General features: G+C 51.8%; 3 protein-coding genes across 3 annotated transcripts; 2 read left to right on the forward strand and 1 right to left on the reverse strand.

The window, feature by feature from the left end:
• Positions 1-6963: 6963 nt before the first annotated feature.
• Positions 6964-10368, forward strand: LOC111143711 (proline-rich protein 2-like). Its single transcript, XM_022497536.1, has 2 exons — positions 6964-7006; positions 9329-10368. The coding sequence occupies exons 1-2, from the start codon at positions 6964-6966 to the stop codon at positions 10366-10368; spliced, it is 1083 nt and encodes a 360-aa protein (XP_022353244.1).
• LOC111142989 (zinc finger protein 362) lies at positions 9874-48190 on the forward strand. The gene is given in 10 exon segments (XM_022496366.1): positions 9874-10111; positions 22374-22499; positions 28014-28077; positions 28255-28501; positions 31606-31751; positions 31753-31928; positions 32687-32911; positions 42426-42504; positions 42651-42809; positions 46380-48190. Coding segments are annotated over 9 exon segments (1251 nt in total). The 5' UTR covers positions 9874-10111; positions 22374-22461; the 3' UTR covers positions 46497-48190.
• A 3985-nt stretch (positions 48191-52175) lies between these two features.
• Positions 52176-67665, reverse strand: LOC111143712 (alpha 1,3-galactosyltransferase 2). Its single transcript, XM_022497537.1, has 6 exons — positions 67620-67665; positions 55713-55827; positions 54272-54358; positions 53981-54070; positions 53567-53704; positions 52176-52863 (listed from the first exon to the last, which is right to left on the reverse strand). The coding sequence occupies exons 1-6, from the start codon at positions 67663-67665 to the stop codon at positions 52176-52178; spliced, it is 1164 nt and encodes a 387-aa protein (XP_022353245.1).
• Between the last annotated feature and the right edge of the window lie 1761 nt (positions 67666-69426).

The raw sequence follows: 69426 nt of genomic DNA on the forward strand, positions 1-69426 counted from the left end.
TATAATATGAGAGATATTAAAAACAATTATGTATAAGTTTGTGCATTACCAAATGATCACATTTGGTTAAAGAAAAAATGCCTTGGTGAAAATACCTGATTTAAAAAAAAAAGATTGGAAGGGATTACATCAAAATATTAGTTATCTCTGGGTGATGGGCCCAGAGGAGAGCTTTGCCCCCTCTTCCTTCAACCTGTAGGTATTTTCAACTGGTTCTATCATGAGCAGTCACTGGAAAAAATAAAGGTAATTTTTTAAAAAGGAAAAGGAAAGTGAAAAAGAGTCCATGGGTTTGGAGATTAGTGCAAGAACTGTCAGCAGAGGGATGGGATGGAGGAGGCAGGATTGCAGCTCCCTTGATAATCGCTAACATTTATAGAGCACTTTCTTGTTTTGCAAAGTGCTTTTACAAACATTGTCTCCTCTTGCAGACTTGGCCAGCTGGACCAGACCCAGGGTCATGAACTCCAACCCTGCAGCACCTGGGAGACCTCTGCACTCCATTGGGCTCCAAGCCTCAGCAAGGCCTGCCTCCGGGCACCCCCCACCCCTACCCCCAGTCCCCAGCGGCCCCAGCCCCTCCCAGCCTGCTCCACTCCCTGTCTGGGCAGTGGTGGCCCGGAGGCGGTGTCAGGTATGTCTGTCTGCCTAGACAAACCTGGAGGTATTTCCTCCTCCTGCGTGTGCAGAGCACCAGGTACGTGGCCGCACCTGTGCCTCAGTTCTCAGATCCCAAGACCCACCTGGGGCTCCCATCTCTGGCGCCCTTGAACATTCCAAGCTTTGTTCTTGCCTCCTCTGTGATGCTCCTTTGGCCTTGCCTATTCCTCGGGGCGATGGGTGGGAAGGGGTGTCCTCTCCACGTCTCAGGGATTATCACGTCTTCTCCTAAGTCTTTGGTCTTATGTCTGGGTGTAGGGTTTTGACAGGAGAAAGTGCGGGATGTGAGCCCTTTGTTATCTGGGCAGTCCGTCGTCCCCTCCCAGGGATGCTAATTGCAGGAACGCTCTCACTACCTGAATTAGTCTCTCCAACGCGTATTTATGGAGTGTCATCTATGTGCCGGGGCACTGTTGTAGCCACAAGGGGTACAACTGTGCCTCAGACAGTCTAATGGAGGAACAATGGCAGGTACAGGGCATTTTGTGTGTGGGGGGAACTCCTCAGATAAGTGTTATCTCACTGGGCTTCTAAATACCCTGATGTCACTGCCCACAGGGAGGAGACACTCAGGGGTAGTTAGCTTTTGCTTTAGTGAGTAATGATTATTTTGCCTCCCCTGCGTTTTCTGGGCACTTCTCTCATTCCTCCATCCCTAACAGTCCCATGCGGGTATGTATGATGGACCCTGTGCTCGTAGCTGTTAGTGTAGCTGTTGGTGCACTCCGTAACAAGGCAGGGAAAGAATGAAGTTGATATCTGAGGGAGGGAGGGAGGAAGGAGGCCTGACATGTCTGTGTCCCTGGCTCAGTTGTTCCCCAGACCTCTGCTGCTTAGCACAGCTTGAGTTCCGTGAACCACGACTAGCCCTGTTTTTTCTGCTGATTTGCTACTCTGAGATGGATTTCTGCCTCTTGCAACCCGAAGACTGCAAAAAGAACAACTCGGTATTTTTTTTGAAAGATGTATTTATTTTAGAGAATGAGAGAGTGAGAAGGGGGGTAGGGGCAGTGAGAGAGGGAGAGAGAATGTCAAGCAGACTCCATGCTAAGCTGAGTTCAGTTGCCCCAGAGCTCGATCCCATGACCCTGAGATCACATCCTGAGCTGAAACCAAGAGTCTGGGGCTTAACTGACTGTGCCCCCCAGGTGCCTCAAGAATTCTTCAGTATTATATATGAATGGAGTAAAGCCCAGAACAATAGGCTTAGGTCAGGTCAAGTGTTGGTTCCATCTCATTTTACATGTGGGAAAACAGAAGCCCGGCACCTGGAAGGGAACCACCCACAGCCATGCAGCTTGTGAGCAATGGGGCTAGGACCCCAAAACACAGGCCCCCAGTTGTCTGCCTCTCCGAGTCACTGCTTTAAGGACCTTTCATCACCCTGACACCCTGACTGGCATATGACAGAGGGTGGCTGGCCTTTTATCTCTCTTTGCCTCAATTTCCCCATCCTGTCCCTGTGGGCACACAATTCCTGGCAGAAGGGAAGGGAACCAGATGTTATCCATGTGGGCTGCTTTGAGTTCTCAGGGCCTACAAAAGGCTATTATTATTTAATTACTGCAAATGGTAATTATAAGGGAAGGTAATTGTCTGCCCTTTCATTATGGCACTTTTGCCCTTTTCCTCTGGCAGCCCCGGGCCAGTCGTAAAAGACAACTGGGTCCAGATCTGCTGTGAAGCCCCCTCACTGGAGGATTGTTGAGAGCCGTGGGGGTTGGGGGGAGCTGTAAATAGTTGCTGCCGTCATTTTCTAAAGGTGATTTGTGGATAATACAGCCTTTCCATACCCACAGACTCCTTAGATCCTATAGGAAATGGGGAATTAACACTCCCTGAGAAGTGGCCAGGTCCTGGGCACTGTGCCTTCCCTAAGTGAGATCATGCCCATAAAAAGCCCAGCAAGATGCCTCACTTCGAGCAAATGCTTGGTAAATGGTGGTGTATACAGTCTCTAATCCCGACACACTGCCCTGTGAAATAAGGATTATTATTCTCCTTTTTTAAATGAGAAGACTTGAGATGCCCTCAGGTCCTCTAGCTAGTGAGAGTGAGTATTTGAAATGTGTGTGCCCGATCTGAAAGCACTCACGCTTTTCACCTACAACTTGCCACAGATACTACTGGCCCATTTCACAGCTGAAGAAATGGAGGCCCAGCCTTGTAAGGTGGCTTGCTTCAGCTCATTGAGGGATTTGACAGAGTCAGGACCTGGATCCACATGTCCTGCCCTGCCAAGCTGGGGCTCAGACTTGCTGCCGGCTCTGCTGTACCCCCTACACTTCCCCTGTCACCTGGCCACATCCCACAAGCCCCAGCTCACAACTAATGGTAGAGACACAAATGATGAGTAAGATATAGTCTTCACCCACTTGCTGAGCAAATGCTAAGCCAAATGGTAGATCTGGGGGCTCCAGCATGAGGCTGGTCTAGGTGACCGGCTGTCACTGCCCATGATGGACATTGCTAATCAGTCACAACATTCTCCGTGTTGAGAGCCCAGATTTTGAGTCTTTTGAGATTTAAATAAAAATTTGTTAGAATTGTCTCCCTTACATTTTGTGGAAATCTGATGATGTCCCCAAGATTTCTTCAAGTTCCAGTGACTTATGAAGTTCTGGTCACTTACTGCTCCTTCTACTTCCAGGGCACCTTCAGTGTCTCCTCTGCCTGTCTGTCCTCTCTGCTCAGGGCCAATCTGGGCATCCCAGTCCCAGGGAAACATCCATCATGCAGCTCATTTTACTGAAGGTTTGAGGAAACCAAGTTGGGGGAGGGTGGTGTCATGGCAACGCAAAGGGCAGAGAGTTGAGTAATAATATCTGTTTGACAAGTTCTGCAGCCGCCTGTCCACTGGCTCCCCTCTCCTTCAGCTAACCCGTGTCACTGATCACCTCCACATTTCAGGACAATGCTCACATATTTCAGCTTGTTCGCTTTTGGAGCCCCCTCACCTTCAAAAATTCAACCCTTATCATTTTTTTTTTATTCGGGTGAATGAATCAACAAAGAAGTATTGAGCTTACAGTCTGATGTCAAATCACAAGATTAGAAATCTGAATGCAGGGAGCGCCTGGGTGGCTCAGAGGGTTAAGCCTCTGCCTTCAGCTCAGGTCATGATCTCAGGGTCCTGGGATCGAGTCCCGCATTGGGCTCTCTGCTCAGCAGGGAGCCTGTTCCGCCCCCCCCACCCCGCCCTGCTTGCCTCTCTGCCTACTTTTGATCTCTCTCTCCGAGTCAAATAAATAAAATCTTAAAAAAAAAAAAAGAAATCTGAATGCAGAATTACAGCTGGGATAAGTGTACCAAAAAGGGAGACGTCCATGGGGTTATGAGGGCATCCTGGAGATAACAGAAGGCCACCCTCAGCATGTGGCTATGAGCCATGGTGTGCTGGGTGAGTAGGCGTCCATTAGGTGAGGGGGGACACGGTGGGTGTGGTTAGGTGGGGAGCACCTGCTAAGAGAAGGGTACTGCAAAGGCCGTGTGACAACAGGAATGAGAATCCCTTCCATGAGCTCACAAGACGCCTGCATGGCCTCTTGTGCACAGTGGCCAAGGGCGAAAGTAGTCCTGATTGAGCATGGAGGCTTTTGGAGGGGTCAGACTATGAACAGACACACTTGGGGACCACAGTCACTGTCATTTCATCATGTAGAGCAATTTAGGTCTCCATCTCTCTCTCAGCTCCTGGACAATGTTGGTGTATCTGAACCTTCATTAATAGCTCTGCTCATTAATAACCTCCAAATACTCTGAATCTCTCTGGAGGGAGCAGAAGCTTTTCCTTACCCATTCCACATCCTCCCACCCCAAATGGAATGGACGGCACAGAGAAATGTGGCTTCACAACAGTGTGAGTTATATAATACGACCTTAACAAGGCGGAGGGGCCAGTTTGGGATTTAAACAACCCTTTTCCTCATACCTTGGACAGTACAGACTGAAGGTCTTGAGAAGTGTGGGCTCGTGTTCTCAGGGAAGATTTCCCAGGGGAGGTGGGGTCAGGGTGGGTCCCCAATGTACAGGTAGCCACAATGCCATGGTCTCACCCGTGATCTCCTGTGTACTTGGCCCGTGAAGTAGGTGTCATCACGCTGTTTGCACAGGAGAAAAGGGAGGCTCAGAGAGAGGAAGAAACTTGCCTGAAATTAGCAGCTGGTAAGTGACAAGCCGAGGTTCAACCCTGCTCTGACTGGACTCCAGAACCTAACCTATAGTCTCAAACTCCATGGCCTCCTGAGGGGAGCAAAATGAACAAAGCTGAAGAGGGTGAATAGGCAGAGAGCTCACATACTTACTCATTCAGTCTCTCAGCTAACAGCCCATAGCGCTCACCATGCACCAGGGGCTCTGGACCCTGGGTTGGAAGATCTCAGCCTAGGCCAGGCCCTAAGACCTAGCCAACGATTTTCCTTCCCGTGCCTCGGTTTTTTCCCCCTGTCAAATGGCGGATAACATCCCTGTTGGTCTCCCAGGGCTCCTATTAGAAAGTGCTTGTGTTGATGTTTGAGGTTGGTTTAGTTTTGACGGGAGGTATACCCCGGGGGGAGGGTGAAGAGGTGACTAGCTTGAGTAGAGGGCAAAGAGAGAAAGATGGAAATCTCTTGGCATTAAGGTCCCACTGTGAGCAAGCTGGGAATGTAATGTAGGAAACCTGCCTTGTGCTTCGCGTGACAGGAGTTACGGGGCCCGGGAGTTGCCTGGACATTCCCTGCTTTGTAACTCCCTACATCAGCCACCAAGTCCTTAACACGTCCCACACTTGTCCACTTCTTTCGACTTCTGCGAAGGCCACCACCACTGTTTACCTGGGAGACCCTGAAAGTCTCCCTGCTGGCCTCCCTGGTATTCTGCTTTGCCCATTCCAGCCCATTCTTTCCCCAGCAGCCACATGAACGCTTTGAAATGAAATGTGATCACATCACCTGTCTGCCTAATGCCTGTCTCCTCATGACCTCCTCTTGTTCTCAAGCTAAATCCTTGCCAAGGAGCCCCTGGGACGTCCAGCCCAGAGGGTCACTTCACAAGTCCCCCCATTTCAATTCCGTTCCATGGTCCTTTATGGCCCTTCAATACGGCCTCAGAATCTCCACACACAGTTCTCTCCACCAGAAATGCTCTTGTCCCATCTCTTCCCTGGTCTGGGCTTCCACGTCCTTTCCTCTGAGAAGCTCCCCGCCGATCTTCTCTTACCCACTCCCCAGACATCTCAAAGCTCTTTTTTTGCAGTTCTTGTGAGACAAATTATTATCTGAGTGCCTATTTGTTAAATTCTGCCTCCTGAAATTAACACCCACTTCTCTTCTCCTTTCAGAGAATGCTGCCCTTCCCCGCCTCCCTTGTGGTTGGGCAGGACCACGTGACTCGTCTTGGCCAATAGTGAGGAGAGGCGGTGCGCGTTCCCCCTCCCCGCTGAAGCGGCCTAATACCGTGCCAGGATTTTGCAGTCTCCGTTCTGCGTTGGGAACTTAAAAGGGCATGCATTTCCTTCGGTGGGTGCAGCTTCAAGATGGTAGGAACTCCTCAGCCAAGCTCTCTGAGCCACTAGAGTAGAGGGCCCAGGATGGGCATGTGGCACAAGAGAGAAAGAAACGGTAAGACTCTCGTGTTACGTCTCTGAGGTTCCAGAGTTCTTTGTTTCTGCAGCAGAATCTGGTTTATGTTGACTAATTCACAGTCCTAACACGCTCCATCAGAGTGGGGCCTGGATCTAATTCACTGCCTCTCCGGTGTCTGTGACGCAGAAGATGTGCTTTGTAAATACTTGTTGAATGAGTGAATGAGTGAAAACACAGAACATGGAAGACATGGTTTCTTCCTCAAAGAATTTATTCTCATCCGAGGGACAGATACTTATAATACAACAGTTAGAGTATAACCAGGGGCTAAACTGTAGAAGTTAAAGAAGATGGAGGGAGCTTATTGGTTGGAGCAGTCATGGAGGGCTTCCTGGAAAAGAATGAGGACTTGAAGAACTGGAGAGGATGAGTGCAGACTTGTAGTCTACACCATCATTTGTCCATCCATTCAGCAAACATTTACTCTAATGCATCATGATATGTGCTTTGCCAGCAGTATGGCCAGAGGACCATGGTGTTTTGGGAACCTGTGGAAAGTGCCTCTTTCCGTGTAGAGGATCTAAAGCTGCTTCAGGGAGGAAGTGATGTTTGAGCCAAGCCTTGACAAGTGGGTGTTCTACAGAGACTTAAGAGATGGGGAGAAAAGGACCGAAGGTCCCAGGCAGACGTGAATAGCAGCATGTGCAAAGTCCTTAGAAGGGAGATGGCCAGGTCCATGATGGCACCCCACCTTGACTGGCTGGAGCATAGCTTTCCAGGTGGTAAGACAAAAGGTTAGAGAGGCAGAGATGGACCACACTGTGGTACCTTCTGCCCATAATCCCTTATAAAGACCCCAGCTCAGCAATCAAAGCCTTCAGGATTCTGTCTCCCATCACCCTCTCCACTCTAAACTCCAGTGCTTTTACATGTGTTATTCCAAGCACCTATAATTACAGTGATGGTGATAGTAGTAACATAATAACATTTGTTGGGCCCTTAGAATGTGCTAGATGCTGGGTCAAGCATCATTTCATTGTACAACAACATCAACAATGATGTGGGTTAGTACACTTTTTTAGGATTTTTTTTCTTAGTAGTAGACTTTATTGGAACAGTTTTAGATTGACAGAAAAATGGAGCAGATACTACAGAGAATCCCCAAATATCCCTCCCCCAGTTTTCCCTATTGGTAACATCTTAAGTTAGTGCATTTGTTATATTTTGTTATAATTACTGATGAATATTTTATTGATGCATTATTATTAACTAACATCTGTAGTTTATTAAGATTTCCTTAGTTGTTTTTTTTTAAGTTTATTTATTTATTTGACACACAGAGAGATCACAAGTGGGCAGAGAGGCAGACAGAGAGAGAGAGGGGGAAGCAGGCTCCCCGCCAAGCAGAGAGCCCGATGCGGGACTTGATCCCAGGACCCTGAGACCAGGACCCGAGCCGAAGGCAGAGGCTTAACCCACTGAGCCACCCAGGCGCCCCAAGATTTCCTTAGTTTTTACCTAATGTCTTTTTTTCCAAGATCCTACCTAGGCTACCACAGTATATTTAGCTGTTCTGTCTCTGTAGGCTCCTCTGGGCTTTCACAGGGTCTCAGACTTACTTTGTGATGACCTCGACAGTTTTGATGAGTATTGGTTGAGCATTCTTTAAGTTGCTCCACCATATGAGTTGGTCTGATGTTTTTCTCGTGCCAAGACTGGTGTTGTAGGTTATTGGGAGAAAGACCGTAAAGGTAAAGTGCCACTTTTATCATATAATATCAGTTCACATAATATCAATATCACATAATATCAGGTACCTACCGAAAACGTAGTTTGTGACTATTGGTGTTAGCCTTGATCCCCCAGCTGAGGTAGTAGCTGTCAGGTTTCCCCCCTGTGAAGTTACTCTTTTTGCCCTCCCTTTCCGTACTGTACACTTTGGAAGAAAGTCATTAGGCGCAGCCCATGCCTAAAGAGCCTAGAGTTTGCTCCCCCTCCTTGAATATCTCCATAAATTATTTTGAATTCTTTTGCAAGAAAGATTTGTCTCCTTTCCCATTTATTTTTATCTCACTAAGCTCCTCAACAGGGGGTTAATACTTTTACCATCCCCTAGAAACTGGAGGGGAAACTTCCTTACCTGGCTCACCCCAGATCCAATTTCCGAAGCCCTTCTCCACCCCAGAGAAGAGTGGCCTCCTCTGTGTCCTCCCCACCGCTCCCCTCCCTGCCCCTTCTTGTACTTTGTAATCCCAACTAATTCCGGCCACACTACGATTTGTGCCCTGCTCTGTGCTGGCTGTGCTTGGGGCTTGAAAGCAAATGGCCTAAGTAGGCCCATTCTTCTAGTTGCTTGCAGTCTGGACGTCCTGTGGGAGACTGGACTCCCCTTGGGGGCAGGAACTTCGTGCAACTTGTTCATAGCTGGGTTTTCAGCCAATCAGCACAGTGTGGGATCGTAGGTCCTCAATCACTATTTACCCAATTGGGGAATGCTTCCGGGAGGACCAGCAAACACTGGCAGGTGATTATGTGTGTGCCTGCGTGTCTGTGTGTGTGTGTGTGTGTATGTGTCCTTCCCTGGGGACTGGGAACTCCCTGAGGGTAAGGCCAGCCTGGATTCTTCTGGCCTAGAGGCTGGGTGGCAGTGAGTGTCACAGAAGTCTGAATCGGTGAAAGCACCCAGGGCCGGGCCGTCTCCTCAGGTAGAAGTGAAGTTTGGAAGCGGACACAGCCCGGGAGGCCGAAACCGAAGGACTTGGTGACTGATTGGCTGGGGAGGGTGAGGCGGGAGGAGGAGTCACACGCAGATGGCTCTGAGGTCTGGAGCTTGGGGACAGCCGGTGCCACCTCTGATAGACTCTGCGAGAGGAGCCGCTGACAGCTTTAGGCGGCTCCACCCTTTAGGGGCTCGGGCCTAGGGCCAGGGACGCCCAGAGCCTACAGAGGGAGGGGTGGCCTTGCCAGTACAAACTTCTGCCCCCATTCCATGTCCTCGCCTTAACAACAACAAAAAAATCTCAGCCTGGATTTTGAGCACGGTCGTTGGTTACCAGGTGTGGGAACCCATTCCGGGGGTCCCCTCCTGCCTGCCGTCTGCGCAGGAGACCCCCCCCACCCCAAGGGCAGCCTGGTCCCGCCGGACCGGGGTCCCCAACCCGCCATCGCCGCGGGGAGGGGGCGGCGAGGCGGCGGCCCGGCCTGGGCGGGACAATGGCCGCGGCCGCCGGGGCCCCGGGAGCCCCCGCGCTGGGGAAGGGGCTGGCCTAGGGCCCGGCGCCGGTGCCCTCCCCGCGCGGCTCGGGCGGGCGGAGGGGGCCGAGGAGTTCCTTTGTGGCTCTGCCTCGGGCGCGGCGCGGGCGGGGGGCGCGGCGCAACTTTGCCAGGCGGCGGCGGCGGCGAGCGCGAGACGAGGCCCCGGGGCCCAAGCGGGGCCCCCAGCGCGCGGCCCGCCCCCGCCCCCCGCCCCGCGCCCGGCCCCCTCCCAGCGCCCGGCCCCCTCCCCTCGCCGCCGTCGCCGGCGCCCGGCGCTGCCCACTCGCGGGAGCCCCCGGGGCCGAACGGGCTGCGCAGCCGGAGAGGCGGGGGCCCGACGCGGCCCCCCCTCCCCCCCGGAGCCCGGCGCCTGGCGCGGGGGCTTGCCGAGCGCACGGGGGGCCGCGCGGCGCTGCAGACCCAGCCTCCCGCCGCCGCCGCCGCCGCCGCCTCGGCGCTTGCAGAACCCAGAAGTGAACAGCAGGCGACCCGGAAGGTTTGCGCGCGGCTCCGCACCGAGCCGGAGCCCGAGCCGGAGCCGGAGCCCGGAGCCGGAGCCCCAGCCCGGCCCTGCAAGGGCCGCCGGGCGCGGGGCTGCGGCCGCGTCCCGGAGCCGCCGCCAGCACAGCCAGGTCCGTGCGGGCCCGGGGCGCGCGGGGAGCGGGCCCGGCGGCGGCGGCGGGCGCCCGCCCGAGCGCCCGCCCGCGGGAAAGTTGCGCCGAGTTTCGGGCGGGGGCGCGGGCCGGGCGCGGGCGCTGTCAGCGCGGGCCGGGGCGCTCCGAGGGCCCGGGGCCGCCTGCGCCTCGGGCCCGGCCGGGAGCAGCAGCGGCGGCGGCGGCGGCGGCGGCGGCGGCGCGCGGGTAGGAAGTGTCTCCGGCGGCGTGTCTAGGTCTGCTCTCCGAGTGTGTGCGTGTGCGTGTGTGTGTGTGTCTGTGTGCGTGTGTGTGTCTCTGTGTGTGTTTTCTTAAGCCGGGCTATTCAAACCTGCTGCAATTCTCCGGTAAACAATGATTCATGGGGCTTAATGCAAATAAACGGATTGCAAACGGCGCGGTTCGCGCACTTTGCAGCCGGCCCGGTGGAGCGGCCAGTGCCGGATTTCTCCCCTTTTTTGCAGATCTGCAGAATATGGCGTCCCTGTCCTGTTTTAAAAATAAGCCAGGCTGCCATTTTTGTTTTTCTTTTGTCTGAAAATTTTAATAAAACTGTCTGAGAATGTGGGAGAGGCGGCTGGAAGCAGAGGGGGCACCCGAAGGGTTGGCTTTTTTTCCTTTTCTTTGGCGAGAGCCGCGAGCCTTTCGGGGAGGTGAGACACAATGCAATTGCACTTTAAAGAAAAAAAAAAAAAAGGAAGCCGCTGGGTGATTTGGGGGGGAGGGTTGGGAATTTAAAGTTAACTCCAAAAGTTTTCTTTTCTTTTTTTTTTTTAAAGCTCTTCTTTTTTTCTTTTTCCTTTTTCTTTTTTTCTTTTCTTTTTTTTTTTGGAAGGCGGTGAAATGCCGCGAAAGGATCTCGGGGCCCATTTCTCCCCCCAGACAGCCGCCTTTGCAGGATTTTTGGGAAAAAGTTAACTGCCGGTTTCCTCAGAGCTGCGGGGGGCACGTGGAGGGCTGGCGATGGGGACTTGGGGGGACCAGGAAATGTCTTTTGGAAAAGGCTCTATAAAAATGGCATTGTAAGGAACTAGATCCTCAGATTTGGGAGAGAGGGCTGGCAGTAGGGGCTCTGAGCGGCCCCATGGTTTTCAGCTCAGACCCCGGGCATGAGGAAATAATTCTGCTCTCCCCTGCCCTGCCCTGGAGCAGTGTGTGTGTGGGGAGGGGGGGGGGTGCTGTTTCCTTCATGGGTGGCCGGGGTGGGGGGGGTGGCCCCTGTAGGCGGGAATCATGCCCTGGGCCTTGGGGTGGCTTCTGGAGCCCTCCGGCAAATGTGTGTGTGTGTTTGGCGGTTGGCAGTTGGAGAGCCCCTTCTTTGATCTGGTGGGCCTCCTGGCCTCTGGAGGGGCATCTGGTGGCAGATGCCCCTGGGTGGTGGGCTTTTGTCAGGGTGCAGGCTGGGGGCCCCAGTGGGTCTTGTCTGAGGGGAGGGGGAAGAGAAGGTTGGGGGGAGGGCTCGGGTTTGCTAGTCTGAGCCTCTCCCTAGTGGTGCCCTTCTACCCTTTTCTACTACTCCTGCCCGCACCCTGAAGGCTCCTCTGTTGGAGGCAGTTTGTACTTGGGTGAAGTTATTGAAGTATCTTGTGGACGGGTCAGAGCCTGCTGGCTTTGAAGGCTGCAGGAGGGTCTTAAGACCAGGCCCAAAGGTCTGGAGTGGCAGGCGCTGTCCAAGGCACCAGGCAGGTTGGGCCTGGTCTTTACCTCTTTGGGAAGGTTTGTCCTGGGAGGACCCTGAGCCCTTCTAGCCTCTGTCCCAGCATCTCCTGGAACGGAGACCCTCTTGTCTCACTCCTGGTTTATATCCTGGCTCCAAAGGACAATGTGAGCTTCCTGAGAGCAGAGTCAGGGATTGAAGGGTGGGCTTTAGGGGTTCAGGGCTGCAGAACTTGGCATGCCTGGGTCAGAGGGTACCAAGCTAGGTATTTCAGATGCAGAAACAGGTCCAGAGAGGGGAAGTGATTTGCCTAAAGTCACACTGCTCATTAGAAGGAGAGCTAAGCTAGGGACTCTGATGTTCAGACTCCCACTTCTCTGGGCTCTCTCCACTGTTCTCTGTGGAGGCCCTGACTCCTAGAAGAGTCTTTCTGGACAGAAGTGGACGGGAATGGGATAGCATGTCCCCCTTCACTGCTCCCACCCTGGCCAGCATAATCCTTCCTTGTGAATGGAATACAGTTTGCCTATTGGAGTGCGTGCTTATTACCCCATCAGCCTCCCCCAGAAACTTGCTTGTGGTGAAATTGTTGAGGTGGGGATATTTAACCCCATTTCAAAATTTAGGAAACTGAGATTTGGAGAGGTTGAGCAGTGGCAGAGGAAGACTTAAACACAAGCCCCACAACTCCTTGTCCAGGCCTTTCTCTAGGTGGACTTTGATGCTTGTAAATAGGGCTTTTCCCCACCTTCTGGTGTTTGGTCTCTCTAATTCTTTTGCTGACCCAGGCACTGGTTAAAAATCTAGAGGCCCCAACCCTGTAGAATGTCTGAACTGAAAAGGCCCTGAGAGGTCATCTGGGCTCAGAGAGGGGAAGCCACTGGCTTGAAGTCACCCAGAAGTTTGGGTCCCAGCTAGGACCAGAGCCCTGGTCTCCTGTGTTCCTTTCTCTACCAGAAACTCAGAAGTCTGAGAGTGAACCACTCTGCCCTCTGCTAGGCTCCACTGGACCCTGGGGAGCAGTGATTGCTGCTGCTGCTGGTGATTGGTGATGGGTTAGTGGGTGCTACAGTGGCCAACACCTCACAGAGACATGAGTTTGTCTGAGATGCTGAGAAATAGGCTATCTGCGGGCTTGGGATATGGAGGCAAGATGGCCCTAGGTGGAGAGGAGCTGGTGTGTGGGTGAGGTCTGAAGCCGGCCTGGCCCATCCTTCTCTGGGCAGACACTTCCTTGCGCTGCCTCTCTGTAAAGCAGAGTCCTTCCCCCACCCCCTTCTTTCCTTCCTTCCATCCTTCCTTCCTTCCTCCCTTTCTTCTTCTAACTAGCCATCAGTTATTCATTCATTGGCTTTCTAGATCATTCCCTTATTCTTTTCATTATGCATTTGTTAGTTTAGTGGTTAGCCATTTCAGTCATCCATCCCTCTGTCCTTCCATCCATCCAGTGTCCAGCTCACCCAGCATGGGCTGGACAGCCACGGGAGATCCAAGGACAGTCCTCCTGGGCTCTGAAGCCAGCAGGGAAAAAGACTGCAGGTAGGAGGAGCACAGCCAGGGCAGTATTTGTGGGTGCGTGCATGTGTCACAGGGGAGGTCTCTTGGTTTGAAAATACTAGAGAGTTAGTTCCACAGACGGTTATGGTGGTAGATCTGGGTCCCGGGACCAAGTTGCATTTGTGGATCGGACTTCACAGTTTGCACCAGGTGGTACATGGCTTATATCACTTTGGGCACGTTCTTCCCTTTTTTGAACCTCAGTTTCTTGATCTTTAAAATGGGTACACTGCAAATCTCTTGTGGGCTTGGGGGGTTGATAACAAGAGTACGTGGGATAACAAGAGCCCTGGCCAGGCTTGTGGTAGGAGCTCAGGATATACCAACTGAACGATAAGGAATGTTGGTCACCGCCCCAGCCCCCACTTTGAGTTTTGAAAACCATCATGATATTTTCAGGGTGAGCCAAGTGATCCGGGGACCCTGGAAGCCCTGCCCTTGCTTGATATTCCCCTGCTAAAATTCTTCAGATGTTTCCAGGGCATTTCGAGGAACAAAAACCCAAAGTCCTTTGCGGAGCCTACAGGGGCCCCTCATGGTCCAGCTGGGCCTACCCACCCCTCCACTCCCCTGCCTGTGCCCCCAGGCTCACCCCCTCCAGCTCCAGCAACTGCTTTCTGCACCTTAAATGTACGGATTATTGGGGGGCCCTTGCATATCCCCCACCTGGAGCTCTCTCCCCCTAGATGTGTGCATGGCTAGCACGTTCTTGTTTCACCGGTTTCCACTCAGGTCACCTCCACCGGGGTGGGAGGGGCTTCCCTGACCACTTGCCCTGGGATAGCTTCCCGCTCTTGTGACCCGGTCACGTCATTGCCCTTTCTACTTTGCCTTGCGGCTCTTATCGGTATCCGGAGCTTTCTCATCGATTTGTTTATTTGCGTTTTATGCCTATCTACACTGCTGAACCTGCTTCCACCTCATGTGGGCGAGTGGGCAGGTGGTTCCAGCTCCACCTGGCGAGGGCTTTCGTGGAGCTGGGTTGGCACTGACCCTGGCTGCAGGGCAGTGCCTGGGAGATGAAGGGACTGTGAGCTCTGTCCTCTCCTCCCCCGGGAGGCTCTCGTTAGGAAATAACGAGATGATTAAATCATGGCCTCTAAGAATCACAGTCTCTTCCAATCTCAGACCCTTAGCATCTGAAGAGCTTTCTACCTCAGGACCTTTGACGCTTAGAGTCTTCGTGTGGTCTGATCTGGGATTTAGAAGCTTGCAGAAGGGACCAGCACTGAGTACTTTGTGTCAGGCCATGTTCCAAAAGACTTTATAAACGTTAACATATTGAATTCTTATTGTTTTCATCCCCCCTCCATTTTACAGATGAGGAAATTGAGGCACAGAGGGATTAGGTAACTTGCCTCAGTTCACAGAGCTCATCAGGGGCATTGCAGGACTCGAACCTGGCACTCTGGGACTCCTTCTTAGAATCCCACAGCCGCAGGGGGGAAGCCCAACCTCAACCGATTCCTGCAGAGAGAAGGAATCCCCTTCCCACATCTTTGACAAAAGGGCCTCTGATCTCAGCCAGGGTGGTGGGGAGTTCCCTCCTCCCCAGGCTCCGCGCCTGTCTTCTTGTCAGACAGTTGTCACTGTCGGAAAGATTTTCTTCACAAAGTGTAAAGTGCCGCACTTGCCCTGTGAATAACATTTAGGGAATGATGTTCGTAGATTCCCGGTGCTTTTGACCTTGTGGTTTCATGGCTTCCATAGCCCTTTTCTCCCCACTGGGTCCTGAGCCGCTCGAAGGGCAGGCGGCCTTGATGCGTGGCGGCAAACGTGTGAGTCAGACAGTGAATGTATGTGTCCAGAACACGCGCCGCACGCTCCTCCACCCCTGGAGCCCTGTGCTGGGTGCTCGCTCGGTGCTGGAGCACTTGGGGACAGAGGACCGTTCTCCCTCCGTGGAGCCCCGGGAAAGCCTGTCTCTGTTGGTAGGGCTCAGAGACTATCTAGGCAAACCTCACTCTGTCCACTGGGGGAATGAAGCAGGAGGGGAGAGGAGCAGGGCTTGTCCAAGGCCACACACACCTTACAGTGCTAATGTCCACGCCCACTCACGGTGCATGCCTGCTTTCTCGTCTGCACGCAGGCACACGTGTGCACATGCGTGTCTTACACGGGAGTTACAACTTACATACACACGTTCATTTCCACCCACAAGGACGTAGCCTCCCATCCTGGGCCTCGCGCATGATCCCTCACGTCTGCCCTTACACTCGCGTGCGTGTCCACACCCGGCCGGAGCTCTGCTTCTCGCCTGCTTTCGATGGTATTTCCGGAGCATTTACTCTGTATCAGGCCGCAGGCTCGGGGCTGCAGACAGAGGTGAGAAAGTTGATGTAGCCCTTACCCTCGTCCCGGAGACAGACATTCCAAAGAGGAGCCCATGAATGATGACTGATTGCAGGTTTTGGTCAGTGCGAGGAAGGAGAAACTTTTCTGTGATGAGGGCTTTCGTATAGCTTCTTGGTGTTGGGTTTACCCTAACGAGTAAGGATCAAGGTGCATGTAGGGCTAGGGTGCTTCTGGGAAGAACTGATCATCCGAACTGTGACGTTTTCCAGGTGAATGGCCATCAGGGCAGAGGGTACGGCCCGGGCAAAGACAGTGAGGCAGGAAATCAAGGAACATGGAGAAAGTGATAACCCCGAGACCTGGGGGAGGGCGAGGTGGGTCTGGTCTGCCCAGGCCAGGCCACTGGTAGATCTGTGACCTGTTTTTACTCCTCCCCACATGTCCACCCCAGACCCTCCCCTCTCCTCTCTCTGACCAGCCCAACCTTCCCGTTGCTGACTTGCCTGCTCAGGGCCCACTCTGTCTGCTGGCCTCCACCCCGGTCCTCAGCTCTGTCTGACCTGCCCTGTAGGCTGCCTGCCTGCTCCCCCCACTCACCCCCGCCAGGGTTCTGAGGTACATACAGCGTGAGAACCGGCTATGACCACCTGCCAGGGGTTCCCAGCCCCGGACCTCTAGGACCTGTCTAGAAAGCTTCTGGGGGCCAGGCCAGAGCCGGGGTTCGGCAGTTGGCTCTCCCTTTTGGACTTTATCCCAGACTTGGCTCTCTAGCAGTCAGGGAGCAGCCCCTGTGGGTCCTGAAAGCCTCCCGGAGCTGCTTCGTCCCCCTGCCCCCAGCCCAGTTAACCTCCCTGGTTGGCCAGATTTCCCTGTGGGTCTTTGGAATGTTGGGAAGGGCTCCCTCATGCCTGAGAGAACCTTCTAACAGAACAGCAACTAAGGCTTCCAGAGTCCTTCCTGCACCAGGCACTGCTCTCCGGACTTGACTTATTTACTCCAAAAGGCAGGGCTGTGGGGACAGCATTGCTGTCCTCTGTTGGGGAACAGTCCCAAGGGCCTGAACTGGGGCTTTGACCTGGATTCTCTTTTACAGAAACTGTACTTTTAACCCCTAATTTGCCACCTTGTCCCTCAGAGGGTCCAGGAGCCCAGGCTGTGATTGAGCTGCAACTGTTTTTTGTTTCTTCTTTCTTTCTTTCTTTCTTTTTTTTTTTTTTTTTTTAAGATTTTATTTATTTATTTGACAGAGAGTGTGCGTGAGCACAGCAGGGGGAGTAGCAGAAGGAGAGGGAGAAGGGGAGAAGCAGACTCCTGGCTCAGGATCCCATCGTGGGGCTCAGTCCCCATGACCTGAGCCAGAGGCAGATGCTCAACCCACTGAGCCACCCAGGTGCCCTAGTTGCAGCTGGTTTAGGGGAAGAAGCAGGGCGCCTGGGTGGCTCAGTCAGTTAAACATCTGGCTCTTGGTCTCCGCTCGGGTCTTGATCTCAAGGTCATGAGTTCAAGCCCCGCCTTGGGCTCTGCGCTAGGTGTGGAGCCTGCCTTTAAAAAAAAAAGAAAGAAAGAAAGAAAGTAAGTATAGAGGAAGGAGCAATGGCCCAGAGAGGAAATGGACTTGTTAAAGGTCACACAGCAAGCTGGTAGCAGTGGGTTTGAGTTTCCTCTGCCCTCACCAACTGCCGTGACTGGGCGTGAGCCTCAGTCCTGACTCCAAACAAGGAAGAGATTAGGGAAGAAGCCAGGAGAGTGGGACCCTCAGGGGCTGGCAGAAGGGGCATCGGGTAAGGGCTTCTTGGGTGCCTGGATCAGTGTTTCCTAAGTCATTAGCTGTTCGTTTATGTTCTTAGCGTCTTTCTGAATGTGTGCTGTATTTTGAAATGCTCCCCACGGTGCCTGGCATGAACCGAGTACTCTGTTCCTCTTCTTCTTGTCCGTTCATGCTGGCAGAAGGACTTTCCTGTGAGGATGGGAGCTGGGGGTCCCCAGGGGAAATGGAAGTAGAGAAGTAGAGAAGGGCTTGTGTTCAAAGCCTGCAGAAAATTCTCTCAGTCTGAGAAGGGTAACCCGGCCCATTCTCTAAATGAGAACCCTGTGGCTCTCGGAGAGGGTGGTGTCTCTGGGTGGCTGGTGTGGGGGAAAGGGAGGGACAGGAGCGGGAGGGACAGAGAGGCGAATGGCAGCATCCTAGCTTCCACTGACCAGGGCACGGGTAGCAGCCCTGCTCTTTCCAATTAGTCCCTCCCTCGAAATGAGAACTGCCCTTCCAACTCAGCCGGGCTGCAGAAACCCGGCTTAATTGGATCCAGGACCCTCGGGAGCCTCGGTCCTCACAGGAAGTTCCCAGGAGCAAGCTCCCGAGGCTGGCCTGGGTCCTGGGGATGGGGTGGGGCCCAGCAGCTGGGGCTCAGCCCTCTGGGCCGCATGGAGTAGGGACATGTGAAGGGCAGAGGGATCGTGAGAGGCAGACTTGGAGCACGTGGGTGTCTCACAAGCTGGGAAGATGGGGAACCTCAGCTTCTCCCCTTTAGACCATCTCCTGCCCGTCACTTCCAGGCTGTCCTTCTGGTCACATATTGTCCTGTCTACTGAAAACCTTGACTGTGGCCTTCCCCTGCTCAGAGACCTTCCATGGCCCCCCATGGCCTTTTATCCAAGCACCATAGCCTGGAACTCTGGCTCTTTGTCAACTACCCAGCCACCCTTCCCTCCGTCTTCTGCAAATCCCTGCACTATATCCACACCCGACCAAACGTGATGCTTTGTGCTTTCCTGCCACATGAACCTTGGCACATGAACTTTTTACCCCCTGGCCTGCCCTTCTCTGGCATCTCTGGACCTCTCTGCTTTCCCCATTAGCAAGTCCCATCTTCGTGAAAGCTTCATGCATCCCTCAGTGGGATGAGCTCATCTTCCCAGGAACGCCCCTACCCCATAGCTCAGCTGAGCCCCAGCAGCAACTTGTTGTCACTCTGGGGCAGGGACCATGGTTGAGAACCCTCAGCTACCCTAGGAAGCTAGCAGTTTGCCGTGTCTTTGCACACACTGCCCCTCTGCTGGGGATGTTGTCCCTCTACCCTCTGGCTCTCCTGGCAAACTTCTAAGTTTGTAAGGTGCACGTGGACAGACCCCCTCCTCTCAGGGACAGCCCTTCCCTCTTAGTGAATGTTTATTGAGCACCTGGCACGAAGTAGGCATCTGAGCACTTACTACCTGGCCAGAGCTTGGCCCTGGGGCCGCATTGGTGGCCCTGTCCTTGTGGGTCACGACTGGAGGGATTATCTGGAGGCACGATAGAGAGGCAGCAGAGAAAGCAGGGGGCCGTGGGTGTGCATGATCGGGCAGTCCACTGCGTGCTGGAAGAGAATTCAAAGGTGCCCTTCAGCTGAGACCTAGGGAACAGCCGGGTGAGCTGTGGGGTCAAATTGGGGTATGGGGTTGTCACTAAGAACCAGACCCAAGCCCTGGTCTCAGGGAGCTCACAGCTACATGGGGGACTGGGTGGACAGGGAAGTGGGCAGTTCTAGCAGAGTGGGATCAGGGCTGGGATGGAGGAGATCCAGGAAGCTGGGGGTGCTCAGGGGAAGAGGCCGCAAATACAGCTGTGGAGGGGCCGGTGAGCAAGGAGGCTTCCCCTCCTTGCTTCTCCAGGGCTGTGGCGCCTGTGCATGGTGGCATGAAAGTGCAACTTGTTTTTGGGGACCTACGGGGGATAGGGTGGGGGGAGGCTGTGGGGATGTACTTGCTGGGGATACATGTGGCCTGCAGAGCCTCATTGGCAGAGGCCTCTGGGTGCTGTGCTGGGGATTTGGAACTGTACCCCCAAACTGATGCGAACCCAAGAGAGATTTCAAGGAGGCATGAGTGACCTGGGCAGGCTTTGACCTGGTCCTCCCCTCTGAAGCCCCTTCCTGACTCTGTGCTCCTGGCTGGAGTCTGGGGTGGGGCTGGAGGGCTCGTGGTGGGACCTAGCAAGCCCCCCACTCTCTCCGAGCTCTTCTCTCCTCCTGGTAAAACTGCAGGGCCTGAGACCAGAATCCTCGTGTAGCTGTGGGCAGGGGCTGGGCTGTCCTGCTTGGCTTAAGCTTGCTGAACCTTTAGTTTCATGAAAAATATGCCTTAAGGAAGTCACATAACTACCCTGCAGAAAAGTCAGAGACTTTTTTTTTTTTTGAGTTCTTGACACATTACTATCAGACTGTTTTCAGAAATGATTGTGTGGTGCCTGGCTGGCGCAGAAGGTAGAGCATGTGACTCTTGATCTCAGGGCTGTGGGTTCAAGCCCCGTATTGGGTGGAGAGGTTACTTAGAAATAAAATCTTGGCAGGGGGCGGGGGAAGAAACGTTTGTTCCAGTTTACAGTCCCACCAATGGCTAGCAGTGCCGGTTTCATCTTACATTCACTAGCATTGGGTATTGTCATTTTCTTCTTTCTTTTTGCTATTTTAAGAGGTGAAGCTCATTTAATTTTCACTGCCTGGGAAGCACAGCCATTTTCTGTGTGATTAGCTGTTAACAAACATCCTTTTTGGTCTGCTTGTCCTTATGGAGTACATATAGCCCCTTCTCAGCTCACTTAGGAAGGTAGGGCTTAGATCTAGGAAATAAGGAACAGAGCAACACCCGGGACAGTATAGTGCCAGGATGAGGGAGAGGACTTTCCTCTATCCAGGCCATGACCCTTTCAGTTCCCTCCATCTAGTGCATTCATTCATTCATTCAAACGTTTATCAGGTGCTATGCAGGGCTTAAAAGACAAATTACTCAGCTGTGATTGTGCCCTGACAGCGTGCCTGACAATAGAGATGGGCAAGAAAACAGACAGAAAATAGGGGGATATGTGCTCTGATTATGGATGTGCAGGGCACAAAGGGAACAGAGGAGAGGCACCTGACACAGCCTAGGAGGGTGGAGGTGGAGCAGTCCTGGAAGGCTTTCAGGAGGAAGTGGTTCATATGCTGGAGCTTGAAGATAATTTGGCGTTAGCCAGTGAAGTGGGGAGGATAGAGGGTTCCAGGGAGAGGAGGTAGCCTGAGTGAAGTTTAGGAAATAAGAAAGGAAGTGAAACCCTGGGGGAGCTCTCTGGCTGGCTGGTCAGAGTATAAGGTGGGAAGAATCACTGACGCCACAGAGGTCAGTGGGGGCCTGATACATAAGGCCCAAGGAGTCCAGGCCTTGTCTGGAGAGAAGTAGGGAGCCATGGAAGGTTTTAAGGAGGTGAATATCGTTATCTGCTTTTGTATTTTAGAAATCTCACAGCAACTGCAATAGGAGAATGGAACGGGGGCTGTGGGTAGAGGCAGGGAAACCAGTAAAGCGACTCCTGCAGTAGCCAAAGGGGGCTTGGACCAGGGCAGAGAAGGTGGTGGAGACCTTTCCCCACCTTCAAACAGCTCCAAAGTGCACGCCGGATGTTCCATCTGCCAGGTAGCCTTTGCTGACACCCCCTGCCGCCTAGCTGGGTTGTATGAACCCGGAGAACGGGGGGCCATGCGGGGCCTGGCAGCCAGTGGTCAGTTGAGTGCCCACCATCAGCTGACCCTGGCTTCCACCTGCGCCGCCATGCCTCCAAGACCCTCCATCTGTTCCCCCTCTGCCCTTGGGCTACCCACAATTTTCTGTCTTTTCTTTGAGAATAAATTTATTGTTTTCATTATAAAAGCAACTGAACGACATTACAGAGAATCGAAATCAGACAAACAAAGACAAAAACCAGATCAGCTCCGGCCACCTCTCCCAGCCCTCTCCCGGGTGTGGTTCCCTGCAGCTTGCTTTTTCTGACGCAGGTTTTTATTTTTGCCTCCTCGTAATCATAGTGTCCAGACAGTTTTGGGTCCTGCTCTCTCCCATTTTCTTCGTTGGGAGCTCATTCCTCTGTGGCCACGGGGTCTGGGCAAATCTCAGTTTTTAATGCCTGTGGGGTGGTCTGGGGACGGGGGTGGGACAGTTGCTGACCCGCATCCTGCTGTCCTCCCCCTGGGCTGCCTCTCCTCTTTGTGTCTGTCTGTTTGTACTGTACCTGGACCTCCCTAGGGGCAGGGCCTGCCACTCGCTGTGCACCTTCCTCGGTGCCCCCTCTCATGGTACCCCTCTGTGGAGCTTACAAGGCTGCCCTCGGGCCATCTTCCTGGGAAAGGGTCATGGGCAGATCTGGGTTCAAATCTAGACTTGGCTCTGGGACCTCAGGCACATTACTTAACCTCTCTGGGCCTCAGTTTCCTCATCTGTATCATAGGTCTATTGCAATAGTAAAATAATGGCTGTAAAATTCCCTTAGACAGTTCCTGGCCCGCTGTGAGTGCTCAAGAAAAGGGAGTCGATATTATTTTATTTTTTTATTCTCCAGAGAGTTTCTGAGACCATGTTGGGCTAGGTGCTGGAATGGCAAAGGTGAACGAGCACTAGTTGTAACTGTGAGGAACTCACAGTCTGGCGGGGAAGTCACCCAGGGAAACAGATAGCCACACCAGGTGTGATGGCCCTGTAGTGCTGCACCAGATCTGGGTGGTGTCCTAACTCCATTACTTGCTAGCTGTGTGACTTTGGGCAAGTTGGTCAACCTCTCTGAGCTGCAGTTTCCTCTTCTGTTAAATACACGTCTCACAGGGGCATCGGGAAGACTCAGTGACGTGATGCATATGACATACTCAGCACAGTGTCTGGCACGTAGTGGGTGTTGAAATTGACGGTAGCTGCCATTTTATTATTATTGTTATTGTTATTCCCATATACAAGGTGCTGTTGGGAACACAGAGGAAGTGACTGACTGGGGGTTCAGGGAAAGCTCCGTAGAAGAGGGAACACTTGAGCTGGGTCTTGAAGGATGAGTAGAAGTTCACCAAGTGGGAAAGGACACTCTAGGTAAGGAGCCTGTGATTCCAGGTTGAAATCTGTCAATGAGGGGTTTGTTCTTTGGGGGGGACTAAGGCATTATGTTCATCCCAACTTCCTCGCGTGCCCTCCCTGCTTCCTTCTGGGTCTGTCCCCGAGGTCATGTGCACTCACCCTCCTGCGACAGCACCCACCTGTGACTCCGTGTCCTGGTGGCTGTGGGTTCCTGCTCCGTGTCCCCATCTGTCTATGTTTGGGACCATAGGTCTGTGTCTGTCACGTGTGTCCGTGTGTGGGGCCGTCTGCATGTTCCTGTGACTGTGTTTGTCTGCGGGGGGACCCGAGGTCCTCCTGGGCCACACGGTGGGGGGGGTGAGGTGCATGCTTCCTTGGCCTCCAGCTCCAACTGGATAGCCAGGCCTCTTTGATCACTTTCCTCCACGTCCCAGCTCAGGTCCTCCCTGCCTCTCCCCTCCGTCCCCTTCTCCAGGGGCCTCCTAATGGGTGTCTCCTGCCTCTTCCCCTGGTCTCTCTGGTCCTGTCCACACTCATTAGTCAATGGAGTCTTTCTAAACCACAGATTCTGCCCCATCACCCATTGCTTTGAGTCCAGACTCCAGGCCTAGGATGTTGTCAGCTTTCCCTGGCTGCTGGCTGCAGCCTCATGTCCCCTCTCCCAGTCCACACTGGAACGCTTAGCTCCTTGCACACGGCGTGTTGCTTCTCACCTCTGGGCCTTTGCTCAGGCTCCTGCTTCTGCCAGCCATGCTCCCCCCTCCTTTGTTGCCTGGCTCGCTCCCGCTCATCCTTTAAGACCCAAAGCAGGCATCACCTCCACTGGGAAGTCCCCCCTGATCCTTTTTTCCATCCTGGGTCAGGCCCCTGGCTCTGGGTTGCTCATCCCTTAACTTGGGGGCCAGGAGCAACTGATTTGCCCCAGATCACACAGCTCGTGAGTTGGAGCCGAGACTTGAACCCAGGTGCATTGGGCTCTAAACAAAGCAGGCTGTTCCATGGTCCAGGTGAGGTGATCATAGCTAGGACTCGTGGAGAGGAGTGGGTGGATTTGAGGGAGAATTTGGAATCCAGTCCCGGGGCAGTGGCTGGTGGTGGATCTGAGCTGGGCGGGGAGGGTTGAGAGGTATAGGGACACGTGTGTCTGTGGCAGGAGCATCTGGCAGATGGGGGTGCCCGCTCACAGTCAGGAATGGCTCGAGGGGGCGCATGTCTTGGGGAAGGCCCAGTGCAGCTTAGGCTTGCTGAGTCCAAGCAGCCCACCAGACAGGCAAAGGGAGGTAGCTGGATGGTGGGCCTGGAGCTCCAGGGACAGGCCCCGTCTGAGGGCGGGGACTTGGGACTTGGACTGTATTTAGAGTCCTAGAGCCGGTGGGCCAGCCACGGATGAGGTGGGTGGGACACAGGAGCGTAGCTTGTGGGTGGGAGTTCTGAGAGACACCGAGATAAGGAGCCCAGGGTCACAGTTTCACGGAGGGTCCAGGCAGCACGAGGCCATGAGGAGGTGGTCTGGAGGGTCCTCGGTGACATGTAGCAGGGCTCAGGAGAAAGTTCTTTCATGCAGAAGCTTGTGGGTCACAAATCTCCTTCCTCCACTTAGCTGGGAGCTCCCGGACAGCAGGGAGCTCCCTTTTGCCTCAGGTACCCCAGCTCTTGACCCCGTGCGGCCCAGAGGATGTATCCAGAGCGAATGGATGGGCGGATGGTGGACGGGCTCGCTGGTTTCAGAGGCAGCACTAGGTGTTTCGTTCATCCACCTTTCTGACTTTCTTCACCTTGTGGAGCAAGAAAAACGAAATGGTAGTGCGCTTGCCCCGCCATGAGCGTCTGGGCTGTGTGTCTCGAGGCTCACAGCAGTCTCGCCTTCCCTTGGGGGCTTGAAAGCCAGTGGACACATCCCGCCCAGCCAGCAGCCTGTCCTGCCTGTCCCCACAGGACCTCGAAGGCGCAGCCCACCTTTCTCCTCTGCCCCTGCCCCAGCCTGGCCCTCAGGCTGCTGCTCCCTCTGACCTCAGTCACCCTTGACTCTGGAGCTTCTGATGCCTTCTCCCCACCAACATTGCGGCCCAGCCCTTTGGCAGGCCTTCAGCGCCCCACTGGCTGGCCAGTCCCTCACTACCTCCCCTCTCTGGCTCTCTTTTTGGTGCCTGAAGGTGACGGGCTCAGGGACCCAAACCTGCCTCGTACTTGCACATATCCGCGCCTCTGCTGGGGCTGTGGGCTTCTGCCCTGTCCACCTGTCCTAAACACACACCTGACCAGTCTCCTGCTTCAGACCCCTCCTTTCTGACAAGGTCGGAGCAGCTTCGCCCAGTCCTCACCACCCTACCTGCTCACCTCTGGCGATGGCCCGCCACGTCGTGCAGGCCCCCAGGTTGCCCAAGGGTCCCCCCACCCCACGGGCTGGCTGGGAGCCTCCCTGGAGATACTCCTGAGCTGTACCTGGCAGTGGGCCTGACACCCAGCAAATGGTCAACCCCCGCCCACCTTCCTCACCTTTGACGCACAGGAGGTATGTGCCAGGGCCAGGGGCACAGACCTAATCATGAAATTGTGACCAGCCAGAGAAGGACATGGAGAAATTAGGAGGAGACTGTGGGGATCAGGTTAAGTGGCCCAGGGCAGACCATTCAATTCTGTGAGCCTGTTTGTCCAGCGGGGGCGAGGGGCCATCTCTGCCCGCCCAAGGGCCTGACGAGTGGCAGAGAGGATGCTCGACCCCAGCCATGGGACCCTAGGCCAGCCACCTTCCCGGTATCTCCCTGACCGGGCTGGGCCTTTGGGAAGCCTGAACTTGGCATTGAGCTGAAGAGGAGGAGAAGAGGGTAGCCTCCACAGAACTCCGAGGAACAGCTGGAGCAGTAGGCAGAGCCCTGGGCCAGGTCAGGCCTGAGGCAGAGCGGCCTGTTTCACCCCATTTCACAGACGAGGAGCACTGAGTCTCTGAGAGCCGAGGCTCAGCATCGCAGTGCGGTGCTCCCTTTGGTCTCCCCCATCCTTGTGGCCTGGAGCAGAGTGCTTCCCTCCGCAAAATGGGGGTGAATCTATTCCCTGCTTCCTGGGGGCCCTGAGGAGAATGCCAGTGGGCACAGAAGAGCTTTGTAAACTGCCGCATTGTGTGTGGTTGTCTTGAATTCTGATGATCGTGCCTTCATTTATTCACTCTGTCATGCAACTCATGTTGTGGGTCACCTCTCGGCGTGGCTGCCAGGGATACTGAGATGGGTGAGACAGGTGTATCCACTTCCTGGCTTCCCTTGCCCCCAGCCTGGAGTCTCTTCTCCCTGGCTCTCCAGCTCCATTCCCTTCACACTTTCCCTGGTGGACAGCAGGTCCTGAGGCTGCTGGATGAGTGGGTGCCTGCCCCCCGGGCAGTGCCCGTTGTATCCTAAAACAGGGCCTGTTCACGAGCCTGCAGTCAGGATGCCTTGCCTTTCCCCTGAACAGCTAAGGGACCGATCAGCTGGACTTTGGAGTTAGGCAGATTAGAGCAGGGATCTCAGCTCTGCTTCCATGCTGTGTGACCTTGACCAAGTCACTCTACCTCTCTGAACTTGAGTTTTAGTTATAAAATGGGATGGTGAGAGTACCTGTCTTTGAGTGTCGATGTGCCTGGCACAAGGGAGGCAGTTGATAAGTGGCAGCCTCCTCACTGTCATTATTGTGTTGAGGTCTTTCTGAGAAAGGGATCTGGAACAGTCAGGGAGAACTCTAGGCAGGAAGGGCTTTTTTAGTGTTGGGCTGTGAGGGAAGGGCAGCTTGATGTCTGTGGGTAGAGGGAGCAGGAGAGCCCCGAGAGGCCAGGGGCTGTCTGACCCTCAGCCTGGCCAGGCTCAGACCTCAAGCGGCCCCCAGTCTGGGAGGGAAAGGCAGAGGTCGTTTTGTGTAGGTATCCAGCCATTTGCATGTGGTTTATTGGCTCAACCAGGGACTGGGGTTTGCAAAGCAAATTCCCCAGAGGAAAAGGCTTGAGCAAATCCGATTTCTAGTTTGACTCTGGCACCCAGCCCTGTCGTCTTGGACAGGTACCTCCCCCTCTCTCCAAGCCTCAGTTTCTTCACTTATAAAATGGCATAATAATACCTCCTGTGCCTATTTCTCAAGTAAAGATTATAAGGATAATCTGTATCAAAAGTCTTTATTAAGAGTGTTGAGATTAGATTGTATTGAGAGTTTTCTCCTAAAACCCTCTGCCTGCAATTCCACTAGGGGCTCCTTGGGCTTCTAGGACCAGGAAAAGAGATCAAAGTCACTTCACTTTGGCCTTTCCTGTCAAAATAAACAGTTTTACTTAAGCACCAATACTAGTAGGTATTTAGGCTAGTAATTTCTGTTTAGGGAGAGAACTATAGGAGAATTTTGGTGGAGAGCAGGTCTGTTCAGAATGGTCCCTGTAAGTCACTTTTTTTTTTTTTAAGATTTTATTTATTTATCAGAGAGAGAGAGCGCACAAGCAGGGGGAGTGGCAGGCAAAGCAGGGAGATGGAGAAGCAGGCTCCCCGCCGAGCAAGGAGCCCCATGCGGGACTCAAGCCCAGGACTCTGGGATCATGACCTGAGCCAAAGGTAGAGGCTTAACTGGCTAAGCCACCCAGGTATCCCTGTAAGTCACTTCTTGACTTACTCTCGGGTTGCAGGAAGATTGGAACCCTCTGGAAGAGTAAAATAGCTCTGAAGGCCCATCCTTCACGCTGCCCTGGTTGAATGGCCTAATTGCCCGGGCCTGCTATGGAACTTGGAGAGGTGAGGGTCATCAGTAGACTGTCACATAATTCTAGTGAAGAGCCCCAAACTGTCCTAGCTGCAGGCCTCCCCAAGTCGCTCCTTTAGCAGAGGGTGCTGACACATCCTTGTAGGTAAAATGTTGCCCGTGTCCATGCGTGTTTCTTGAAGACAGCTTTCCAGAGGTAACAATTTTTTGGGTCAAAGGTTAGTAATCATTTGGGTCTCTGTAAACCATAGTACCAGATTGCCCTTCAGAGTGGCCATATCTGATGACCCAGGCTACCCTCTTGTTCTGATGAAGATGTCTGCCCTCAAGGGGACAGCGGTCAGAAGGGCCAGTATCTGGGTTGGGCAGTTGCCTCTGTTCTGTGGCTGTTTACAAAGTTGCCCCAAGACTCCCCAGTGTGTCTCTGTCTGGCGGGAGTGGGGGTGGGGTGGAGTGGGGTGGGGTGGGGGGCTTCTGTGTGAAATCCATGGGTCCATGGGGTGGGCTCTACAGCCTTGGGCCCTTTCGGGGGTTGGGGCTTGTTCTGCGGCCTCAGGGTGATGGGGGGACTGGGAGCATAGCTGGTCTGTCTCTGACCTTTGCCCTCTGGGGCCCACGGAGGGAGACTCTGAATTCCTGACTTTTCAGCCTAGGGACATGGTTGCCTGGGCCTGGGAGGGGGCCTGCCCTGCTGCAGGGTGAGTGTCCCATGAGGGCGGGGGTCCCAGACACTGGGCCAGACTTGAGTGGGCATGGCTGATGGGAGCTCGCCTCAGGCGGGTGGGGAGGGTCCCTGTGACAGTCGCTCTCTCCCCGCAGGATGGCCGAGCCTCGATTTAACAACCCCTACTTCTGGCCCCCTCCTCCCACCATGCCCAGCCAGGTAAGACGAGCGTCGTCCTCTGGTGGCGCAACCCCTCTTAGAGCTGCTCTGCTTTGCCCGGGGCTTCGGCCTGGCCTGCGGGTCTCCGGGCTCCCCGCTCTCGGGGGACCCGCGGCCTGGGGAAGTGGCCCGGATGTGGCCCCAGCCCCCTCAGGGCCTCTCCTCTCCCGCCCGCAGCTGGACAACCTGGTCCTGATTAACAAGATCAAGGAGCAGCTGATGGCGGAGAAGATCCGGCCGCCCCACCTGCCGCCCACGTCGGCCTCGTCGCAGCAGCCACTGCTGGTGCCGCCGGCGCCGGCGGAGAGCAGCCAGGCCGTCATGTCGCTGCCCAAGCTGCAGCAGGTACCCGGGCTGCACCCGCAGGCTGTGCCGCAGCCCGACGTGGCGCTGCACGCGCGGCCGGCCACCAGCACCGTCACAGGTACTGTGGGCTGGGAGGGGGCGGGGTGAAGGCCTGTGGGGTGGAGGGGGCTTGTCCTGGGAGGACCCCCGCCCCCTAAATCCACAGAAGAGCCCTGACCAGACTTGTGGGTGAGGGAAGGGGCCGATGTGCGGGGAAAGGTTGGCTGTTTATGAGGGAAGTGGATCAGCAGGAGGGAACAGCATGTGCTAAGCGGGTGTGTGGGTGGGAAACAGAAGGTCAGCCCCGGTGGGAGGGCCAAACCATGAGAGGATGATCGTGTTTACGCTGGTAATATGGCAGCTGGTTCCAGGCGAGTGCCTGTGAGTGGCCCCAGTGGTCACTTACTACTCCCAGCAGCCTGTGCGGTGGGCACTGACAGTATTAGGTTGAACACTCGACCGTTTTTGACTTAGGAAACAACAATTTCGTTCTCTCCGTGAGGTCTCCACTTAACAGATGAGGAAACCGAGGCAGAGTTGCATGGTCCGTAGGAGGCAGAGGCAGGCAGTGTGGTTCGAGCCCGGGTGTTAAAGACCCTTGGCTTTAGCTGGTCTCTAGAGAGGAAGCAGACCAGATGCGAAGGGCGCTGTGGGCCAGGCTGGGCAGTTTGGACTTTACCCTTGGGCAGTGCAGAGCCGCTGAAGATTTTTAAGTACGGGAGGGAAATGCTCAGATTCGGGTTGGAAAGCTGGGTCTGGGTGCGAGGTGGGGACTGGCTTGCTGGGAGAGGGAAGGAGTCAGGGAGATCTGTAGGAGAGCGGTGGCCTGGATCAGGCAGTGGCAGTGGGGACAGGGAGAAGGGGACAGATCTGAGAGTTGTGGAGGGGAATGGACAGGGCTTGGTGCTGGGCTGGCTGCAGGAGTAAAGAGAGGGAAGACCTGAGAGAAGAGCCCAGGCATGGTCAGGGGGCAGGAATCACAGGAGGAAGCACGGGGTAGGGAAGGAGGTGAGCTCAGTCCTGAGGTGGTGTCACGAGGCCGGGGCTGCCTGATGTCTACCTCAGAGCCTGGTGGACAGGCTTTCTCTGGAGGCCATGGCAGCCGGGCCTTTGTTCCTCCTCTGGCTCACCCCTGCCTTTAGTCGGGCGCCTCTGCCTTTCTCCTCATTCCCCGTTTCTCTCAGAGACACCCAGGAATTATGAGACCCAGTGAGCCTCCCTGAGTCCCCAGCCACACTCTGCACATCCCCCCTTATTATGATTTTATTAAATTTATTTTTTTCATTATAAAAGTAATATTAAAAAAGTAATATAAGCATATTAAGGGAAATTTGGGGAAAAAAAGAGAAACTAAGGAAAAAAATGCACTCATAATCCCCAGCTCCTAACCCAGCAGTTAAGGAAAGCCTTTTGGTTCATTTCCTTCCTTTTCCATCTTTTTTGTTTATTTTTTAATATGCGTGTGTGTGTTTTGCTGAGCTTGTAGTAGGGCTATACCCCTGACTTCAACTCACTTTTCCTACTCAACCATTCTACCGTGAGCATTTTTAATGCTTTTTTTGATTATAAGGGTAATTCATAGTCCTTATAGAAAATGTAAAGATTGCAGACAAGCTGAAAAGAGAGAAAATTAGCTTTCGTCCTACTACTGTTAGCATTTTCATATGTTTTCTCTATAATTTATTTTGTTTTATCCTTTAATCACAGATCTAAAAAATGGATGAATTCACCAGGTAAAAAATTCAAATAATATAGAAGCAGATAGACACAGTATGAAAATCTCCTTTTACCAGAAAATTCTTTTCTCCCTAGAGCGAACCACAATTTAGACACAAATTTAGTTGGGTGTGTCTTCTCAGAGCTATTTCTGTGCATTAACACACACATCTGTATTGCCTGTTACCTACATAGGAAGCTTAGGTGTGTGTTTTTTTTTTTAAATAGATGGGTTCCTACCGTCTACAATTTGCTTTTTTTCACCTGACGACAGCACATTTGGGCATTCTCTCTCCATCATTGCACAGAACCTTTCTTGTTTTTCTGGCTGCTCAGTCCTTCATAGTGAAGATGGACCGCATCTCTTTACACAGCCCCTGCTGAGGTCAAACGGGTTGTGTCCAGTTTGGTTGTACAGAAGGTCCATATACACAGATCTTGTGCTCGGGGGCAGATATTTCTTTATGCGCAATTTCTAGAAGCCACGTTGCTTCGTCAGAAGTCATGTACATTTGACGTATTAATGGCTTCTGCCAGTCAGCTCTCCATTGAGGGTTATAAATGCAGTGGTGGACATGAACGCTTGTCCATCTCTGGATCTTACCTTTCTCGATGGCGAGATTTTTGGTTTTTTTAAAAGAAGCCTTCTTTTAGTCACATGAAAGGTACCATTTTCAGCTTTTTGTTGGCTTCACCTGATACTGTAAACGTTTCTAGTCCCGTTTTTAAAAGAATGACTTTTATTACAAAAGTTTATTTTATTTTTTCCTCATTTTTAAAAGAATGACTTTTATTACAAAAGTTTATTTTTGTTTCCTTTTCCCTTTTGTAAAGGCTTTTATTTATTTTCAGTAATCTCAACACCCAAGTGGGGCTTGAACCCACAACCCCGAGATCAAGGGTCAAACACTGCCCCTCCTACTGAGCCAGCCAGGAGCCCCTGTATTACAAAAGGTTTTTTTGAAAAGTTCATTGTCAAAGAATCAAAGTACAGTTAAGTCAAAATGTTTTAGAAAAAAAATTATTCCTAGCTGTACTATCCACATCACTTTAGGTATATCTTCTTCTCCTACTTACTTTTTCTATGCATACATGTGCTGGTTTTGTTTGTTTGTTGTGTGTGTGTGTGTGTGTTTTGTTTTCCAAGCATAATTTTTTAGTCGGCAGTTAATGTTCATTGGAGAAGACTGATCATGATGTATGGACCCCTTCCCTAATGTTCCATATTTCAGTTCCTCTAGTTTTTTGCCATTGCAAATAACACAGGAGTGAACATCTTTGTGCTTTTTTCCTGTGGTTTGGAGTATTTCCAAAGTGCCTCTGGTACCAAACCAATTTAGTTCTTCGGTGTGTCAGCCCTCTTATACATACATGGGCCTCTCATGTAGTTACCCCGGGTAATTTACGAAGGGAAGGGGAGGCGTGGAAAGGCCTCTGCAGCTGCCTTCCCCTCCATGTCTTCTGCAGGTCTGGGGCTCTCCTCCCGAACCCCGGCTGTGAGCACGTCGGAGTCAAGTGCGGGCACGGGTACCAGCACCCCATCCACACCCACCACCACCAGCCAGAGCCGCCTCATCGCCTCGTCCCCCACCCTCATCTCAGGGATCACTAGCCCCCCCCCTCCTGGACTCCATCAAGACAATCCAGGGCCACGGCCTGCTTGGCCCCCCTAAGTCTGAGCGTGGCCGCAAAAAGATCAAGGCAGAGAACCCAGGGGGGCCGCCTGTCCTCGTAGTTCCCTACCCCATCCTGGCCTCGGGCGAGACTGCCAAGGAGGGCAAGACATACAGGTGGGGGTCTTGGTGGAAAGGGGTCCACCAAGGGGTCCACCATGGGCTTGGGGGGCTGCCCTTGGAGGCCAACAGCTGGGGCTGGAAGGGGACCCCAGGGGCCGAGGGCGGGTGGGTGCCAGGTCCTGAGGAGCGGGGTTCTCTGACAAGCCCCATCCACAGCTCCTTCGTAGGTGGGTGGGGCGGTCCTCCCCCTGCTTATGCGGGCTGCTGGGGGCCCAGCTCACCAAAGCCTGGAGCGGTGGGAGTCCATTCGTCCTCCCTGCAAGCAGTGACCTCAGCCCTCAAGTTAGAATCATCTCGGGAGTGCTCAGAAAATGCCAATCCCGGGAACGTACCTCCAGAAATTCTGATTTAATTTGTCGGGGGTGGGTGGGGAACATGCAGAGGGCCAGTCAGCCCTTTTTGAAAGCTCCCCAGATGCTTCTGATGGGCACCTAGGAGGAGAACTTCTTACTCTGAGTGTTAAGGACTGTGGCCCTGGGCACACCTCCCCAGGATTGCTAGGCCTCTCTCCTCTGGGAAATGTCAAGCAGTCCCCTGCTGCTGTGACTAGAGTCCCCTGTGGGAAGAGCCTTGGCCTCCAGATTGGAGGTTTTCCAGGCTGGGAGCCTGCCCTCTGGCTTTCCCCGGAGGGCCTGTGCCCCCGGGGCTCCTCGCTGTGTGGGGCACAAGGTCTGTGGGCGCGGGAGGCCCCCTGTGCTTCCAGACAGAGGGTGGGGGTCTTCCCAGGTGTGAATGAGCCTCTTGCCCCGCAGGTGTAAGGTGTGCCCGCTGACCTTTTTCACCAAGTCTGAGATGCAGATTCACTCCAAGTCGCACACCGAGGCCAAGCCCCACAAGTGCCCCCACTGCTCCAAGTCCTTTGCCAACGCCTCCTACCTGGCCCAGCACTTGCGCATTCACCTGGGCGTGAAGCCCTACCACTGCTCCTACTGTGATAAGTCCTTCCGACAGCTCTCCCACCTCCAGCAGCACACCAGGTAAGTGACCTGCCTGCTGCTGCCCTCCCACCAACCCCCTTGCCCCCGGCAGTCGGTCTTGGCTCAGCACCTGCACTAGGTGCATAGACCTGGTGTGGGAGGGGCGAGGACCTGCTCTAGGTGCCCGTTGCCCCGGCAGTCAAGACCAAACTCCTTTACTTGGCATTTGAGGACTTTGATGATATGACCTTTGTAGACCTCACTGGCCTCTGCTGTCACTACTGTGCCACCCTTCCCTCCATTTCTCATCTGCTGTGTCCTTTGCCTGAAACACCCTCCTTCTTCTTTATCCTGTTTCTCTGGCCCTCTCCTAGCCATCTCTCCTTTCAGCTTCCTCCAGGAAGTCCTCCTGGGGCCCTACAGGCCCCGTGCATCCCCATCAGATCAGTGGCAGGCTGCCTTGTATGTGTCACATTCTCTGTCTGCCACCTGAAATATATTGGGAGCTCTTGAAGACGAGGGCTTGGCCCCATATCCCCAGTGTGTGGCACATAATAAGCATCTGGGCGTTTATGGGATATCTGTGGCATAAGTAGAACTGTCTTTTACAGAACATATGATTCATCCGTTTAACAAATATTTACAGAGCCTCTGCTCCAAGACAGGCATGGTTCTAGGTGCTGGGAACACAGCATTGAACAAAACACAAAAATCCCTGTCGTCATAGGCATTCTGTCTAGTGGAGTGCGTGAAAGAGAGATTCAGAAACACAAATGCTTTAACAAAAGACATTTTTGCAGGGGAGCACAGACCTCAGAAAGGCTGACTCGCCACTTGCCAAATAAAAATACCACAGGTATTTAAAGAAGCAAACCAAAGGTTACCAAGATTACAGTAGTTCAGCTCTTCAGAGGGGAAGAAACACAGCCCTCCCTGCCCCTGCCCCCGCCCCCAACGACGATCATGTATATCTGCGAGCGTTGCTGTGTGTTGGCCAGTACCAGTTTGGGAAAGTCAGGGATGCGGTAGGTTTTGCTACAGAGCTTGTAACTTGAAGGAAGCGATCAAGTTTTCTCTCTTTGGGGCACTGATGTGAGACAGACCCTAGTTCTTGCTTTTAGCGTTTTTTAAAATTGTCGTTACTGTTGTGATTTATTCGGCTATGTCCGCTGTCTTTGTAGGCTTTATCACGGGGCTCAGGAACGCCTTGTTGGTCTAGTTCTTGGACTTGGAGGCGTAATGTGTAGTTTTGGTAGTAAGACAGCAATGGGGGAGTGCCAGCAGGATGAGGCCTCTGTCCGTTCCTGCTGCTCCTGTGCCTCCTGAGGCATAAGGATTGGACCACAGTGGTTTGTTCCGGCAATTTTCTCATGTTTGTCATTACTTTGATTTTTTTAAAAGTTTGGTCAGTTTTCTGGACACAGGCCATTGTAACAAGGTGATGATTAATAAGCAAAGTCTCGCTGGGCGAATAGCTGTTAAGATCAGAGCATATGACGCCAAGGCTTTAGAGCTAACTTCTGTCAGGAGGCTTCGTGGAACCTCTGGGTCATCATTTGAATCGGTGGGTGTGAAAAAATTTCTTAGGATATTATCTAAGATCAGAAACCTCGAACCATGCTGGTCAGCCTTGTCGGGGTAGTGCCTGTACAGCCTGTAACGATAGGGGTGACTTCTTTTTGCAGAATCCCCGTTTGTCAGTGTTTTGGGCTGATAGGAGTAACTTTTTCTGTGACCTTAAAGGCTGGATGGGAATCCGCAAGCCAGAGGGAGCAGATCCTGGGCAGCTTCCCAGGGAGGCCACATCCCACATGGGAAGGATGGTCCGTGTGTTTTACTCTCAGGCTTGTCATGCCTAATATAATGAAATTTGTCATTAAATGTGACATTTCTGGCACGGTCATGGTTACAAATTTGATTTACCCAATTATATTCTGTTGGGAAGGAGGACAGATTCTTACTGACCTTGTATACCGAACTAACGGCCATGAAGAGAAAGTGGTCCCAGGGAAGACACTGTGAACATTTGTGGGCAATTATTCTGAGCAGTTTTATAGTTTGGGGCCCATAACATGCTGTTTTCAACAGAACTGTTATTTTATTTTATTATTATTATTTTTTAGAGATGTATTGATTTATTTTAGAGAGAGGGAAAGAGTATGGAGGCAGGGGAGGGAGGGGCAGAGGGAGAAAGAGAGAATCCTCAAGCAGACAAGCAAACTCATCGCTGAGCGCACAGCCTGAGGTGGCGCCCACGACCCCAAGATCATGGCCTGAGCCGAAATCAAGAGTTGGACATTCATCTGACTGAGCCACCCAGGCACCCCAATACAGCTATTATTTTAAAATTCCTTGATAAGTCATGAGTTTATATCTAATGTTAAATTTTTATAGTTTCCCTCCTCCCCCAGAATTCTGAAGGATTAGTTGGAAAGGCACCATTGAAGGAATATTTTATTCCTGGTTCAAATATAACCTCCTAAATCAAGGGTTAGAGGTATAGATCAAAGAAGAAAAGGGTCTTCTCGTATACCCTTTCGGAAATAGGAATGAACCCCACTTAAATCACTTTCATTCGGCTCAAAGTCATAGTACCCGTCCTGCTGATCTTGGGTGGTCCATCTGCTTTGCCAGGTTGTCTGCTTCTGGACTACAGACTCTTGGATCCTGCCTTGGCCTCGGGCAGTATCTGGTCAAGGCAATGGTATCAGCGTGGCTGGAGGCTGTGCCCATTCATCTGTTCTCTGGAACCTAGAGAGCCAAGTGCATGTGCTGCCGTCCTCTACTGAGGCCATAATCTCTTGATGTCTTCTTCAGAAGACTCCACTTCTGACCTGAAGGAGAGGCCTATAGGCAGGTGGGACTGGGAACTGCAGATTAGCCAGAATGACTGGTCCCTTTATTGTAACAATAAACATTTATTGTAATAATCAATGTCAGAATGGAGGAGAATGGAGTCTTCTATTAAGATAGAATGCATGATCCATTTTTTCAGATTAGGAACATATTTTAGGTAGCAAGGATATTGACCCATCTTCAGGCTCTTTAATTATCTCATAAAGCATATGTTAGGACTATCGCTAATTGATAAGTGTAGTTAAATGTAGGAAACACTTTTTTAAGGACATTTCTTTTTGATTTTTATTGTACATGAAAATAAATTACTGGGTTTTTTTGGTCTTCACTTTAAAAAGTGCACAAATTGGGACCGCTAGGTGGCTCACTTGGTTAAGTGTTTGCCTTCAGCTCAGGTCATGATCCCAGTGTCTTGGGATTGAGTCCCATAGGGTTTCTTTGCTCAGCGGGGAGCCTGCTTCTCCCTCTGCCTGTCACTCCTCTCCCCTGCTTGTGTTCTTTCTTTCTCTCTGACAAATAAATGAAATATTTTTTAGGGGCACCTGGGTGGCTCAGTAGTTAAGCATCTGCCTTCAGCTCAGGTCATGAGGGATCAAGCCCCACATCGGGCTCCGTGCTCAGCGGGATGCCTGCTTCTCCCTCTCCCACTCCCCCTGCTTGTGTTCCCTCTCTAGCTGTCTCTCTCTCTCAGTCAATTAAATAATAAAATCTTAAAGATAAAAAAGAATTTTTTAAAAAAGGTACACAAATAATATATATTATATAGCATATATAATTGTATATGATATAATATGTATTTGTATATAAATTACATATAATCATATGTAATATAAATATGTTTTCTGTGTATATATATGTACACATAAAATATAAATGAATACACGGAGATTGAGTTATCTCTTCTTTTTTTTTTTTTTTAAGAGAGGGAGGGCAGGAGAGGGGCAGAGAGAGAGGAAGAGAGAAAATCCCACACCCTACTCCACGCCCAGCTTGGAGCCTGACGTGGGGCTCGGTCTCACACCTTGAGATGATGACCCGAGCCAAGATCAAGAGTTGGACGCTTAACTGACTAAGCCACCCAGGCCCTTCTCTGAGTGTCTCTTCTTTTGATTGCCAACGTTCTTACACTTGCATCTTCATAGGACAGCTCTCATGCTAGTGTTTTTCCTAATTAGAAATACAGAAAAGGCTCGGTCATTTGGAGCATCACTCTTCTTATAAAGCAATGAAGGAAATCTTCGGTGTTGTTCGGTGGCCATCTAGAAAGTCCAAGAGCGTTTGGGTGTAAAAGATACTTTGATAACTTTATTATTCTGATGTGGGGCCTGGGTTTGAGAAGGTTAAGGGCACAAAGTGGATAGCCTAGGTGAGGTCTGAGCATCGGTCTGGTAGAAAATAAACATGGTAGCAAGTAGTGATAAGTATGAAGAATCCTAGTTTTGGGACACCTGGGTGGCTCAGTCGATTAAGTGTCTGCCTTCACCTTGGGTCGTGATCCCAGGGTCCTGGGATCGAGCCCTGCGTCGGGCTCCCTGCTCTCTGGGGAGTCTGCTTCTCCCTCTCCCTCTGCCCTTCCCCCTGCTTCTGCTCTCTCTCTCTCACGAATAAATAAAATCTTAGGAAAAAAGAATCCTTGTTTTTTTCAGAAGTAAACTTTAGTTCTAAAATATTAATCAAAACCATGACCAGAACAGCAACAAAAAATTAACAGGCTCGTGAAGGTGGGTATTTTGCTGATGTTTCTTGATGCAGGGTTTTGCTCTCTGTTCCCGAGGACACACTTTTTTTTTCCCCCTTGAGTGATCTGAGTGCATAATGGTGGGAAACCAAACAAGCCACGTAAGAGGGTCCTGTTAACATTAGAGACAAATTACTAGTCCGTAGACAGGGGCACCTATAATTAAACCAATGTGTCCTAACCCAGTGACAAAGCGGTGGGTGTCCCAAATGCCCAGAAGCCCCAGAATCCATTAGACAAACAAACAGAAAAATCCAAGCATAAAGAAGCAACCAGATTCCAAGTTCCTTGTTTTAGCCTATTCCACGGAGACTCCTTCCTGCTTTTTGCTCCTCCATGGAGATCCAGTCAAATCCATCATCCAAAGGTGACTGCCAGTAATGACGGGAATAAAAGAAGGTCATGTCCAAGGCTGACCCAGCCCTGGTCTTGTAATAGAAATGGACTTAGAAACGGGTTGTGCAGGATTACTCTGGTTGTTGAGAAAGATGGTTCTGGGAGCATTTTGGGGGTAACATAGTTCAGAGGAGCTGGAGCATCCTGCTGGGACCTCCTTCTGGGAAAGGAAGACACAGCAAGTAAAGAAAAGCGGGGGATGGGCAAAGTGTTCCAGAAGTCCAGAGTTCAGGGTTGGCTTGATAAATAATAAAGACCCCATGTGTTTCAAAAGGAAGTGAGCAGACCTCTGTAGTGAGTCTGGTGGTCGTGCGAAAGCAGCATGTGTCGCACATACGGCAGCCGTTAGCACACGTGTGAGATCACAGCTCTTCAGTGTCGCGACACGAGGGGATGGCACCGGTTTGCCAGCGGGTTACAGAGCTATAGTTTAGCTCAGGTGGCTGGATTTGCTTACTCAAGCTGCAGACTGTTTCTCACATTTGCTTTTCTTCTCTCGGCTCTGTTACATGTACGTTGTGTACATGTGGCCCGATGCCGGTGGCTCGGGGAGGTGTCGTTTGGTTTCCTCAAGTCCGATGACAGTCGTGGTAATAAACTCATAACAACTACCAGTCCTTGTCAAAGGCTCCTAGGCACCTGGCTTTGCAGAAGGTGATTCCGGACCCCATAGAGTCTGCCCACGGTGTGACTTTGTGTTTTTAAGCAAGAGACAGCCAATCTGAAAAATGCCACAGGGCGGGGGTCATCTTGAGGAAGGCTGTCACCGAACCTGCCCTCATGTGAGTTACCAAGCACAATGCGCCTGAGGTCAGTCCCCCTGGGGTGCCGTTTATTACCTGCAAAATGAAAGAACAAATGAGAACTAAGGAATTTTCAGTGATTTTATGTAAACATTGAATAAATTCTTTGTCGATTTTCATCAGTTGTCTTAATTAGAAAGGAATGTATTAAAAAGCTATCACTATGAAAATATCTTAGAAATCTTTAGAATAGGTCACTGAATCCTTCCAGTCCTTCCGATCCTTATCTCCGTTTTCGGGCTGAGGGAACTGGGCTCGGGGAGGCTGAGTCAGTTTCCCAAGGTCATTCTGCAAAAAGGAGGTAGAAGTGAGGTTCGGAGCCCAGACCCCCCAGGAGCCTGCGCCTCAGAGGGTGGAAGGGGCTGCGGCGGTCAGGCTGCAGGAGAAGCTTGGCTAGGCAAGGGTCCTGGGCACTGCAGGGCAAGTCTCTGGGGCAGTCCAGGGGCCCCAATTTCAACTTGGCTTTCCTGTGTTCCCTGGGGTCCATGGTGAGCTCCCCTTCACCACACTTTTGGGAGCCTGGACTGGGTGCTCCCCTGCTGAGAAGATGCTCTGCAGGGACAGGACTCTGATGTGGAAATCGAGGGCTTGGTCCTAACTTGCAGCTCAGGGACAGAAGGGCTTTGGGGCTGTTTCATTGGGAGCATGCAGCCCAGCCCCCCATTCACCCAGCTGGCAGTCCCAGGAGCCAGCCCAGTGCTGGGGGGCACACAAGGGCGGATTGGTGGTCACAGGCAGGCTCTGGCCCAGAGGAACCCCACTGTGACCTGGGAGGCTGGTGGATGTGGAAACTTCTGTGGAAGAGTGAAGTATGTGGGGGCCGTGGGGGAGGACCATCTGGGTCACACGTTGAAGGGTCCATAGCCCTCCCTAGGGACAGGGACAGCAGCATGAGCAAAGGCTCAGAGGCATCCTGGGGGATGCATGCACATTGTGGGGAAGTTGGAAGGATGCCGTGTCGGGGAGAGCAGTGGTGGAGGGGGAGGCTTTAGAAACCAAGTCCTTGAATACCGGGGCACAGGGTTTGGACTCTGTCCTGGAAAAGGGAGAGACCATGGAGGTTGCCAGGCAGGGTCCTGGCAAGGTCAGATCCCCACGCTGCTGCTATGGCGGAGGCCAGGAGGGGAGAGGCTGAGGCTGGGAATCTAGGGAGGAGGCCAGGCAGCCATGACACTTGGACTGGATGAGGCCCAAGGGCGGTTTCCCATTCAGGAAGGTTTGGCTGGGTCCCTGAGGAAGGACCTAGAGTCCTTTGGAGGGTGCTCGGTCAGTCAGTCAACAAATGCTTGTGCGGTGTGGAGCGCGTTGGTTATATTGAGCAGACGACTGACCTCACAGAGAAAGAACTCTCTTTCCTTCATTCAGTCCATGACTCTGTATTGGGTCCTCTCGACTGAGCCCACGCCAGGCCCTGGCGTGATGGTGGTGAACGGGACCCGGGGAGCACCTGCTCTCAGGAGGCAGCCCAGGAAACAGGGATTAGATGGGGACAGAATCAGTATCCGTGCTTGGGGGCTTGAGAGGGCCTGCAGGGGCCAGGCCTGGTCCAGGGGGTCAGGAAAGGCTGCCCAATCAAGGGCTTTTATGCTGAGAACAGGAGTGTGGGTTTTTGCTGGGTGTTCACTGAGGGAAAAGTGTGCCTGGAGGAGGGGATAGCCTGGGTCGAGGAAGGAGCTTGGAAGCTAGCAGAACTTGCAGGGAGGCCAACAGGGACTGGGGCTGAGGGTGGCAGGGGAGAGGCCCAGTGGGTACTGGGGGGTTTTAAAGTAAAATCAGTGCATGTCTGGGGGTCCCTTAGTCTCCCCTGGCACCCACCCTCAGCTGAATGAATTCCCCAGCCCTGGAGGGGAATGAGAATGGAATGAAATGGAGGGGTTGTGGTCTCAGGTGGAGTCAGTCCAGATGGCCGTGAAGGTCCTGTGTTGTAGAGACAGGGCGCTGTGGCTGGGATGATGTCCCCAGAAACGTGCGGGTAGAATACTGGTTCTCAACGCCAGGCCAGCCTAGCTCCACTTGGCAGGTGTCTGAGCAGCCTGTGGCCGGGCCCTGGGCTTGCCCTTGGCTCCCCGGCTCGTAGAGGAGACAGGAGGGGCAGCCTCCCCTGCCGAGGGTGCAGTGGGGGCCCAGCTGTGGTGGGCAGGATCATCAGTCAGGCAGGGTTTCCCGATGAGAAATGGATCTCCGAGCAGGATGGAGGGTGTGGAGGAGCAGGGAGGGGAGCCCAGAGCCCCTGGCAAAGGGCCTTGAATGACACACTCAGGAATCTGGACTCTACCTGTGTTCATAGCCGGCAGCCAGTGACTTCCTGGTGGTGGGGAGGGGTCTTTATTTCAACCTCTCCAGCAGGAGGCCTGCTGCTCCAGGGACCTTAGTTTGTTTGATGAGTGTGTTGTCGGCCAGAGCAGCCTAGTCAGCGAGGTGAGCCAGGGCATTAAGGGAAGGAACCGAAACTGAGCGGCCAGAGCCGGGTTCTCCCTCCACCCGATGCTCAGTGGCAAAGGAGACAAACAAGGTTTAGGCGAGCCAGCCTTCCGCTGCACCCCTGCTTGGCAGAGAGGATTTGCCAAAACAGGTGACAGAAGTCAAGCGCAGGCCGAAGGTGGGGGGCTTGCGTGGAGGATGGGGCTCCCCCACGTGGGCACCTCATCTGGGCCCAGCTCCGTCTGTCCTCACCTGGCCTGTCAGACGAGCATGAGCAGCACCACAGACCTGAACAGAAAATATAGCCATCAGCCCTGAAGTTGTCACTCTGAGTCACCCTCTCAGGGAGGCCCGCCCTGACCACCCTGTTTAAAATTGCACATACCTTTCTGCCCAGGGCATTCATGCCCCCTCCACCTTATATTTTTTCTTCTCACTGTACTTATGACATTCTGCATGGGATTTACTTAGTTCGTGTTTGTTGTTTGTTTCCACGAGGCAATGATTTTATCTATGTTGTTCATTCCAAGTGCCGAGCATGATGCCTGGCACACGGGTGCCCTGTGGGATAAACATCGCAGGTGTTTCGTGAGTGCCGACTTTGTGCCAACACTCCGCGAAGCCCCTTAGCGTGTATTACCTAACATTAGCTTCACAAGTGAAGCGAGAGCATATTTTGATGCCCATTTTGCAGATGGGCAAACTGAGGCACAGTGATTTCCCCCCCCCCCCCCCCCCCCACGGTGCCCGCGCTAGTAGATAGATGGTGGAGCCAGGATGAGAACCCAGGAGTGGGAGGGGACAGAAGGGCTGAACTGCAGGGCCTCCCTGTCCCGCATTTTCTCAGTAGCTGGGGTGACCAGGTTGCCATTACACAGACATGTCTCTGATGTGGAGACAGGGCACGAGGCAGAAACTGGGGGCCAGAGAGAGAGAGGCTTCCTTCTGGGGGGAGGAGGCAGGGTGGACAGAGAAGTTCCTGGCAAAGCCATGGGTTGTGTTCTTGGCAACAATGGTGGGCAGGTGGGTTTTGAAGAAGAGGGGGGCGCAAAGTGGTCAGAGCAAGTGGCTGCTATTTAGCTGGAGGGTTGGGGGGCGTCTGAGTGGGTGCAGGTGGTGGGTTGGGTTCAGCAGGGACCTGTGGGGAGCAGGAGGGCTCTGGTCACAGACTGGCAGACAGGGAGACCAGATGACGAAGGAGAAGTGGCAGCTCTTGCCTGGTGCTCTCTGGAGAGTGTGGGGAGGGGAGACTGGGAGGCTTGAGGACTGGATATATAGTGGAGGCCCTCCAAGGCCTTGGGGGCTGGAGCTGGCTGGGTTATCTGTCAGGGACTGTGCCTCACTGGGCTGCCCATTACAGAATCCACACAGGTGACAGACCCTACAAGTGCCCACATCCTGGCTGCGAAAAGGCTTTCACTCAGCTCTCCAACCTCCAGGTGAGTGCCCATCCGCCTGCCTCTTACCTGCGGGTGCTCGGCCGCCCACCCCCTACAGGGAGCAGCAGAAGGGGGTGGGACTGGGTGGCCCCCCTTCCCCACCCCCGGGGGGCCTGGCTTCTGACCCCCCATTGTGCTCCCCACAGTCTCACCAGCGCCAGCACAACAAGGACAAGCCCTACAAGTGTCCCAACTGCTACCGGGCCTACTCGGACTCCGCCTCCCTGCAGATCCACCTCTCGGCCCACGCCATCAAGCACGCCAAGGCCTACTGCTGCAGCATGTGCGGGCGGGCCTACACCTCGGTGAGTGCCTGGGGTCCCTGATTCTCCCCACTTTGAAGGCAGGGAAACTGAGGCCCAGAGAGGGGACGGGACTCCACCAGATCACAATGAGTGGCTGAGCCAGGACTTCGGCTTCCCAGCTCTGTTTTTGGCTGCCCTGGGCCGAGCTGCCAGCCTCCTGGTGGCCTTTAGCCTGGCTTTCCCAGGCGTGGTTTCCTCCAGGCCCCGGGAACACTCAAGGCAGTGGTGGGGGGCCAGGAACCCTGCTCTCCAGAGCCAGGAGGGGGAGGGGCCTCGCCACTGGGGAAGCTGCAACCCCCATTGTGGCCACAAGGAGGCACAGTGACCCAGCCTGGAGCCACCTCACCTCAGGAAAGGCCTGAACAGTAGATCACCTCATCCAGCCCCCTGTCCTGGGTGGGAATTTCCCCAAGCAGAGGCCTTTCAGCACCCATGAGAGGAGCTTGGCCCGTCACTGGAGTGTATGTGTTCAGTTAATGAAATATCCTGGTTAGCAGAGCCCCAGGTAAACCCACACAGATCACTGAGCCTCAGTTTCCTCATCGTAAAACGGACGAGGTAACTGTTCTTCAGGGCTGTTGGCCGGCCCAGTCCGTGTCCAATAAACATCCGCTAATGCCATTATTTATTCACTCAGTGTTTAGTGAACATTTGTGCCAGGCGCTTGGGCATCAGGATGAATCCAACAGACACATTCTGTGTCCCCAGGGAGGTTGAAGACTATTGCTGGAGACAGATATTAAACAAGTAACCACCAAATAAACACGGAATGACAGGTTGTGGTAACAGCCCTGAGGAGGTCTGTCAGCCTCAGCACATGGTAACCTGTGGGCAGGGTCGCTTTCCGCTGGGGGGCTGTCTGGTGACTTGTAGGGTGTTAGCAACGTCCTTGGCCCCTGCTTACCAGCAAGCCCCTCGCCAAGCTCTCACAATCCAAAATGCCTCCAGAAGTTGCCAGATGTCCTGGGGCAGGGGTCAGCTGCCTCTGGTGGAGAACCAACAGTCTGAAGGACCACAGGTTGACGAAGCAGCAGGGAGGCTGGAATGGATTTGGGAAGGGGACACCAGTCTGGGTAGGCTGGCTGACGGGGTCACATTTCATCGGAGCCCTGAAGGGTAAGGAGGGTAAGAACCCTCCAAACAGGGAAAGGTGAATGCAAAGACCCTGAGGTGGAACAAACATGGCTCGTTCCAGGAACTGAAAGGAAATTAGGTCACACGAGGCTGTGGTGGGCCCTGTTAGGGAGTTTGGATATGTGCCAGGTGGAGTGGAAGGCACTGGGGGAAGGGGACTGCCTGGGAGGGTATTTTGAAAGGTCACTGACAGGCAGGGGCCACACCTGGGGTGTCAGGAGTATGTTAGGTGCTGGCCAGGCCTACAGTTTGCTGGGTGCTGGGTTCCTCACACTGCTCCTTCCCTGGAGTTCAAAGGGCAGAGGAGAGGTGAAAGACAGAGGGCAGAACCTGCGGGGAAAGTGCACCAAGGGGCGAGGTGGGGCACCACAGAGACCTAGGAGCCCCACTGAGCTGGCTGACCTTTGGCTGGTGTTGGCCTCAAGTTCTCCACATCCACCTCCTCACACCTGCCTCTAGGGGAAGAGCTGCTGGCATTTACAGGCTATAGCTCTAGATGCAGTCTGTCTGAACTCTGGGGGTAGGGGGTGTCCCTGGGACCCCTCCTGAACTGGGCCTGACTGGACTCTCTAGAACAAGAATACTTATCTTTATTTTAAATTTATTTTTGTTTTTAATTAAAGTAAGTTGACCTGTCTTTTAAAGTAGGCTCCATGCCCAGTGTGGGGCTTGAACTTATGACCCCAAGATCAAGAGTCACAGGCTCCACTGACTGAGCCAGCTAGGCGTCCTAAGGTACCTTTTATTTAAAACAAAGCAAAAGAAAACAAAGCAAAAAAAACTTTAATGGATTGAATTTTCAGCTACTTTAACATATTTTAGAATAGCGAACCTTCATGTTCCCATTAGCTTCCAGAACCATCAACCAGTCTTGCCTCATCCATATCCCTATTTTTTGAGGTAAAATAGACATTATAGTGTTTCATCTGAAAATGTTCACTGCGTCTCTAAACACAAGGACTCCTCTTTTTGAACATACCCATAGTATCTTTACAACTCACCGTTAAGTCCTTGATATCATCAAATCCCCAGTCGGCGTTCACATTTTTGTCTTCGGAAGGCCAGAATTTTATTTTATTTTATTTTTATTTTTATTTTTTAAAAGATTTTATTTATTTGACAGAGAGAGAGAGAGAGAGATCACAAGTAGGCAGAGAGGCAGGCAGAGAGAGGGGAGGAAGCAGGCTCTCCGCGGAGCAGAGAGCCCGACGCGGGGCTCGATCCCAGGACCCCGGGCCATGACCTGAGCCGAAGGCAGAGGCTCTAACCCACTGAGCCACCCAGGTGCCCCCAGAATTTTATTTACTTACAATTTGATTTTGTAATCAAGATGCAAATAAGAGCCCTACCTTGCACCCAATCAGTATATCTCTTAATCTGTTGATCCCCACCCTGTCCCCTGACTCGGGCCTTTCTGTCCTTTGCAAAGTATTCATTGACGAGGAGTTTCCTGCTTTGGACATTGCTGATGGCTTCTCTCTGGTGTTGATAGCACGTTGCTGCCACGTTTGAGAGCTTCCTGTACCAGATTCTGAGCAAAGTGACATTTGAGCCTGGGGCCTGGGGGGTGAGTGGTGGCTCCCTGGGTGCTCTGCCTCCTCCCAGCTAAGTGTGAGGGCCTCTGGGCCTGCAGGTGAGCCTTTGGGTCACCTCACCCACCCAGCTGTAGGTGCCTCAGGTCAGACTTAGCAGAGCCTGTGAGGGCACTCAAGGGACGAGCTGAGCATGCCCCATTTATGCTTCCTCGAGTCACCAGTCCCATCAGGTCCAGCTGCTTCTCCAGGGAGCATCAAGTTGTGGGGATGGGGGGAGTTGCTGCAGTGGCAGGGACTGCCACCACCACCCGGAATGCAGTGTAGATACCGGGGAAGGAGGAGTCCCCTCAACCCGTACTGCATGCTGGGGGTTCTGTCCACCAAAGCAACCCTTAGAGGTTGTGCCTTCAGGAGGAGGAAACTGGCTTGGACACCGGAGATGACCTGTCTGAGGTTCCACTGCTAAGAGATGGCAGAAGCCAGCTCAGACCAAGGGCTCCTGCTGCTTCTCCCTTGCTGGAGCGCCAGCCAGAAGGGGGCAGCCATGCTTGATCCCTGTTGGCATACCCCACTATTGCCTGTTGGCCTGGTCCTAGGAAAGTCTGGGTGGGCACTACTGAGGGATGACCCTGGTGCCAGGCAGTTTTCCAGCTAGTGTGACCTGTAGGCTCAGAGTCTGGGAAACGAACCAGCATCCACACCGGGTGACGAAGCTGCATCACTAGAACTAAAGCCCGGTGCCCATCTGATGCCCTAGAGTGGTGGGGACTGCTCACCAGGAACTGGCTCCCTCCCCCAGCAAGGAGCCCTCCAGTGGCCACTTGTGGGAACCGCAGCCTCCCCTGCGTCTCTTGCCCATGGTTGGTTGGTCATATGTTGTGAATCTCACCCCTGCCCACAGGAGACCTACCTGATGAAGCACATGTCCAAACACACGGTGGTGGAGCACCTGGTGAGTCACCACTCGCCCCAGAGGACGGAGTCCCCCGGCATCCCGGTGCGAATCTCCCTCATCTGAGCCGACCCAAGGCGCCGCCCCACCCTGCCCACTGGCAGATACAGACCCAGGCAGCACCAGGCCCCAACTTCCTCCAGGGGCCCTCCAGGAACAGCCGAGCTCTCTCATCACCTTCCTGACCTTCCAGAAAGCCTGGGCTGCAGAAGCCCTGCCCGGTCCAGCTCCGGGGGCGGCCAGGCCAACTGCAAGATTCTGGACTGTTTTGGTGGCATCCAAAGACGATCTCAGAGCACTTTGAACCTCTCTGTTGGGTTTCTTTTTGTTCCCCACCCTCCACTTGCTTCACTGTTTTTCTTTTTTTTTTTTTTTTTTAAGTTTGTTTTGGAAATAACAAAAAAGATATTTATTGGCCAAGAAGTTGGTGCTGCTAAGACCGAGAAATTAAAAGAATCGGACAGATGGACACAGAGAACCAGAGGGCAACGTGGGACCTTCTCTTGCCACAGCCTCAGGTCTTGAGGGAAGGCTCAGGCCTGGGTTTCTGGACTGCAAAGGGGACCCTCAGGTGGGAGGGGACAGGAGGCAGCTGGAGTGAGCCACTCACCCCTGGCTGCCCCACTCACACCTCTCGAGCTACGCCCTGGGCATTACTGAGCAGAGGGATGCGGCAGCTCCCAACGCTGCCCAGGCTTCAGGAGGCAAAATGAGAGAGGGGCCGGGAGATCTGCAGGACCAAAGGGTGCAGCGTTGGGCTGGGCTGGGCGCAGGCCCAGGGAAATGGGGTGAGGGTGGGCTGGGTAAGACCCGGCCCTCCACTGCCCTGAAGACCACCCCAGTCTACCTCGGTGCTGGCCAGGAAACCTATTGGCTACCTCTCCCACCAACCCAGACTGTGGGCAGGGGGGTGGGGAGGGAATGGGCCTGGGCTTAGGACCACCCCCCTCCAGAATTTCCTCCAGATGGGGCAGTGCCCAGGGAGGGGTTATTTGTCTTCCCTGTTACGGAGGGGGAATCCCCAGTCCAGGCCCTAGGCCCCTCAGCAGGGAAGGGATCCTCGGGGAGGAGGGTCCCAGGAGCAGACCCTGCCCTCAGCCCCCACAGACACACCCCAATCTGAAAGCCATGCGTGTCCGTGTATATAGGAACTATGTACAGAGCCCGGAGAAGCCCCCCTTCATCCCCCGGGGAAAAAAAAAAAAAAGAAAACTAAACAGAAACTCATCTATATATTCTGTATCTGGAGTTCCGTTTTGAATATTAACTGTGTTATTTTTATACACTTTTTAAGCCTTAACTCGCCATTGATTTACCAGTTTAACGTTTCCTGGGGTTTTTTTTCCCCCCACGGGGTTCTCTGCCCCCTTGTTTGACTTGCGTCGTCTGATAACTCAGTATTGTAGCTTTTTGTCCGCATGTTACTACCCTGTAAATACGCTGTTATACATACTGTTAACACCCCATTTGCTTTTTTCTATGGGACCTCCAGGCCACCATATTTAGAACTAGTTACCTTATTAAAAAAGAGAAAACAGTCTGTTGGCTTCTCAGTCTGCATCTTGGTGGCAGGGAGGCAAGGGCAGGTGCCCCTCAGTGCTTCAGGAAACAAGTTTGCATTAGATTTAAGAAAGGGGTGGGGAGCAAAATAAAAATCGAAAGTGGGGGAAGACACTAAACGGGGCAAGAAACAAAGGAATTCCAAACCCTCTGCTCTTTGTATTTCTCTGTTGTGAAGAATAAACTGTACCCGCACCCGGGCGGCGGTGGCGTGTGGCGTGCTCTGTGCGAGGGCAGGGCTGGGGGGCACCTTTCCATTGCTCCTCTCCCCTCCCCCGCCCCCCAGACTTGGGGAGGAAGGGACATGGCCCCTTACTGTGGGCTAGCCTCACCCCAGCTGCTGAGCCAAGTGCTTGGTGTTGGTTACCTTACGGCCCTCTGTGTGTGTCGGCGGGGGAGGGGGGGGAGTCAGCAAACCAAGAGGGGTTTTTTGCTGAGGCTCAAGTTGCAATTAAGTGGCAGGAACACAAATTTCGCCCATGTTGGTCTCATTCTGAGTGAAGCCTTTTAGGATGGATGGGGTCCACTGGTGAGGTTCACAGCTCCCACTCCCAGAGGGGCAGCCACATCCCGTTACCCTGCGTACCGTTGGGGGTCCATTATGAATGTCTGGACTTGTGGGAGCAATTCCAATGGTTGAGGGAATGAAGAAGTCCCCTTTGCATACATCTTAGCCATGTGGGTCAGTGTTTTGATTGCCTGAGAGGGAAATGTGGGAATTAATTCCCCCAAAGTTTACCAAGGCTGCGCCTCGGCTGGGCATCCTTAGACAGAAGTGACTCTACCAAGAGTCACCATGGAGCTCACCTTCAGGAATTCACCCTGAGCCCTCACAGGCCTTGGGTGTCAAGACTTGGCTCCAAGTGATAGAAAGCCCAATGCAAACACGGATTTATTGGCTTACATAACAGAACAGTGCGGGTGTGAGGCCAGCCTCAGGGCCCAGTTGTGTCTCCAGCTCTCCACATGGCTTTGTTCTCAGAGTTGGTTTCATCTTCTGGCTCCTGTGGAGTCAACAGCTCCAGCCTCCAGGCTCGATTTCCAGCAGTCTTTCTCCCAGAAGCCCCAGGAAAAGTCTGACTGGGTCTTCCATAAAGGAGATGTGATTGGGACTGGTTTAGGTACCATCCCCGAACCAATCACTGTGACCAGAACGTTTGTACTTGATTGGCCGAGACCTAGAGCCCGTTTCTCTAAGTCTGGAGCAGAGGGTGAAACCTCAGTCTGTAGTACATCTTCCCAAAAGGAAACCAGACATGTTAACATCTGGAGGGGGAAATAGGTGTGGAGTTGCCAGGAACATGTTTTGGATAACTTCACAGGCCTTATCGTCTTCTCTGAAATCGGCCTCCCATGGCCTTCTATGCTGTGAAGGGCAGCCATGTTTATATCACATGACCCGATCCCGGCCAAAACTGATTGGCCAGCGGTGGACACCTGACTCCGCTGCGGGAGCCTTAGACCAGAGCTACCCAGTGGCGCTGGTGGTGTGTACTGGCAATTACGGTTTATGAGAGTGGACTGGGCACACCTCTTCCCCACTCCACATTCAGTGAATGTTGTACTTTGAAATCAGCCATGGTGGGATTCATACAACAGAAACTGGCAAAGGCTGCAAGGGGGCTTTCTTATTCTGGAAGAGTCAGTTGCTAAATGCTTACCAGCACACCACTGGCTCTCCAACCAGCTTCCCCAGTCCATGGTTGCGAGTAAGTCAGGAGATGGTGGACTCCTGAACCTAAAGACCGTGTGGTCCAGGGGTTGGGATGTGTGTTTGGCCAGACACAAGCAGGACAGAGGCAGACAGAAGCAGACGGAGATGGAGGGAGTAGCCGGAGAGCTTCTGTCGGACTCAGTTCCTGACTTCCCGTCTCCGTCCTCTGGCCAGGTTTAATTTCCTGCTTGTTCTCACATCAGCGAGTTTAAGTTATGGTGTGACATGGAGCAAGTTACATATGTAACCTCTCTGTACTCAATTTTCTCATATGTATGATGAGGGACATAATAGTAACCAATCTGTAGGGTGGATGTGAGGATTAAATGAATCCATATATGTCTAATGCCTAGAACTGTGCCTGGTACATAGTTAAGTACCAGTGAATGTAATCATGACTGTTACTATTTGATGTGGCCTTGGTCAATCTAAGTCCCTTATGATCAGTGAAGCCTGACTAGACAGCTGATGATGATTGGCAATTTCAGGGGTTGGCACCTGAGCTGGCCCGGCACGGTGGGGCAGCAGGGCCAGGTGAAAATTTGACATATAGGAGCCACACTCCGAGGACTGGGAGTCTGCTTTTCACCTGCCCGCCTGGAAGCCCTCAGGAGTTTCCACTGCCTCTGAGGCCCCCAGCAGGTGCTGAGGACAATGCTGATTGACAGTGACACGGATGGAGGTGGCTGCAGAAAGAGCTTAGCCCCGCCTTGTGATTCCTGCTTCTGCCCCAAGTGCCTCTAATGCCCCAACCTCCGGTGAGGGCCTCTGGGTAAGACAAAGGAGAGGGACACTCCCAAGAGGTCGTCTGTTCCACGGTGCAGCTTCCTTGACCCTTCCCTGTCCTCAGGAAGGTCTCCACCCACAGCACGAAGCTGCCCCAGCCTAGCACATGGCAACCCCTGCCTGTGCCATCATTTCCTCTTCAAGACAGGAAATGGCTGTTCTCTTGGCAGAGCCTTTGCACTGTGAACTTGCTGGAGAAGGGGAAAGGAAGGAGAGAGAGAAGGCAAATTACGTTTCCTGGAGCACCACAACAACCTCCACAAGGAGGGTGATCGACATCCCCACTTGACATATGAGAAAACTGAGACTCAGCAAAGGTAAGGGACTTGTCCACAGTCACGCACAGAGTGAGAAGAGGAAGAGACTCCCTCCTCCCCCCGCCCAACCAGATCTTCCTAGCTTGTGCTCAGCTCTCTCATGGCCCACGGGTAGTGAAGGTCGGTGGGGGTGGCCCTCAGTGAATATTACAGGGTAAGGTGGTGGACAAGTGCCCACCAGAGGAAGGAATGTTCCAGTTCAAAGTCATCAAGCGATAACCTGTTCTTAGGCACACCTAGCCTGTTCTTGTCTCTCATCCAGAATCCAAATGGCCTTCTGGGTTTTGCTAATCTAGTTTGGGGTGGGAGGCACTGGGGGACTTCAAACTGTTTTTGAGAGGGGAGAGATCTCTTAAGTCATACCATGAATAAGTGGAATTTGCTTGTAGAGATGATCAGATTGTGAAAACCATCAGGGGTGATTTATCCTGGAAATGCAGTCCTTTGGAGGAACAGTGGAGGCTGTTAAAAATGCAAGGTCTTTGAGAACACTACGTGAAGGATTCAGGGGACCTGGGATGAAATCCCACCCTCCCAGGGCCTCAAGTTTTCCCAACTGCTGCCTTCCCTGTCTCCTTGGCATTGTGACCACCGTTTCTGGAGGGCCTGATGATTTCACCTCCTGTTCAGAGCCTGTGTTTCTCCCCCACTGAGGATGAAGACTCTGGATAGCAGTCCTGGGTAAGGAAACTTACCCGTCAGATAGCCCTATTGGCCCTGCATCAAGGAAACGCCCTTTTTGTGGACAGTGCCCAGGAGAGAGGGCCATAAAGACACTTGGAATAATTTTATTACAATATTACTTAAATATGTACAAACTGTGCTTGAGGGCAGGGGAGGTGAAAGGGCAAAGCCAAGAACTCAGATGCCACCACATTTCTCCTGCAGCGGAAGCTTTCTCCTTTTGGCCCAGAAGCTATTGTCTTTTCAGAGTGAGAGCCAGGGCTGGCTGTGCAGCTGCTGCCCAGACTGACTCACAGATTCTCTGTGTCCTCAGGCAGCTTTGTTCCCTTTTCGTGTCTCAGTCTCCTTATCAAAAAGGGGTCGGGGATGGCGGTGGGTGACGGGCTAAAAGAGCTCTCCTGGAGGCATCAGCCGAATCCAGTAAGGTCAGAGGTGAAAGGTGTAGAGGCAGCCTGGCCAAGGCGCTACTGCCCCGTCGTCGTGCTTCGCTGCCGCTGTCGTCGTCCGTCCCTGTAGAAAGTGGGGGAAAGGGGATCTTTCCCTCCCAGCGAGAAACTCCCCAAAGGCCACGATCCCACGGCCGCGCCCCTGGCCGGAGCGGGCAGGGCTGTTTGCGTCCAAGCTCTCGCCGCCCTCCGGGGCGCCCGCACGGCTTCCGGGACCCCCTTCCTGGCCCGGCGGGGCCTAGTCGCGCAGCACGGCGTACTCCTTGGGCGCCCAGAGAAGGCGCGGTCGGCGGATCTCGGCCCGGCGGCCGATCTCGGGGCTCCAGCAGAACTCGGGCGACAGCACCTTGGCGGGCTTGTGCAGCCAGAAGAACTTGTTGAGGTGGCTCTCGTCGTGCCAGCGCGCCTCCAGGCCGCGCTCGCGGTCCCGCTGCATACCCCGCGCGCAGTGTGACGTCAATCCGCGCAGCGCCGCCACGCTGCCCCCGAACACCGCCGCGTGGTAGTAGAAGTCGCCGTCGCCCGGCACCAGCGCGGCAGCGGAGCGCGCGTCGCGCTCGTAGGGCAGCAGCCGCCGCGGCCAGTGGTAGTGCCAGGAGTGCAGCTGCGCCACCGACTCGGCCAGCACTTCGGGCCCGAAGGCGCCGCGGAAGTGCTGGTCCACGTCCATGCAGAGCACGAAGTGCGCCTCGCGGCCCAGCTGCCCGCCCAGCGCCTCGTGCAGCGTGTGCATACGCTGCATGGACACGTCCTGCCAGCGCCGCTCGCGGGCCACGCGCACCACGCGCAGCCGGCGGCCGGGCGCCAGCGCCACGCGGGGCACGGCGGCCGGGCGCTCGGTGAACACGTAGTACACCACGCGCTGGCCCAGCATGAAGTGCCGCTCGGCCGTCTCCAGAAAGCGCGCCAGGTACTTCTCCAGGTACCTGCCGGACGGGCGGGGCGGGTCAGGCTGAGCGCGGCGCCCACCGGGATCCGGCTCCCGGCGCCGGCCCCCGCTCCACTCCGCAGTCCCCCAACTGCAGCTTTCCCGGCGGGCACAGATGAGTGCAGTCTGCTCGCCTCTCCTGCCCAGAGGGGCTCTCGGTTCCTTCCCTTGAACGTGGGCTCCCACTACCTGCCTGGATCAACAGGGTGTCGCGGCACAGAGGCTGTGCTGGCGCTTTGGTCGACTGGGGGCGTTAGCCCTTGCCTCGTTAGGGCTCTGAGCCTTCGCTTACCAAGTCAGAGCCTTGATGCCGCAGGGACCTGAGGGAGCCCAGCTAGCTGCGCAGAAGCCTGCGTGGAGACAGTGCCCCACCGGTGTTCAGCAGTTGGCCATCCCAGGGGAGGCTCAGACCCTGGGGAGCAGCGAAGAGCCCTTCCTACGGAGCCCTGTGGGAATTCCTGCCCACAGAATCAGGAACTATAATAACAGCTGTTTTCAGTCCCTTACATAGATAACCAGGATGGTCCCTGGGTGGGGAAAGAACGGTCCTGCCCTCTTCCTGGGAGTCTGGGACAAGAGGTGCTGTCTTTGACTCCTTCACTTGAGGATCTTGTGGCCCACGGGGTTCCCCAGCCCTACATCACATGCACACCTGTTCTACTCCCTGCTTGGACAGCATGGCACCCGTCCCCAGGCCTTACCTGCCTACAGCAAAGACAGTCAGACCAATGGTGAGGTTCTGTTGTAGAGCCTTTTGCTGGGCTGCAGCTGGGTCGAAGGTGCCATCCCAAATAATGGGGGCCCCCCAGGAGGTACAGGTCAGGACATCAGGCCGGGCCCTGGCCAGGGCAGGGATGGAGAGATAGGTCCATTCGTCCACCCATTTGGTGCACGTTCACTGGGTGCAAGTGACCCCAGCCCTGGGGACCCACAAATGGTTGTGTCCCAGCCCCTGTCCCTAGAGATCCCTAGCCGAGATCCGATAGGGAGTATCGGGAGATGTGTGACCTGATGGGGCCACCGGAAGAAGTACCCGGTCCCGCTGGGGTGAGGGATGAGGAGGGCAGGGCCACTGGGCCAGAGCTCTGGAGGATGTGTGGGCGTTGGCTCCTTACCAGGGATTCAGGAGACCGGTGAAGTTGTCTCTCAGCAGGGCCATTCTGGCAGAGGGGCAGACGCCCATGGGGATGAGGGCTTCCAGATGCCTGTGGGGTGGGGGCGGCAGTGAGGGAGGGGCATGACAGCCAGCTCAGGGCCCCTCCACTTTGCTCTTTGCAAGGAGGGAAAGCCCACAAGGCCAAATGTGCAGCCAAGACAGGCACCACCCCCACCCGCACTTGGAAGGAGCCGCTTTAACCCTGACCCTGCAGGTTCCCACGCTGAGCACTGGGGGAGAGGGGTTGTACCTGACTATAGGGTGCCCATACTGGAGCAGCCCTAGGAGGCCCAGCGCAAGGAGGATCAGCCAACAGAAGATTCTCTTCCAGGTCCTGGGGGTGGGGAAGGGCATTAGCAACTCATTTATATACACGCATACACATGAGAAATTGTTTATGTAATTTTAATGTTTCATGTTTATTTTTGAATACAGATCTATCCTATTCGCATGGCACAGACATTCAGAGGTACAAAAGAATATACACAGTGCAGTCTTTCCTGGTCCTAGTCACTCAGCCGCTCTGCATGGAGGCAAGCCAGTACCACTCTTTTCCTGGGCCTCCTTCCAGAAGTGGTCTGTGCATGTACAGGCAAATATAAACGTGGCAGCACAGCAGATAGGCTGTTCTGCTTCTCGCACTTTCCACTACCTCCACCGACCATTGTCTTTGAGGTTTTTCCCTCCCAGTATCCGAAGGGCTTCCTGACCCTTTTCCCCAGCTTCCCGATAGGCTGTTCATTGCATAAAGCCAAGCAATTCGAGCAAGGCCTCACACATAGTGCCAGCTCGGTACACTCTGGCTTTGCTCTTATTCTTCCGGAGCGGACCCCCACGATGCCCTCGACATCCTTCCAACTCCACTCGCTGCCCTACAAGTCTTTCCAGAGTCTGGCTCTCCCAGTCTCTTTCAAGAAGCCTGCCTGGTCAGAGGCTCCTGCCTCCTGACCGCCTCTGCTACCCCTCTTCGCTTTTCATCAGCAGGTGTCTCTAGTAGGTAGCTCGGGAGAGGCACCTCGAGGTGGCGGTGATGTGTGCGTGCCTGCATCCACCTGCCCACCATCTCAGCACATGGCCCCTCCTTCTGCTCGGTTGGCCAAGCCAGAAACCTGGCTGCTCCCCACTCCTCCCTCTCCCTCACCCTCATCTGCTGTCAGTCCCCAGGTTGGGTTGACTTGGCCTCCTTGACGCCCTCCCCAACCCTGCGCTCAGCTCCTGCTGTGCCCCCAGCCCCCCCGAGACTCTGCTTGCATGCCTGTTCCTGGGATCATTGGGACACAAATTTCTCTGCTCCCAGCCACTCCCCACACGGCCCCCAAAGCCATTCTGGAAAATGCCCGCCTGCCTTAACAGTGTCCCTATCACACGACCAATCGTCCAAGAAGAAATGCATCCAGGAGGCAAATAAGTGCGGAAATGTTCACCCTCACTAGTAACCAAAGACATACAAATTAGAACAGGCTGGCATGTTTTACCTATGAAATGAGTTTTTTTTTTTTTTAAGGATTTTATTTATTTATTTGAGAGAGAGTGTGTGAGAGAGAGAATGAGCATAAGAAGTGGGAGGGTCAGAGGGAGAAGCAGACTCCCTGCCAAGCAGGGAGCCCGGTATGGGACTCGATCCTGGGACTCCAGGATCATGACCCGAGCCGAAGGCAGCCGTTTAACCAACTGAGCCAGCCAGGTGTCCCTAAAATGAGCTTTTTAGAAAGAAAGAAAAAGAGCAGCGCTGCAGGGATACAGTGAGGTAGACACTTTCACGCTGCCAGCGGGGGTGAAGGCTGCTAGGTCTTTTGTGGGGAGCTCCTTAGCTCTGGGAATTGAATCCCCTTTTATCCAATCTCCCCAACTTCTGGGAACCTGTTCAGTATGGAAAAAGTTGGTGCATGAAGATGTTCATGAGTTTCTGCTTATTCCGGCATTCACTCTGTATTTACTAGGCACAAGCTCAGAATCAAGCACTTGCTAGGTCAAATCTTCTGAGCTGAGCGAGGCACAGATCTTGTCTTCAGGGAATGGAGTCAGGAGGATGTGGGTGGTCAGGAAGAGAGGGAAGGGATCAGATGACAGATGGCGAAGAGATGGACACAGCACAGTAAAGGCTGCAATTAGTATAATACAAGATGCTCTGAGGGCAAATTGGAGGGTGGCAACTGAGCCTTGAAAAATGGGGAGGAAGTCAGGGAGGCTTCCTGGAAGAGGTGGCCTCTCTCAAGAAGGCAGCAGAGCGGGGAGGGAGGCCTATGAGAAGAAAATGAACAATGTACAAAAGTGAGAGATGAGAGGAAGCTTGGGGTATGCACCACGCTGCGGGCCATTCTGCAGGGTGCAGTGCAGGGAGGAGTGGGGAGAGGTGAGGCGGGAGGTAAGCCAAGGCCAGATCACACCCCAACTTGGATTCCACACAAAGAGGTATCATCTTGAGAACCACTGGGAGCCCTGAAAGATACTTTCCCCAGGGAGTGGTGCAGTCAGATTTTTATCCGCAGCTGAGCTGTTGAGCCCGGACGCTGGGGGTGCGGGAGCAGGGCTGGAGGCCAGAGAGTCGGCTGCAAGCCATTGTCAGCCCTCGGGGCTAATGGCGATGTGAGCCAGAGTGTTGGTTGTGGGGGTGGGTGGAGGAGTCAGTGGTGAAGGGCTGTCAAGGCAGTGGGCTGGGCAGGACTTGGTCATGGTTCCAGGGCTAGGGGCCTGAGTGTCCCATGGGGTGGGGAGAGGAGTGAGCCGAGGTGCAGTGGTGGAGGCAGGGGGCCTGGGCAGCTCCCAGAAATGCAACTGGAAAGAGGGAGGAGGACAGGAACCAAAGGGGCTGAGGGGCAGGGATCTGTGGAGGACCATGGGTTTCTTTTAGGAGAGGCACTTGGACTTGGCTGGATCCCCACTCGAGGCCCCACGGAGAAGGCCTTGGTGGGCTGCTGCACAGGCCCCAGCAGTCAGCCCACGGACTGACTAAATCACCCTTTACTGGCAACTCTGTGGTCACATGGAAAAATGCTTACCCAGGAAGCTTCGAGGGGGAGGGGGGAAGCAGGTTCTAAAATTAATGGGCAGTATGATTATAATTTAGCAGGAATTAAAATATGCATCAGAAAATAAGACTAAAAAAAAAGAAAACTTAAAAGTGTCTAGGCAGTAAGTTACAGTAGGGTTTTGTTTTCCTTTATTTTTCCCTTCCAGTTGTTTGTAATGTGCTTATATTGCTTTTTTAATGAAGGAAAAATACAGAGTTAGCCATTTAGAAAAACAACCACCACAACAAAGCTGTGTTAAGGCTTCCTGCTGTGTGCAAGACTGAGTCTGCCCTCTTAGCCCTGTCCAGGGAAGCCTTCAGAGCCGGGCTCCCTCGCTGTCCCACGTGAAGTGCTCTCACCTGACTTGGCTTTCCCACCTCTAGAAATGGAGACTCACAGCGGGCAAACCAAGGACAGTCTTGTAGCTGTGTCAGAAAAAGCAAATGGATGTCGGCAACCCCAGTGCTGATCAGCAGGGAACTGGATGTTGAGTTAGGCACATCTATACCACGGAAAGACACGCAACCCCTAAAAGGATGAGGTGGAGGTAGGTATGTGTACTCTCTGGAAAAGAGGTCCTGATGTAGTAAATGGAAAAGGAAACAACAGTATATATAGAGGCTGATCCCACTTCTGGGAGGGGAAAGCCCCAACACCTGAGTACCCAGGCAGTTATAGACGTGCAGATCTGTAGTCTTTTATAAACATGTAGGGAAAGATCTAGATCAGCACTGTCCAGTAGAAGAACAATGTCAGGGTGCCTGGGTGGCTCAGTCAGTTGGGCATCTGCCTTTGGCTCAGGTCATGATCTGATCCCAGATCCTGGGATCAAGCCAGCCCTACAATGGGCTCTCTGCTCAGCAGGGAGTCTGCTTCTCCCTCTCCCCCTCTGTGTGCTCTCTTTCTCTCAAATGAATAAATAAAATCTTAAAAGAAAAAAAGGAGAATGTGAGCCACATGTATGAACTGAAATTTTCTAGTAGTCACATAAAAAATGTGAAACAGCTGAAATGAATTTTAATAATATATATATATATTTTTTTATTTGTCAGAGAGAGAGGGAGAGAGAGCAAGCACAGGCAGACAGAATGGCAGGCAGAGGCAGAGGGAGAAGCAGGCTCCCTGACGAGCAAGGAGCCCGATGCGGGACTCGATCCCAGGATGCTGGGATCATGACCTGAGCCGAAGGCAGCTGCTCAACCAACTGAGCCACCCAGGCATCCCGAATTTTAATAATATTTTAATTTAACCCAATATATCTAAAATATCGTTTGAATGTATAATCGATACAAAATTGTGAAGATGTTTTATATTCTTGTTTTGTTCTAAGTCTAAATACCAAATTCAGTGTGTTTTTTAGATTTGTAGCACATTTCAGTCGGAATCAGCCACATTTACTGTGCTTGGGAGCCACACAGTGCTGGTGGCTGCCATACAGGATGGCATGATTCAGAAGACGGACCAGTTAGTGGGGGGCTGAGAGTAGAGGGAGGAGGGAATTTCTACTTAATATACGTCTATCACGTTCTACCGTACAATGAGCGGGTGTTCCTTTTGTTGTTGTTAAAGGAGCAATGGGGCCCAAATGGAGTCATTCCTGCTGAGCCCCCCATCAGCAAACCAAACCAATTAGCACCTAACTGCAGTTTCAACTTGTCCCAGAAATATACCTTTAACCAGTCATCTGGAATTCCTTGGTCAGCCCTACTGAGATTCTCCGCCTTCCCCCAGAGAAAAGTGACCCTGCTTGGACAGTCCACTCTTTGCTAGAAGCTTCCTTTCCCCCATCCCCTCCTGCTATAAAAGATTTCCATTTTGTATAGCTCCTCAGAGTTCTGTTCTGTCTGTTGAGATGAGATGCTGCCCGATTTATGAATCATTAAAGAAAAGCCGGGGCGCCTGGGTGGCTCAGTGGTTAAATCCTCTGCCTTCGGCTCAGGTCATGATCTCAGGGTCCTGGGATTGAGTCCCGCATCAAGCTCTCTGCTCGGCAGGGAGCCTGCCTCCTCCTCCTCTCTCTCTCTGCCTGCCTCTCTGCCTACTTGTGATCTGTCAAATAAATAAAAAAAAAATTCTAAAAAAAAAAAAAAAAAGAAAGCAAGCCAATTTGATCTTCAAATGTACTCAGCTGAATTTTTTTTTTTTAAACAGATTGGGTGGCACCGACAGGATCAAAGGAGACTTCTGGTGGCTTTGGGGACAATGAGAAACACAGGCATGGTACCCGTGAGCCTTTTGAATTCTCTTTCTCCGTGTTTCTGAGGGAAGGCCTTAGGTAATTCCCCTTGGTTTTGAGCTCCACCGTCTTTCCTAATGTCAAACTCCTGATCTCATTGACTTTCTGGTCTGGGGCTGGTCAGCTTGAGCGATCACAGGGTTCCACCCAGAACCCAAGCCCCAAGCCCTCAGCTTAGTCTGCAATCGCCCCCACCCCCAACTTGATTGGAACTCCCAGCACTTTGGTTCTGTCCCCAGATTCCACACTGGGGCCCGCTGGTGGTAGCTGCTGGTCCCCGATCTTTTGGGCTTGTGATTCAGGCCTTCCCCCAGTTCCATTTCCATGCTGGGAATCACTGGTGGTGCACACGAGGCCTTCTGTCCACCACTACAGATGACTGCTGGCGTCCACAGGCCCACTTCTGTGGTCACTTGGTTTCTGTTAACACATATGTAAGGTAGAGGCTATCGCTAGTGGGAGTCGTAGAAGCCAGAAAGCTCCAAAAATTGGTGGGCATGGGTCGAGCATTTAAAAACTGTTACAGCACTTGCCACCTAACCTCAAAACTCATGTGTTAGGTTAGGCTGAGTTACTAGGTCTCCTGCCAGCCTTAAGAAAATTTCTGTGCAATGAGGAACAGTTTAAAGCATCTAGTAATACCCAGTCCAGCAGCACGTCCCTTTCAAGTATTAGTTTGGTTCTGAGAGACTCAAAGGCTTTATTATTATGAGACAATAATAATGATAATGGGATCCTTAAATTCCAGAGTCAAGCGTGCCATCTTCCAGCACACTGACTTATTTTATGTCTAAGAACTACAGTACTAAAAGATTGATATCTATGAAATGGCACAATTTTATTAAAGCAGCCTAGAACTACAGTTGCCATTATGGAGAACATTCCATTTAGACAAGATCACTCATGTAAGAAGTGCACTTAAAGACAAGGGTTCCCATGGTTCCCAAGGGCACCTGAGAGGCTCAGTTGGTTAAGCGGCCAACTCTTGATTTCTACTCAGTTCATGATCTTGGGGTTGTGGGATCAAGCCCCGTGTCGGGCAACATGCTCAGCTTATCTGCTTAAGGTTCATGCTCTCTCTCCCCCCTCCCCACTACCCACTCTCGCTCTTTCTCAAATAAATCTGAAAAAAAAGTGGGGGGGGGGTTTCCCAAATCAAACCAACTGAATGGGATAGATACCTATTTTATTTTATTTTTTAAAAAGATTTTATTTATTTATTTGACAGAGATCACAAGTAGGCAGCGAGGCAGGCAGAGAGAGAGAGGGAAGCAGGCTCCCCGCTGAGCAGAGAGCCCGATGCGGGGCTTCATCCCAGGACCTTGAGATCATGACCTGAGCCGAAGGCAGAGGCTTTAACCTACTGAGTCATCCAGGCGCCCCTAGGATACCTATTTTAACTGGTATACAGAAGCTTCCCAAAGGCTTCAAGATTCCAGAAAAGCTTCATTAAAAAAAATTTTTTTTTTCATTACAAAAGGCCAATGAAAATTTAGATACAAGATCATAAAAGTCTACTAAGCCATTTGTCTTCTAGCTGTAAGGGCTGCAAGGCCAGAGACTTAAAAGAGCACTTGGGTCTCCCACGCTGCACCTTCCAGGGCCCATCGTTAAAACACTGGCTCAGGGACTGATGTCTCAGTTGTAATCAGTGGAGAAGCTGGAAAGGACATTGTCCTCAAAGGCCCTGTACAAAATTTCCAACATCAATTTGAATGTCCTTTATCTACCCCCAAAGGTGGGCCCCCTTACTGGCCCCTCCCAGAGTTCACAGGTCTCCAAGGGATTCTCCCATACTGCTACCAGCAATTCCTTTAAAGAGGAAAGGGGAAACTAAAGTTAAAATTAATTTTAACAACTGGCCAAATTCTGGTAGATGCTGGAACTACACCCTCTAAACCTCACTTGCGGGGTACACGGGGTGGCTCAGTTGGTTAAGCATCCAACTCTTGATCTCAGCTCAGGTCTTGACCTCAGGGTTGTGAGTTCAAGCCCTGTGTTGGGCTCCATACTGAGCATGGAGCCTACTTCAAAAAACAAACCTCACTCCAGGAGCCTGCAAGTGGGATCCTGGGAAAGAATGGAAGAAGGCAGCTAAAGATGAGAATATTCTTACTAGAGCCAGCTCTCCCGGATCTCTTAGTACCTGGTAGAAAGAGAAAAGTTAAGTTTTCACATTGTCCCTTCCTTTCTAAATCCAGGCCACTGGTTATTTATCTCTGGAAATGGCTCTAGATCTTGTGAAGATAATAACTTTTGTACCCTTGTTGAGGATACTTCTTGGGTTCTTGGGGTTGTTGTGTGTGGGGCTTGATCCCAGGACCCTGGGATCATGACCTGAGCCACTGGCAAATGCTTAACTGACTGAGCCACCCAGGTGCCCCAATATTTGAAAGGATTTAATAGTCTGTGGTCATAAATTTGGCCAAATTGGAAGCCAATATTCAGAGCTAGATGACTTTTTTAAAAGATCTCCTTCCTTAAGCTAATGTACTGGGGGGAAAGAAAATCTTTCCAGCATAGGTGGATGGTCATGTCAGTCCTTGGATGTCTTCCAGGCTACAACTCAGTTCTCTGAGGAGTTAGAAGTAGCTATCCTGGGGCGCCTGGGTGGCTCAGTAGGTTAAAGCCTCTGCCTTCGGCTCAGGTCATGATCCCAGGGTCCTGGGATCAAGCCCCACATCGGGCTCTCTGCTCAGCAGGGAGCCTGCTTCCTCTCTCTCTCTCTCTGCCTGCCTCTCTGCCTACTTGTGATCTCTGTCAAATAAATAAATAAAATCTTAAAAACAAAAAACAAGTAGCTATCCTTAGCCCACAAATCTTTCCAAGACCAGAAATTGCAGCTCCAGAAACAAGTCAAAGTCTACCCACTCTGGGGGCTCCTGACTTGCTTAGTTGGTAGAGCATGGGACTTGATCTCCAGGTCCCAAGTTCAAGCCCCACACTGGGCATAGCATTTACTGAAAAATAAAATAAAACGGGCACCTGGCTGGCTCAGTTGGTAGAGCACGTGACTCTTGATCTCTTGATCTCTGGGTAGTAAGCCCCACTTTGGGTGCAGCGATTATTTAAAAAAATCAAATCAAATCAAAACGCACCCTTTAACAATTAACCTCGCTCCTATTTGTCTCAGAAGGCCTGTGAGTACTGTAAAAATTCTGGCTTTAGGGAACACGTGTCCTTCCTGGAGGAGTTTGCTTATTCTCCCTGTGCCTTTGAGATGTAAATGCTCTACCTGATCCTCACCAGGGACTGTCTTTCGGATTAGGCCTTCTCCTTGAAATGCAAACCTCAGGAAGTACCCTTGACCCTGAACAGGGTGTTAGGGGCCCTGATTCCCGGCCTGGCTGTAAAAATCTACATATAATTTTTGACTCTCCCCAAACTTAACTACTAATAGCCTACTAGTGACCAGAAGCCTTACTGATCTATGTATATTATATATATGTCATATGTATGATATATGTATGTTGTATGTATTATATATTGTATTCTTACAATAAAGTAAGCTAGAGAAAAGAAAATGTTATTAAAAAATTGTAAGAGGATATATTTACAGTATTGTACTGTGCTTACTGAAAAAAAATCCATCCATTATAAGTGGACCCTTGTGGTTCAAAGCCATGTTGTTCAAGGGTCAACTGTAATTCTTAACAGAAGTGGGGAGAAAAGGAGGAAAGAGGCCTGTAAAACATAGAAACTGCTCTGGACATTCCCTTGCCCCAAATCTAGTCCACAGCTTCTATTAGATTACTTGTCAAGGACAAATCCTAATCTTAAGTGTCTTCTCCATGAAGACGAATAAAGAGCTGCAGCCATCTGAGCAGGTAAGCTTAACTTGTTCCAACTCTTCCCTTATAACCTAGTGAGTTTTACATTACCATACTGGTTTCATGGCTAAAATTTTATTTTTTTTAAATTTTTTATTTTTTTGAGCGAGAGAGAAAGAATCTTGAGTGGACTCCATGCCCAGCACGGAACCCAACCCAGGCCTCCATCTCATGACCCTGAGATTGTGACCTGAGCTGAAACCAAGGTTTGGACACCTAGCCGACTGAGCCACCCAGGTGCCCCTTGTGGCTAAAATTAAAAAAAAAAAAAAAAAGGCTATAAGGTCTCTGCATCCGTCTATATGATCAAACTGTTTAGATAGGTGTATTTTCTATTACAAACCATACTGACCACATTAATTTGTACAAGAGCTTGACTTAACTGGCTTTAAAAAAAAGTAAGCACTTACATGAAGTAAGTATTCCTGAAATTCTCAGAAATATAATAGAAAATAACCCAAATACTTTTCAGCTTCATGTGATCTGGGAACATATTCAGTATTAAAGCTAGTTTAAGTTTGGTTTAATTAAGTATGTTTTTAGAGTTATCAGCATTAAATACCAAACAGGCATACAACTTTTATTCTACTTGGGTTTCACTAATAAGCTTATATCTTGGTTACAAAAATTTGTCAGCCTGAAAAATAACTTAGGATGATAACCAACTTTGATGTCTGTAATGATGTTTTTGTGGGTAATCTAACTGTTAGACTAAATCATTTAGACAGATATAAATGGGATAAGAATTTCTAGGTGAACTTTTCAGCAAATAGTTTCCAAAAAAATTTTTTTTTAGATTTTTTTTATTTATTTGTCAGAGAGAGAGAGAATGAGAGCGTGCACAAGCAGGGGGAACAGCAGAGGAAGAAGTGGGTTCCCTGCAGAGCAAGGAGCCTGATGCGGGGCTTGATCCCAGGTCTCTGGGATCATGACCTGAGCCAAAGGTAGATACTTAACCGACTGAGCCACCCAGGCTTCCCAGTTTCCAAAATCTTTTGACTCCTCAACATTTTAAAGTTTTGCTAAGGTAAGTGATGAGTTAAGTCAAACTCACCGAATATCTAGACCATCTCAAAACAAAATAACGTGTGCCACATTGGAAAATTTACTATGAAGAACATAATACTTTTAGGAATATGAAACATATTCATAAGATTGCCAGTAACAGCCCATTCACAATTGTTTAAAGCTACGAGAAATAATACAGTTCTCTGTACGAAACGAAAGCAGCATGTGCATTTTCGGGAAGAGAAGGTATGAGGAGTGGAAATGCATTTTTGTTGAGGGAAAAGAAAGTAATTTTGTCCTACAAGTAAGGCTGGTTATTTGGAATGGGAAAAACAGGACGAGATCGGACTGTAAAAAACAAGGTGGCAGATGGTGTGTACAAAAGGAATCTTGGGAAAAGGATTTTATGTGTGGTCAAGATAGCTAAGATTGGAATGGATATATATTTTAAAAAATGAATTAATGAATGTTAATCCCCAAAGTGCACAGGTACAAAATGAAAATTGGTTTCCTCTCTGTTAAAAGGATGGAGTTTTCTAAGCCTATGGGTCTGAAGCTGGTAAGACATTGTACAGGTTTTTCTTTACCAAGTGATCTGCCTGGAAACAAAAGATTTTGTCCTCTCAAAATAATTTCCCGTGTCTCATATCAGATCTCTGGTTACTTAAGAAAACCCAGACTTCTCTATAAGGAAAGCTTGGGGCTTTTGTTTTAGGACTCCTTAACTCTCGGTAAATCTCTGCAGACCTTGTAATCGTCATTATGGTTAAGCAAATAACCAAGTTATGCTTCACAACGACCTATGATCTTATTTGATCAAGTTTTTAAAAACCTCTTTATATCTTTGGGCGTGCCTGGGTGGCTCAGTTGGTTAAATGTCTGACTGTTTCGGCTCAGGTCATGACCTCAGGGTCCTGAAACTGAACTCCACATCATGACCTCAGGGTCCTGAAACTGAACTCCACATCAGGCTCTGGGCTCAGCATGGAGTCTGCTTACAAATCTCTCTCCCTCAGCCCCTCCCCCTCTAAAAATAAACCACCAAAAAGCCCCCCAAACCCTTTGATATCTTTTACAAATTCTGTGTCCCCCTTCCCCCATAATATAATTCTAAAAGAAGTCTTTTTTTAAAAAAGATTTTATTTATTTATTTGACAGAGATCACAAGTAGGCAGAGAGGTAGGCAGAGAGAGAAAGGGAAGCAGGCTTCCAGCTGAGCAGAGAGCCCGATGTGGGGCTTGATCCCAGGACCCTGGGATCATGACCTGAGCCGAAGGCAGAGGCTTTAACCCACTGAGCCACTCAGGCGCCCCTAAAGGAAGTCTTTTTAACCTGGAAGTAACTTTGAGGTTTCCATAGGATCCTTGGAAAATCTGCAAAAGAACTGTTCTCTCTCCTTATAGAAAAAGAGATGCCAAACTCATCAGGCTTATTTGATACATTAAATTATACAGGAACCATTGTCAAATAAGTAACAGGAAGCCTTCCTTATGTTGTATTTGTGTAGGTAGGTAAGTGTTCCAGAAACTAGGGCGCCTGGGTGGCTCAGTCGGTTAAACATCTGCCTCTGGCTCAGATCATGATCCCAGGCTCCTGGGATGGAGTCCCACATTGGGCTCTCTGCTCAGCAGGGCGCCTATTTCTTCCTCTACCTCTGCCTGCTGCTCTACCTACTTGTGCTCTCTCTGTCTGGCAAATAAATAAATAAAATCTTAAAAAAAAAAAGATAGAAATTATGTGGAATTCTTGGAAATCTGATATGTCCTCGTAAAATGTTATCAGTCATAATCCTGGTTATTATTTTAAAATGTTGTATGTTATAAGAAATAGTCAAATTTCTTTGTCAATTCTGTTTGACCACAGCCATTAAAAAAAAAAAAAAGATTTTATTTATTTATTTGACAGAGAGAGATCACAAGTAGGCCGAGGGTGGGGGGAAGTAGTCTCCCCACTGAGCAAAGAGCCCAAAGTGGGGCTCAATCCTAGGACCCTGAGATCACGACCTGAGCTAAAGGCAGAGGCTTACCCACTGAGCCACCCTGGCGCCCCTATCCACAGCCATTTTTAAGTCTTTTGTCATTTACAGATGGTTCAGTTGTACTGTGATGCTTTTGCAAACATGTTTCAGCTTTAAGGAGATTCAGTATAGGTTTCTAATAACTTTAAGACCAAAAAACTGAAATGGGTAAAAAATTTCAGAATAGGGAAACTGGATTCAAACAGAGTATGTATTAATGACATGGGACAGAATAAACAAGGAGTATGATTATTTTTTATGACTTTTTATCTGAAACATTGCTGGTTCCTTCATGTTTTGTTTTTCCATATTTAAGGAAACCTTTTCTCTTCAACTGTATGATTTGCAGCAATTCAGTAAAGTATACTTTTGTAGACAAAGATGAAACATGTACTTTTTTCTCCTACCTGATCCCCTCCTGAATTCAGAAACTCTTGAGTGTTCTTTTCATGACTCTATAGTTAGTTATTTGCCTAAGTTCTATGAGAATCTGTTCTCATAATAAGACACAATTGGAAGCATTGGTTATATTACCAAGGTTTTGACTGATAGGAATTCACTTGAACTATAGGTATATCAGGTAAAATTTAATGGTGAGTCTTTGGCTTGGCTTCCTGCCTGAGAGACTTTTAAAAGTTCAATCTGAGATCCCTTATGATCTCAGATTGGGTGGCGCCTAGGTGGCTCAGTTGTTAGGCATCTGCCTTCAGCTCAGGTCATGATCGCAGGGTCCTGGGATTGAGCCCCCCATCGGGCTCCCTGCTCAGCAGGAAGCTTGCTTCTCCCTCTCCCACTTGCCCTTGCTTGAGTTCCCTCTCTCAGTGTCTGTCTGTCTCTCTGTCAAATAAATAAGTAAAATCTTTTAAAAAAAAGAAAAAGAAAAATTTTAGCAAAGCAGTCTTAAGACGGGCTTGAATGGTCAAACACTATTCTTACTATACCTACAGAAATAATCAGGTCAACTTAATGCAAACACATTAGTTTAACTGTGATTATATTTAGCAAATAGGGGTAATTGTAGAGGGAAAAATTGTGTTTGCTCTTTGTAGATCCTAGATTCTGATCCTGTTTATTGTCTTTGACATCTTGTTAAATGCCTGTAAACAGAATTAGGTCCTCAATTCTTCTACTTTCTTCAAATATCTGACTATGACTTTCCAAGTGAATGTTTCCAAGTTTCTCCTGCCCTTCTGACTTGGGAGTCACCGCGCCCAGAGAGGGCCCTGAATCTCCTTGGAAGGGATTATACCAGGTCCTCCTCACTACCCTGATGGCAGCCAAACTTCAGGGACTTGAACCTTGGGTACACAGCTCACAGCTAAAGAAGGCTCCACCTGGCCGCTGGGCCTGCACAGATGCTGGGGACCCTCCGAATCACATGGACAAGGAAAAGTAGCCGACATCCAGGCAGACTGCTCCCACCCGAGGCACCAGATCAAGACTCCCTACTTTCAGGACAAAACCCTTACTTCTTTTCTTTCCTTCCTTTATTCTACCATTGGTCTGGAAAGATAACACCTTCATCTCTATCTCCTGGGCCATCGTTAAAGGGAGGTAACCTTTCAGACTTCGGGATTTGTCTTTAAAAACCCTGGTCTGGCCATGAAGACAGAATCCATTCACAATGCCACCTTCGTGGAAGTGGACTGTGCTCCCACAGGGTCTGTCTTTGTGGCAGCTTTCATCCCCTTTGGGCCTTTGAATGCCTACAGGGGCAATGCACCCTCTCTAAGAAGGTTAGCTAACAGTGCCCCTAACCGTCACAAGCAAACCCAGACACCCCATTGGTCAGCTCCCCTACATTTACATCATCAAGTTAGAAAGGCTTTTGTGATTCAGGATTTCTTCCTTTGGCAGGTCCCTAACTCCCTGGTTAGGAGTGAATACAAATGAGGCTGTGATCAGGTCATTCTCCTTAACTCTTGAAAGTGTGGCAAAAATCCAGGGCTGGAGCACTAGCTGCACAGTGAAAATCCTTAGACTCTCTGACCATAGTTGTTTTCGTTTCTAAGTTTTTATTCATTTATTTGCCAGAGAGTGAGAAAGAATAGAGCAAGAGAGGAAGCATGGGGGGTGGCGGGGGTAGAGACAGAGGCAGAAGCAGACTCTGCTGAGCAAGGAACCCAATGTGGGGTTCCACCCCAGGACCCTGGGATCACGACCTGAGCCCAAGGCAGATGTTCTATCAACTGAGCCACCCAGGTGCCCCTTGGGAGCTGTTTCTGATAATAGGGCAGTCTTTGATGAACTTTGAGCTGAGCACAGAGTCAGGGCTGTGCCCAGCACCTCCTGCTGCCCCGGGATGAACACTTCTAGGGAAGCCGAAACTCACTTCCGGAAGGACACCAAGTGAGCCATTTGGCTTAAAAAGGTAACCCCTTCCTTGGGGTCTTTCTTTGCCTTACTTGATTTTGATGGATTTGGGTCTTAGGGCCCATGGCTCCTGAGTGCTCTCTAAACAGAGAGAAGTGTCCCGCTGATGATAATCACAGTAGTAATCCTGGGGCACCGTCCTCTCTCAGAAGCTTTACATGCATGTTGGAAGGCCTGACCCCCAAGCAAATGATCTCCCTGAGACCGGGGCATTAAGAAGGGAATGGAGTGAACGTCTAACTTAAACAGTGTGAGCCTGACGTCACGACCTGTGAGTATCAAGCAGCGGGAGAGCTTCGCAGGAACGGCTGGGAAGGGCACCCACGCCTTACGGTTTCATCTTCATTAAACCGAGAATCCGATCAAAAGGAGGGAACTGTTATAAAAGAAACAGCGGGCCCCAAATGGAGCCACAGACACTCAGCCCCTGTCAGCCAACCAACATTTCAGGATCTAACATAACTTCAGTTCCAATTTCTCACAGGAATCTATCTTTTAACCGGTCAGTCTGGAATTACCTGGTCAGCCCTAGCGAAGTCATCTGCCTGACAGACCCCGAGCCTTCCCCCAGAGGAAAGTGACCCTGCTTGAAATAGTCCATTCTTTGCTAGAAGCTTCCTTCCCCCTCATCCCCTCCTGCCTATAAAAGCCTTCCATTTTGTAAGGCTCCTCAGAGCTCCTTTCTGTCTGCTGAGATGAGATGCTGCCCGGTTCATGAATCATTAAAGAAGCCAATTGGATCTTCAAATTTCCTCAGTGGAATTTTTTTTTAATGTTGTCTAACAGAAGAAAATAGTGTCTGTTTCTTCACACTCTTTTGTCCAGCTTTACCACCTCGTGTTCTAGTCACCCTGAGGGCTGCCTCTCCTTCTCTGGCTCACTTCACCTCCGGTGTTCCTACAACCCCCTCCTCATGTTCCATAATTTGCT

The sequence above is a fragment of the Enhydra lutris genome, unplaced genomic scaffold, assembly GCF_002288905.1.
Source record: "Enhydra lutris kenyoni isolate GAN:26980312 unplaced genomic scaffold, ASM228890v2 scaffoldscaffold9, whole genome shotgun sequence".
Taxonomy (NCBI): Eukaryota; Metazoa; Chordata; class Mammalia; order Carnivora; family Mustelidae; genus Enhydra; species Enhydra lutris.

Excerpts from the sequence above, each read along its gene's own strand:
- LOC111143711 (XM_022497536.1), top strand. The coding sequence starts at position 6,964 with ATGGCACCCCACCTTGACTGGCTGGAGCATAGCTTTCCAGGTG. Across the intron at positions 7,007-9,328 it reads GGAGCATAGCTTTCCAGGTG|GAGACCCCCCCCACCCCAAG; the intron begins GTAAGACAAAAG and ends CCGTCTGCGCAG.
- LOC111143712 (XM_022497537.1), bottom strand. The coding sequence starts at position 67,665 with ATGGCCCAGGAGATAGAGATGAAGGTGTTATCTTTCCAGACCAATG. Across the intron at positions 55,828-67,619 it reads GTTATCTTTCCAGACCAATG|GAGCTCCCCACAAAAGACCT; the intron begins GTAGAATAAAGG and ends CCCAGAGCTAAG. Across the intron at positions 53,705-53,980 it reads ACCGGTCTCCTGAATCCCTG|GGCCCGGCCTGATGTCCTGA; the intron begins GTAAGGAGCCAA and ends TGCCCTGGCCAG.